The 72089-nt window shown below is 30.4% G+C and overlaps 1 protein-coding gene and 1 pseudogene across 1 annotated transcript; one reads left to right on the forward strand and one right to left on the reverse strand.

The window, feature by feature from the left end:
* Positions 1–37731: 37731 nt before the first annotated feature.
* On the reverse strand, positions 37732–52773 carry LOC149511587 (UPF0481 protein At3g47200-like; annotated as a pseudogene).
* An 11447-nt stretch (positions 52774–64220) lies between these two features.
* On the forward strand, positions 64221–66030 carry LOC111276365 (putative UPF0481 protein At3g02645). The gene has a single exon (XM_022862106.2). It carries the CDS (start codon positions 64315–64317, stop codon positions 66013–66015), a length of 1701 nt encoding a protein of 566 aa, XP_022717841.2. The 5' UTR covers positions 64221–64314; the 3' UTR covers positions 66016–66030.
* Positions 66031–72089: the final 6059 nt, after the last annotated feature.

Consider the following 72089-nt stretch of genomic DNA (forward strand, 5'->3'; position numbering starts at 1 on the left):
ATTGAATCCCCGACTAAGGAGGAATTGGGATTGATCAGGAACTCCTGATCAACCCCTATAAAAGGCACCTCCTGGAACAGATGAAGAGGACATAGAAAACAGTGAGCAAAGCTACTGATTTGAGAGAATAGGAGGCGTATAGGAAGCTAAGAAAAGTTTAGGAGTGTTCTGGAAGCTAGCAGAAATTTTTTAGAATTTTTGGTGATTTTTTTTCTGGGAATTTTTGGAAAATTCCAGATTCCGGTTGCATTTTCCGATGAAGTTTAAATTTTTCGGTGAAAATTTCGGTCAACCTTGAAGTTTCCGGCGACCAACCCAGTTTCCGACGAAGAATCCCAGAAACCGGTGATCTTCCGACCAACTTCCGGCAAAATTTCTAGATTCCGACGACTTTTTTCAGAATCCGACGAAAATTCCACTGGTGTTCTTCAGTTTTTAGAGAGAAGGGAGAGGAAAAAGGAAGAAGAGAGAGAGAGGAGAAGGGTTCTGTCGAAAAATAGAGGGAAGTGCCTTTTATACCCGCTTAAAACGACGTCGTTTTGGCCTTAAGTAACCCAGAGGATTTGCGCGTTTTGCCGAGATCCGACCCGACCCGAGCGTCGACCCGCTTTCTGACCCGCGCGTGTCTGCCCCCCCTTCGAGTCGAGCCGAGCCGAGCTTCCAAGCCGCCCCCCTCGAGTCGTTTCTCTTCCTTGAGCCGAGCCGATAACTGAGCCGCTCCAAGTTTTTTTTTTTTGAATTTTTATATTTATTTTTTTTATTAGATTAGATTTATTTAATATTTTTTATCTTTATCTTATTTTTATTTTTGTTTTACTTTTCTTTACCTTTTATTTTTTTTTATTATTTTATTTTTTTTAAATAAAAATAAATTTAAAAAAAAAAAGATTTGTGAGGAAAAGTTGAAAGTATCAATTTTCCTTAGAAATCAAAGTTTAAAAAAAAAAGGATTTGTGAGGAAAAGTTGAAAGTATCAATTTCCCTTAAAAATCAAAATTTTCAAAAAATATTTTTAGGGAAAAGTTGAAAGTATCAATTTTCCTTAAAAGAAAAATAAATTTCCAAAAAATATTTTTGGGGAAAAGTTGAAAGTATCAATTTTTCTTAAAAATAAATTTTCAAAAAAAAAGATTTTTGAGGAAAAGTTGAAAGTATCAATTTTCCTTAAAAATAAATTTCAAAAAAATAATTTTTGGGGAAAAGTTGAAAGTATCAATTTTCCCTACACAAGAACAATCATCCTTTCCTTCCTTCCTTTCTATTTTGATTTTGATTTTGATTTTTCCTTAATTAATCCGACGACGGAGCCTCTGCAAGTGAAACAGTAGTTTTTCTTGCATACTCTTGAGGTGAGGGAATTTTCTCAATTTTCTGCTAAAAGTATTAGAGTCAATTGAGAATAATTTTCAATAATTAATTACTTGGTAAAATTTTAAGGCTTATTAGATAACATAAAATTATGCTGGTACCAACTTTTGATGGGCGTTGTGAGGGTGCTATAACCTTCCTCACACGTAACCGAACTCTCGAACCCTATTTTGGTTAGCACACCCGAACCTATTCTTTTAGGGACCCTTAAGCTTAGGTGTTCCCTGAAAGGACAGATTCTTTAGGTGGCCAATCGCAGCTAGATAAAAAAGATTGGTGGGGACTCTTTAAAAGTCAATGTCTAGAAATAGATCTCCGGATCTAGACGTTATGACAGCTTGGCGACTCCACTGGGGACTTTGAGAGTCAGGCCAACAAATAATTTGTGTTATCCAAAAGCCAAATGAAATTGAACCTTGTTGTACATATGTGTTATTAGTCATTCATGTTTATTTACTTTGTTAATTATGTCATTCATGTGCATGTGCATAACATGAGCTCTATACCCGAGCTCCATCCCTCTATGAGGGAGTAAAGTACCTATTGCTTTCGTGAGGTCTAATGCCTCCGCAGTGGCTAGCGAAATACTCCCACTCAAATTGAACCTTTTTCGCTTGTAGCCTATAATGGGTGAGGATTAGGGTGCCTTACTAGTCTGTGATGGACAAGGATGTAAGGAACAATTTGAGGACCTTTAGACTTTGACCCTTAAGACCACATATAGTGAACCTTAAGAGTGCCTAACCCATAGATAGAGCCATCACTCTTCCCTGATAGAATTAACCAAAAGCATAGGATTCATCCCTTCTACTTTGTGTGATATGTAAAATTACTTAGTTATTTGTTCTTTTTCTGGGTATACTAACCTTTTTCTTATTTCTTTTGCATTGGTTCATACGCATATCATAAAGTTGCATAAAGAACATTTGCTTGAAAAACGATCTTCAACAAATTTTTTTTCATAGACACCAATGAACGCCTAGTTTGTTCTTCATCAGTATTAGCACCCTGTGGGACACCCTGTGGGACACCCAATGAAGTAAGGGCCCAGTCAGAAAAGACTCAACTGAAGATGGGAGATTGCTTGCCAATTGGGTATGAGTCTACTCTGTCTCAAGAAACATCTATCCTCCTAAAACAAAACAATTTAAAAGATTTGATGGATATCTGGAAGAAGATGAGTCCGTCAAAACAAGAGCAGTTTTGTCAGAAACATGGGCATATAGCACACCTTCTAGCAGTGGCTGTTGATGATCAACTAATTAGAGCTGCAACATAATTCTGGGATCCTGCATACAGGTGTTTCATCTTTAACGAAGCTGATATGACTCTCACCATAGAAGAATATTCGATCTTATTGGGTTTGCATCTAAAGACTCCTGACAAGATATATGTCAAAAAACATAAGTCAAGATTTCGTAAAAGTCTGGCTCAACTCATGGGGATAGACAAGGAAGTTGTGGATTCTCATACAAAGAAAAAACAGGAATAGGTTTGCCTACCTTGAAAGTTCTTTCATGAGTTTCTGATGCAACATGCCAATGAAGAACGGGGGTTAGACATATTTACCTTGGCTATATACGGATTGGTGATCTTCCCAAAAGTTTTGGGACATATTGAGATAGCGATGGTTGATTTCTTTGAAAGTGTGATCAATGGCTGTAATCCTTCAACGGTAATATTAGCAGAGACTATCAGATCTTTAAGTTATTATCGTCGGAATGGAGGGCGCTTCATAAGATGCATACAGCTATTGTACGTGTGGATGAAAAGCCATTTTGAACAAGGAAATGGTGCTTTCTCGAAGATTTATATCCGTAATCGCTTTTCGATCAAAGAGTTCTGTGAAAGTGGGTGGTCAAAGCAAAAGTCTAAACAAGAATGGATAACTTTCTTACAAAAGTTAGAAGGTGCCAGGGTAAGATGGTTAGTCCCATGGATGAATCGAGAGCCTATGTTATACCAATGTGGAGATAGTACAATGGTTTCACTTCTGGGTTTATGGGGAGTGACGAATTATGCACCGCTCCTAGTGAGGAGACAATTGGGAGGAGAATAGTTTTATTCTTATGACTTATGGGCTTCATCAGTTAGATTTCTCTTACAGTGAGCCTAAAGCATTTCAGAGGATGAATGGGATGATCAAAGCATGGAAAAATCCCCAAAGAGTGAATCCTGAACCATTCACTAAAAAAGTCACTCCAGGTTACTTGGTTTGGAGAACAAAGAGAAGACAAGAAATGGTATTCACTTATGAAGTCTCTCAACCACCGACAGAAGAAAAGCTTGAAGAGATACCATTAGAGTTAGAGCTGGCAACAAAAGAATTTGAGTTTGAAAAGATTAAGTTAAAGAAAGAGATTCAAGAACTTTAAGAAAAAAAAGCCTAGTGGAAAGGTAGAGCCGAAAATTATGAAGTTAAAGTTCACAAGACTGCTAGAGAACGTGATACAGCTACTGAAGATCTAGCAAAGTTACACCAGGAGCATAAGAGGCTATGTGTGAGAGAAAGAGCCAAAGAGATAACCATTGCCGAGCTGACCGAGAAAAATACAAGATTGAAACAAGAGTATGCCGAGTTGGAAGAAGAAAGTACTGAAGCACAGGCAGAGATTAACATGCTAAACAGTTATTTGAGCGGGCTAAGTCAAAGGTTGGAAGAACAAGGAGACCACATCGCTGCATTGGTTAGAGAACATAGAGAATTATCATACCAAGTTTGGTGTGGTAAAAGAGAGAACCTAAGAAGGCAGAAATACATTGAGCACTTAACAAGCCAAATTCATAAAGGGGTATGTAAGGCAAGAGAGATGGTGGAAGAGGCAGAGGCATTAAGACAAGTGGTGGCCCCAGTAGGAGAACATGGACAGTGTCTCTTGAACTTCATAGAAGAAGCCAAGGCCCAGTATGAACAGATCAAACAATTTTATGGCTATAATGCTAGGATGATAAACTCAACGTAGATCAAAGTTTTTTGGAATAAATGAATTTTTTAGTTGAATACCGTTTTAAGGCAAATGTTCTTTGCATACATGCATTTTTCATTAATTGCATTCTCATTCATTACACTTAACAAAATAACCATGTGATGATCATGTAAATTTACTAATTCTAAGATATGGTACTCAAGGTTCTAGGATAGCTCCATCTAGCGAAAACCCTACTCATCCATACAACACAAGATTTAGAGCAAGGCAAATGGAGGAAGAAAGTTCTCATAGATTTGAAAAACTAGAAAAAGTACAAGAAAAGATTGAAAGTGAGCTGAGCAAGATTTTGGAGGCTCTTAATAACATGAATAAAGAAAAAGAAGTTGAAGGAAGTACAAGCCAGCAAATTCCCCCATTACAAGAAATAGCTGACCCCCTATACCCTCCAGGTTTTGGCCCACCTCAAGCTCAGTCTGCTTAAGAGGTCCCACCACAACACTTCGCATATCCAACATATCCTGGAATGCTATCAGCTTTCAACCCAGGGCAGTATAATAGCTATATAAATCCTATCTTCACTGAAAAGATAGCAGAACCAATTCCTGATCTAGATGATTTAAAAGAAAAAGAAAAGGAAAAGATGAGGGTGGAAGCTGAAGATAGTTCCAAGATTAGCATGCTAGAGCAAAGGCTAAGGGTTGTGGAAGGATTTAGCTTCTATGGGTCAGTTGATGCTGCTGCGCTCTGCCTAGTTCCTGATGTGGTTATCCCCCATAAGTTCAAGGTACCAAATTTTGAAAAATATAATGGTACAAAGTGCCTCAAAACCCACATCACCATGTATTGCAAGAAGATGGCAGCTCATGCACAGGATGAGAAACTCTTGATGCATGTTTTCCAAGACAGTCTTACTGGCTCTGCGGCCAGATGGTATGTTCAGCTGGACAGGACTCGCATTCGCTCTTGACTTTATCAACCAATATCGACATATCATCGATTTGGCTCCCGATCGTTTATCTTTGTAGAACCTGGAGAAAAAGGCAAATGAGTCTTTTAAAGAGTATGCCCAGAGGTGGAGGGATGTTGCTTCTCAGGTACAACCTCCTCTGACCGAAAAAGAAACTATAGTGCTATTTGTTAGCACTTTAAAACCTTCATATTATGAAAAAATGATAGGGAATGCAACAAAAAATTTTACCGATATGGTAATCTCGGGAGAAATCATTGAGAGTGCCATCAAGAATAGTAAGCTAGAGGGAAATGAAACATCTAGCAAAAGAATCCCGAAGAAAAAAGAGACTGATGCTCAGGCTGTGAGCTTTGATAGACAGCAAGTTAGAGGTTATTCACCCTATCACCCACCAGAATATCTGTCATATCACCCTGCTATAAATAATACTTCCTTTCACCCATATCAACCATTTACACGACCACCATACCCCCAAACATATCAAACCTCTAATAGACCCATGTACAGTTCTAACATTCAACCTAACCCAAGACCTCAAAATCGCCCAACTAACCCTATTGGTGGCTCGCGGGAGCAACGAACCACTCGTGAGAAGCCTGTTTTTGACCCTATTCCAATGACCTATACGAAATTGTATAAGGAGCTCTACAATAATCATTTGATTGCTCCAAGTAAATTAGAACCCCTTAAGCCACCTTACCCCAAGTGGTATGATCCCACCGCCCACTGTGACTACCATTATGGAATTACCGGTCACTCTACCGAAAATTGCACTACCCTGAAATACAAAGTGCAACGGTTGATCAAGGATGGGATGATTTGCTTTGACACTGGAGGGATGACTGCACCAAATGTTAGTGGCAATCTTTTGCCAAATCATAATGTGAATACTATAGGTGAAGAATGGAAGCGCCATGTGAAGAAGAAAGTGGTAGATATTAAGACACCTCTCGATCAATTGTTTGATGTCTTACGAAAAGCAGACATGATACAACTGGTAAGTCCACACAGTTATCATGGAGCATATATAGCTGGTACTAGTTATAAGTATCATAGTGGGGTAAGAGGCCACTCCATTGAGACCTGTAAGCAGTTTCACCGAGAGGTGCAAAAACTCCTGAATTCACATCAGATGGAGGTCTATGAAAAAAAAAAAAGGCTTGAAGAATGCTAAGGTGTACATGACTGATAGGCCTGAAAAGCTGTTTCCCAAACCAGTGACAATTCGGTGTGGAAACAAACCAAAATCAGTCATAGACAAGCTCTTCCCTAGGCTGATAACTTTTAAAGTCCCGACTCCTTTTCCATACAAAGATGATAAAACTGTGCCCTGGAGATATGAATGTGACACTATAGTGCAGGGGCAAAAAGAAGAGGTCTCCAAAATCGATGCTTTCAATATTACTGGTGTAGGAGGCATTACTCGAAGTGGGAGATGTTACACGTCAAAAATGCTAGAGAAGGCTAGAAGGGAGAAGGCTAAAGAAAAAGAAAGATGGAATAATCCAGAGATAGAGCCTAAAGAAGATCAACCAAAGCCAGTATCAGAAAGAGAGGTTTGTGAATTCCTGAAGCTGGTAAAATATAGCGAATATTCAGTTGTGGAACAGTTGAATAAAATGCCAGCTCGAATCTCATTGTTATCACTGTTGCTGAACTCAGAGCCACACCGAAATGCCTTGCTGAAAGTGTTGAATCAGGCATACGTGGCACATAACGTGTCTGTCGAATGTGTGAATCACCTGGCTGGAAACTTAGTCATGCCAAATCACATTTCATTCAGTGATGATGAGATTTCTTTAGAGGGAAAGAGAAATGCCAAGGCTCTGTATATCATAGTCAAGTGCAAGAGCCATATCATAGCTAAAGTCTTTATCGATAATGGTTTTGCCATCAATGTCATGCCTATGTCAACTTTGGCAAGGCTACCCATCGATTATTCTCATATGCAGGATAGTCAAATGATTGTGAGAGCCTTTGACGGGACCAGAAAAGAAGTCCTGGGAGATATCAAGATGCCCTTACAAATTGGGCCATGCACCTTCAATGTAAAATTTCAAGTGATGGATATTTCTCCGTCCTATAGCTGTTTATTAGAAAGACCATGGATTCATATGGCAGGAGCTGTGCCCTCTACTTTACATCAAAAGATCAAGTTCAATGTAGAAGGTCAATTGGTAGTAGTAGTTAGAGAGGAAGACATGCTGGTGACTCAACCATTGAACACTCCACATGTAGAGGCTGCTGAAGAAGCATTGGAATGCTCCTATCGGTCTTTTGAATTGGTCAATACTGTAGGTGAAGGATTTCAAAGTCAGCCTTTTTCAAAGATAGTGGTGAGCCAAATCATCAACAAAGACTGGTATCCAGGACTTGGGCTAGGCAAAAATTTACAAAGAATTAAAGAACCTCCGACAATAACGGACAATAACGACAGGGTGGGCCTAGGCTATGAGATGGCAGAGTGGGAAGTCAAAAGGAGGCCATCAAGAAAGACACCAAGACTAATGTTTATCCCACATTTATATAAAACTTTCAGACCTAGAGGATTCATGAACCCAGATGCAAGGAAAAGTGTGGAAGATGATTTTACCCAGTTAACCATTAATGCTGTTGAAGATGAAGTGAGGGTTAATCAAGAGGAGTGGGTTCGCCTTTGTCCACTAGATTATGAGCTGAACAATTGGAGTGCCATCAAAATGCCTTTGACTTTTGGTTTTGACACAATGTAATTGTAACATCTCAATAGCTTTTGCCCAAGGCTATGGGGTGATCTTTTTTGTTTGGGCCATTCATCATTTATTATTTTTAATAAAAAATAAAAAGGATGCATTTTCATTCATTTCTTCTTATGCCTTCATTATTTCCATCTTTCCAAGCACATCTTGCCAACATATCCCATTTTATTCAATTTCAGGTCTTTAAATGAATATGGAGATAATCATGATAACAATCAAGAGGTTAGCTTTGAGAATTCGATTAATACTGATGAACCTGACAATAAAGAGAATTCTAAAGAATATGCTATGCCTCCGGACCTAATGAGGATGATTGAGCAAGAAAACAAGCCAATTGAGCCTCATCAAGAGGTAGTGGACTTAGTGAATCTGGGAGATGAAGAAAACAAGAAAGAGGTTAGAATAGGTACTTCACTTTCGTCAGGAGATAAGCAACGATTGGCAGACCTACTTCAAAAATTTATAGATATATTCGCTTGGTCTTATCAGGATATGCCAGGGTTGAGCACAGAGATAGTGGAACACAAATTGCCCTTAAAGCCAGAATGTAAGCCAGTTCAGTAGAAACTGAGACGGATGAAGCTCGAAATGCTACTAAAGATTAAAGAAGAGGTGAAGAAACAATTTGATGCAGGTTTTCTACAAGTGGCTAAGTACCCAGAATGGGTAGCCAATATAGTCCCAGTTCCTAAAAAAGATGGAAAAGTATGAATGTGTGTGGACTATCGGGACTTGAATAAGGCTAGCCCAAATGATAACTTTTCTTTGCCTCATATTGACACACTAGTAGATAACACGACTAAGCATTCGATTTTTTCCTTTATGGATGGTTTTTCAGGATATAATCATATAAAGATGGCTACAGATGATATGGAAAAGACTACTTTTGTGACCACGTGGGGAACCTTCTGTTACAAAGTCATGCCTTTTGGGTTAAAAAATGTTGGGGCAACCTATCAAAGAGCCATGGCAACACTCTTTCATGACATGATGCACAAAGAGATTGAAGTGTATGTAGATGATATGATTGTAAAGTTTTGTGGGGATGAAGATCATGTCACCAGCCTCAGAAAGTTATTTGAGAGGTTGAGAAAATTTCAGCTAAAATTAAACCCAGCCAAGTGCACCTTTGGGGTAAAGTCAGGAAAGTTGCTAGGCTTCGTAGTCAGTGAAAGAGGAATTGAAGTCGATCCTGATAAGATACGGGCCATCCAAAATTTGTCACCTTCTAGCATACCAAAAGAAGTTTAAGGTTTTCTGGGGAGATTAAACTACATTTTTCGGTTCATCTCTCAGCTTACCTACAAATGTGATCCCATCTTTAAGCTTCTCCATAAAGATAATCCTGGGAAATGGAATAAAGAATGTCAAGAGGCATTTGATAAAATTAAGCAATATTTATCGAACCCTCCAGTATTAGTGTCACTTGTTCTAAGAAAACCTTTAATTTTGTACCTAACTGTATGTGAAAATTTGATGGGATGTGTGCTGGGGTAGCAAAATGAGGCTAGTCGAAAGCAGAGAGCTATTTACTATCTGAGTAAAAAGTTCACGGAGTATGAATCCAAGTATTCTTCATTGGAGAAAATGTGTTGTGCATTAGCATGGACCGCCAAAAGACTCAGATAGTACAGGCTCTACCATACTACGTGGCTCATAACGAAACTGGATCCCATTAAGTATATCTTCGAGAAGCCTTCTTTGTCTGAGAGAATCGCTAGATGGCAAGTAATGCTCTCGGAATACGATATCATATACGTGAGCCAAAAAGCAATAAAAGGGGGCGCTATAACAAAATTTCTTGCAGATCGTGCTACTGAAAAGTATGAGCCAATGAAGCTAGAATTCCCTGATGAAGACTTAATGACTATTTCTCAACTGAAGGAAGGGGAGCATAAATGTTGGAGAATGTACTTTGATGGAGTTGCTAATGCCTTGAGGCATGGAATTGGGGCAATTTTGATTTCTCCAGAAGAACAATACTACCCTGTAACGGCGAGGTTAAATTTTAATTGCACAAATAACATCGCTGAGTATGAGGCATGTGTCATAGGTCTACAAGCTGCTATGGATAGAGGAGTGAAAGTGCTAAAAGTGTTCGGAGACTCAGCTCTAGTCATATATCAATTAAAAGGAAAATGGGAGATGAGAGATTCAAAACTCGTTCCATATCATAAGTACATTCTAGAGCTAACAAAACAATTTGAAGATGTCCAGTTCGATCACTTACCTCGGGAAGAGAATGTGATTGCTGATGCATTGGCTACTCTGGCTGCAATGATTCGAATTAATGATAATGCCGACATTCAGCCTATCAAGTTAGATGTTAAAGATATACCAGCGTATTGTTCTAATGTAGAGGGGGAAGAAGATGGAAAACCCTGGTATTATAACATCTTACAGTATGTCAAGGATCAACAGTATCTAGTTCAAGCAACAGAAAATGATAAAAGGGTCATCCGAAGATTGGCTATGAGCTTTTTCCTGGATGGGGATATCCTTTACAAAAGAAGTAAGGATCAAGTACTATTGAGGTGCGTAAATGAGACTGAAATGAAGAAAATCATTAAAGAGGTGCATGATGGAATATGTAGGGCACATACTAGTAGACATATGATGGCAAGGCAGATCATGAGGGCAGGATATTACTGGTTGATGATGGAGAATGATTGCATTGATTATGCTCGTAAATGTCATAAATGCCAGATATATACTGATAGGATTCGTGCTCCGCCATCTGCTTTACATGTTATGGCACCGCCATGGCCATTTTCAATGTAGGGCATGGATGTCATTGGTCCAATCAGCCCAAAGGCTTCTAACAGGCACAAATTCATTTTTATGATGATAGATTACTTCACAAAATGGGTAGAAGCAGCTTCATATGCAAATGTGACACACTCCGTGGTTTACAAGTTCATAAAAAAAGAGATCATCTGTAGATATGGACTTTCAGAGAGAATCATTTCAGACAATGCCAAGAATTTAAATAGCAAGATGATGCAAGAAATATGTGCTCAATATAAGATCAAGCATCATAACTCGGCACCATACCATCCGAAAATGAATGGGACAGTTGAGGCAACTAATAAGAACATAAAGAGGATTTTAGAAAAAATGACCTAGACTTACAAATATTGGCATGAGAAGTTGCCATTCGCATTACATGCATATCGAACGTCAGTTCGCACCTCTACTGGGGCAACCCCATTTTTTTTTGTTTATGGGATGGAAGCTGTACTACCAGTGAAAGTAAAGATCCCCTATTTGAGAGTCTTAAAAGAAGTTGAGTTAGAAGAAGCTGAATGGATTCGAGAACGTTATGAGCAGTTAAATTTCATAAAAAAAAAAAAAGAGATTGACTGCACTGTGCCATGGTCAGCTATACCAAAGAAGAATGATGAGGGCTCATATAAGAAGACTCGACCTCGTTGCTTTCGAGAAGGAGAGTTGGTTTTGAAAAGAATTCTCCCAATCCAGCACGATAGCAGAGGAAAATGGACTCCGAATTGGGTAGGGCCGTATGTGGTGAAACGGGCCTTTTCGGGTGGAGCGTTGATACTGACTGAGATGGATGGAAATGATTTACCCCATCCTATAAATTCTGATGCTGTGAAGAAATACTATGCTTGAAAAAAAATGAAAAAATGAAAAAAATAGAAAAAATAGAAAAAAAAAATAGAAAAAATGAAAAAGGAAAAAGTGAAAAAGGAGGACTCAAGGCGAAAACCCCAAAAGGGCGGTTTGAGTCATAAGGGGTTTGTCTAAGTTGAAAACCTGAAAAGGCGGCTTAGATAAGGAGAATACAGCATCGAATTTAAAAGTTCGCTGATATGGAGGCTAGCAAATTCGGAAGAGTTCCAAGTTGTTAAATACATCAGAGGGTTGGATTTTCAGAAAAGACTTTGAGAGGTGTTATCATGATTATCTGATTGATCATTTTAGGCTTTGTCCCCATACCTATCATTGTAGTTCTTTCTTGGCCAAAGTTTGCCAACATTTTGCTAATAAAAAAAACATTTTATCTCATTCTTTGTGCCTTTTTTCGATGCTTGTTTCCTAACCATTCATATTCCTTTCTTCTTAGCAACTCACCATGAGAGAAATATGCAAATACATTCTTACTTTTTGAGTTTGAAATAATGATTGATGAATGAATAACAACATAAAAAGATCTTTACATTACATTGAATAAGTCAAAAGTGAAAAAGACAGAATCGAGATGTTCAGCTCCTGATTAGGACATTGAATCTGGGAAGAGATTTTTTTAGTGGAAGAGACAATTGAGAGCTACACTGGTTCAATCTTAGAAGAACAGTGTAATTGGATCTCTAAAGAATAGAAGGGCTTGATGCCTAAGGAAAAAGCTTAAGAAACTTGAGTACCATACATTGAACAGGAATTAATTGACCAACATTTGCATAGCATGCATTGAAATTCATATGCATTTGCATAGCATACACTGCTTTCAGGAAAGTATAGTGTATAAATTCAAGAAGCAGGGGTGTTCCAACATCCCACATGAAGAAGACAAATATGAAGATATTTTGCAAGTTTGAGAAGAAACTTGTCAAGTAAGTTCCTAATCCTTGAAATATGATGTCTTTTGGTATCATGGTTGATTTATAAGACCTTTGGGCATAATCCCCTGAAATTCCTTCAAACACAACTTTCAAACTCCTTTGGACATGATTGTCAAAGAGCAATTTACTTTTCCAAAGTCATGGTGCCTCTGTTTAGAGGAGCAATTTACTTTCCCAAAGTCGTGGTGCCTTTGTTTAGAGGAGCAATTTACTTTCCAAAAGTCGTGGTGCCTTTGTTTAGAGGAGCAATTTAATTTTTCAAAGTCGTGGTGCATCTGTTTAGAGGAGCAATTTATTTTTCAAAGTTGTGGTGCCTCTGTTTAGAGGAGCAATTTACTTTTCAAAGTCGTAGAGCCTCCGTTTAGAGGAGCTTTGGTAAAAAAAAAAAAACAAAAAATCAAAAAAACAAAAAAACAAAAAAAATACAAAAAAAAATACAAAAAACAAAAAATGACAATGTTGAGTTGAGTCTGGATTGGGTGTCTACGTCTTTGCATAATTTCTGTTTCACAGAAAATGTGCAAAGAGGGGCAGCTGTAGACACCCAATTGGGTCCAGGCCCAAATCAATTGGGCCTGGCCCAAATGGGTAAGGCCCAATTGAATTTTTTATCCTGTATTTTTTTTTCTTTTTTCTTTTATATATATGTATTTATTTATTTTTATTTAGAATAGATTTATATGTATATAGTTATATATTTATTATTATTATATTATTATTTATTTATTTATTTTTTTGTAATATATTTTTGGGTTTATCTTCTTTTATTTTTTAAATTATCTGTCAATTTTATCTGATTTTTTCCCGATTATCAGATATTATTTTCTTATTTTTTTTATACTATAATATCTCTTGATTTATCTTTTCTAATTATCTAGTATTTTTTTTTTATTTTGATTTTTATTTTGGAGGGCTAAGATTAAAAGTTGAAGAATCCCACTGTGGAGGGGAATTCAATCAGAAGAGTCCAATTGGATTCAAAGATTGAATCCCCGTCCAAGGAGGAATTGGGATTGATCAGAAACTCCTGATCAACCCCTATAAAAGGCACCTCCTGGAACAGATGAAGAGGGCAGAGAAAACATCGAGCAAAGCTACTGAATTTGAGAGAAAAGAGGTGTATAGAAGAGTTTTCGAAGGCTAAAGAAGGTTGAGAAGTGTTAGGATAGCTGTAGGGATCGAAAATAATTTTTTAGAAATTTTTGGCGAAAAATTTTTCTGGAAATTTTTGGGAAATTTCTAGATTCCGGTGAATTTTCCGACGAGGGTTGAATTTTTCGACCAAAATTTTGGCAAATTTTGAAGTTTCCGGCGAGCTGCTCAGTTTTCGACGAGGATCCAGAAACCGACCAACTTTCCGGCGAAAAACCCAGATTCTAGCGAAAATTTCTAGAATCCGATGAATCTTCAACCGGAGTTCTTTGATCTTTTAGAGAGAAGGGAGAGAAAGGAAAAGAAGAGAGAGAGGGACGAGAAGGTTTCTGTCGAAAAACAGAGGGAAGTGCCTTTTATACCCTCTCAAAACGACGTCGTTTTGGCTTTAAGTTAATCAGAGGATCCGCGCGTTTTGTCGAAACTCGACCCCACTCGAGCATCGACCCGCTTCCTGACCCGCGCGTGCCAGCCCCCTTCGGAGCCGAGCTGAGCCGAGCCGAACCAAGCTGCCAAGCCGCTCCCCCCGAGCCGTTTCCCTACCTTGAGCCGAGCCGAGCCGATAGCCGAGCCGTTCCAGGTTTTTTTTTTTTTAAATTTATTTATTTATTAGATTAGGTTTATTTAATATTCTTTTTATCTTTATTTTATTTTTTATTTTTATTTATTTTTATTATTATTCTATTTTCTTTAAATAAAAATAAAAAATTCCAAAAAAAATATTTTTAGGAAAAAGTTGAAAGTATCAATTTTCCTTAAAAATAAATTTCAAAAAGAGTTTTTGAGGAAAAGTTGAAAGTATCAATTTCCCTTAAAAATCAAAATTTTCAAAAAATATTTTTAGGGAAAAGTTGAAAGCATCAATTTTCCTTAAAAGAAAAATAAATTTCCAAAGAATAATTTTGGGGAAAAGTTGAAAGTATCAATTTCCTTAAAAGTAAATTTTCAAAAAAAAGGATTTTTGAGGAAAAGTTGAAAGTATCAATTTTCCTTAAAAATAAATTTCAAAAAATATTTTTAGGAAAAAGTTGAAAGTATCAATTTTCCTTAAAAGTAAATTTCCAAAAAAATATTTTTGGAAAAAAGTTGAAAGTATCAATTTTCCCTACACAAGAACAATCATCCTCTCCTTCCTTTCTATTTTGATTTTGATTTTGATTTTTCTTTAATTAATCCGACGACAGAGCCTCTGCAAGTGAAACAGTAGTTTTTCTTGCATACTCTTGAGGTGAGGAAATTTTCTCAATTTTTTGCTAAAAGTATTAGAGTCAATTGAGAAAATTTTCCAATAATTAATTACTTGGTAAAATTTTAAGGCTTTTGGATAACACAAATTTAAGCTGGTACCATCTTTTGATAGGCGTTGTGAGGGTGTTATAACCTTTCTCACACGTAACCGAACTCCCGAACCCTGTTCTGGTTAGCAGACCTGAACCTATTCTTTTAAGGACTCTTAAACTTAGGTGTTCCTTGAAAGGACAGATTCTTTAGGTGACCAATCACACTTAGATAAAAAAGATTGGTGGCGACTCTCTTAAGTTAATGACTAGCGATAGATCCCCGGATCTAGACGTTATGACATAAAACATACAAATTTGATATTCTTTTTCAAGCTAACATTGACTATAAATTTATTTAGGTCAAAGGTCTTTATTCATATCAAGGATGATGTGTACAATCCTTATTTTATTATCCAATTAATACTTGATGAGATGTCTTGACTCGTGGATTAAGTTGGTACCAAAAAATAAACCAAAGCCTATTAAAACAAAAGCCAACAACTCTGCAAATAATAAAAAATTTCATATAATAAAAATTTAATTACTGAAAATAAATATTCAAAAATTTAATTAATTAAAATAAATTGACAAAAACTTAAATAATTATTTTTTTCAAAAGTTTTTTCTTTTTTTTGTTCTTTTATCTGAAAAAACAAATAAAGAAATAAGGTTGGCTTTAGCCACGGTTGTCAATCATCATGCTTATCACTTGTCCCTTTGGGACCTGTAATTTTGGAAAAACACCAATTTTGAGTAACAAGCACGACATGAATGCCTCTAAAAAAATGGTTTACGTATTCTCCAACTACTCACTCTTTTTGGGTTTTGACATGGAATATATGTTTAAGATTCTTTGGGCAACATTTTTAAGACATTAGTCATGATTTCAACTTAGTAGTAAGGGATTTGTGAATTTCGCTGGGCATTTTTTTTGTCAGTTCAAGTAAATTAATTTACATCAAAATTAATATATTTATGAAAAATTATTTTTTTCATAATTTCTCAACTTTTAGATACATTCAAGCACAAAATTTTGAATTTTTTTAATGGTTATAATTTTGGATAAAGCTAAATGACTTATTAATTCTGCAAAAAAAAAAAAAAAAAAACCATTTTGAAACCTAGCAGATTATATTTAGAGTTCATGATATTGCAAGCAATGTTATTGTGTATGTAGACCTATTATTTGGTTTTCGAATAATTTTGACTCATTTGGCATTTCTTTATAATTATTTTCATGAGACGAATGTTTCCACTTCGCTGCGAGAAACAGAAGTTTTGCATTTATTTGATTTTAAAAAGTTATATCAATAACATGTAATATATGAATAAAATATAAATAAGTACAATATAAAAATATATAACTAACAAAATATATGCATGTATAATTAATCAGAAATGTAATATAATTATAATAATTATATCAAAATATATAGATATTAACACATAAGTATTCTTTTTCAAGCTAACATTGACTAAGATTGGTGGCGACTTCCTTAAGTTAATGACTAGCGATATATCTCCAGATCTAGACGTTATGACATAAAACATACAAATTTCATATTCTTTTTCAAGCTAACATTGACTATAAATTTATTTAGGTCAAAGGTCTTTATTCATATCAAGGATGATGTGTACAATCCTTATTTTATTATCCAATTAATACTTGATGAGATGTCTTGACTCGTGGATTAAGTTGGTACCAAAAAAATAAACCAAAGCCTATTAAAACAAAAGCCAACAACTTTGCATATCTTTTTTTAAGGAACAACTTTGTAATTCCGTAGAACATCAACAGCCAAAACGGGGGAAGTTTCCTCACTATATTAAATAATGTATTTTAAGATATTAAAACATAAATTCTATCAACTTTCCTCTTATTTCTTCTCTCCCATATCTCCTCATTTCAATTTTTAAGAAGCAAAGTTTTTTCCTTTTTTAAAGTTTAATCTTCTTTATACATGAACTTTGTCAACAATATCTGCTTCGTCCCATGACCATCTATATCTTGGTAGAAGTATTATCAGAAATTAACGACAGGAAATCTCCCAATCTATGGATCAAGTCCAAGAAAACTCCAAATTTATGAATTGAATTCAGAGAAAATTCTTGATCCATGGATTGAATCCAAAAAATCTTGACTCATGATTCAATCTTGATCTCAAATTAAGGATCGGTCTTGATCTCGATCCTTAACAAAGTTTAACAATCATTTTCAATCTTGATTTGATCCAAATCCAGTGATCATTCACAATCCCAATCCAAATTTAATGATCATTCTTGATCTTGATCGAAGGATACATTTTTTTGTTAATTTAATACTTAAAAAAATAAAATTATTAGTTTAGTACTCAAATTTTTATTCTATCATCCACTTTGATACTTTAAACTAATGCTATTAATCAACTTACTAATGTGGCATATTCATCTAATAAAATATTAATACGTATTAAAAAGTCCCATCAATGCCACGACATCAAATGCCATGTCAAAGTTAGAGGAAAATTTTAAAAAAATTTAAAAAATATTTTAGAAAAACTAAAATATTTTAAAAAATTATAATTAAATATATGAAATAATTTTAGAAATTATCAAAATGAAAACAATTATGAAAACATAAAATTTTCAAAAACTCTAAAATTTTAATAAAAATCCAAAAAATAAAAAATTCAAAATATTGAAAATTTTAATCAAAATAAAAAATTCTTCAAATTTAAAAAAATTCAGAAAAACTTAAAAATTGAAAATAAAAAAAAACTCAAATTTTTTGAAAATTAAAAATTATTTTTTAAAAAAATTCTGAAATTTTTAAAAAAGAAATTCTTAAAATTTTTAAAAAATTAGAAAAAATTGCAAAAATCTGGAATATTCTAAAAATATAAAAATTCTAAAAAAAAAAATTTTTTTTAAAATCTAAAAAAATTTTAAAAAATGTTCAAAATTTATAAAATATTTAAAATATTAAAATATTAAGATTCAAAAAAGTGAAAATTTTTCATAGTTTGTAATAAGTTTTTTGCAATTTTTTTTTAAATTTTTAGATTTTCAAAAATTTTTAGATTTTTTTAATATTGCAACTTTTTTAAGTTTTGTTATTTGTTTAATTTTAAGAAAATTTTATTTTTATTAAAATTTTATTTTTGAAAACTTTTTAGAAGTTTCTTAGATTTCTATAAAAATTTTGGGATTTGTAAAAAAATTTGAAGTTCTCATAAAATTTCTAAACATTTCAGCTTTTTTAATTTGTTAATATATTTTAGAATTTTAAAAAATTTAAAAATCTTTTGAATTTTTTAAAAATTTCTTTTAATGTTGATGTAACAAATAATGATATGGTGATGACAAAATGTTTTGACATATGTTCATATTTTGTTGGATATTCATACTATATTAATAAATTAACTAATGATGTTAGCATCCGGTATCAAAATGGATGATAAAATTAAAATTGGAGTGCCAAACTAAAAATTTTATTTTTTTAAATATAAAACTAACAAAAATATATAATATAAGGTTCACTTATATATTTAACACTGCAACATACAATATATATTATTATAATTCCTGTTTGTACCAGAATGACCTTATTGGACACCAGATTTAAAGATTACAAGCATGCAGTCCTTGGAATCGTCGAGACAACCCTATTTCCGTCATAATTAATTAACTTTTATTTTTTTCAAAAAAAAAGTCAAATTGATCTTCATTTTATAAAATATTATATGAAACTACAATTGTAAATTAAGAAATTTGAAACTCATAATTTGCAAATATTATTTTAATATTTTTAATTTTATTAAAAATAATAATCAAAATTAAGTTAATTTGATAAAAAAAAAAGTCAATTAATTTTAGGAGGAAAGGAATATACTATAGTCAAGTCAAGATTAACGACGGCTACTTCTTTCATTATGGCAAAAGGGCAAAAGAAATTTTGACATAAAAATTTAATAATTATTTAAAATTTTAATACTTTATTATAATTAATCAAATCTTAAATTTTTAAATATTTATTTTCATCAAATTAAAATGTTATATATTTATTTTCACTCAATTAAGTCATCGGTTGAACTGAAACAATTAATCATTTTTTTAGTAAGAATTTAATTGATGAAAATAAATATTTAAATATTTAATTGATTGTAAAAAAAACAAATATTTGAATGATTATTAAATTTTAGTTCAAAAGTTTTTTCTTTTACCCTTTTGCTTTTTATTATTCACATTTTTATTTATGTATGTATTAATTTGTTTAATTATAAAGTCTATTTGAGCTTTAAAATATTTTTTTAACAACCTGGCAAATTTTATGATAATCAATAAAAGTAAAGTACAGGTAGACATGCATGCATATAGTATAATACTATTATTATATGATTAACTTTTCTGAGACATAATTTTTTGATGGAATATTTAATTTTTAATTATAATAATTAGAATTTAATATATTACAATTTTAAATATTAAAAAATAATTTAATGGGATATAATTTACTGCCCATCACTATTCTTCTATTATCTTGTTTTTTGCACTATAAAAAATTGTAATTTTAATGGCACTTTTTTATGTTTTTTTGAGATTAGAGGAACTGTTGAAGCTTTGCTATTTTAATCAGTAATTTCTGATCAAAATTTTTAGGATCATGAATTAATCACTCATCTTAACTAAATTCATACTTGAGAAATATTTTTTCAAAAGAAACATCAAAAGCAAAAAAATCCTCAAAAGAATAATTTACGTAGAGTCAACTTGAATAATGTAAAAGTTAAATAAACTATATGATAAAGGAATAGAAGATTTTTTCTACTATTAGAAAAGAGAAAAGTCTTACATTAAATTAAAATTTTTAAATAAAATTTGTGAAGTTTTTTTTATTTAGAATTATAAAAAATAAAAATTACAAATCAAAAGATTTTATTATAAATATAACGTATGTAAAATTTTAAAAAAATTAATATATTTTAATATATTTTTAAATATACAGTTTTAATGAAAATTTTGATGGAATTTTAATAGTTAAATGAGTATGAGCCAAATTTTAATTAAAATAGTATTTTTAATAATTATTTTATGTATTTTTATATTTTTTTATTAAACTTTATTAATTTATAAATTGAATTTTTTATTAAAATTTTTGCCAAAATTTTTTAATAAAAAACATTACTAATTTTATTTTAAAAAACTCATCTAAATTTTGTCTTTACAAAAATTAAAAAATCAAAAAGTTAAGTCAAATTTGAAACAAAAAGTATCTATAATGTCCTAACATCGAAAGGCAAATAGGATGAAGCTTCCCTCCAAATATTAAAAAGACTTTCACCGTCGTTCGCTTACTCGTACCGTACCGCATACTCTCTTCCTTTGCATATATATTTGCTGTAGAAGGACCGAAGGAGAATTGCCCTATCCCACAAATTAAAAGAGCAGATCCACCTGCACTACTTCCTCACAAATTTAAAGGGAAGAACTTAACTCATCCTGTAAGTATGCATCATCTTTTGTCAACAGTAGCTTGTTATTCCCCTTGACTCCGACGTGCCTCCACCAAAATATGCGGCGAGAATCTCTAAACCAAGTTCTGGTCCCGGAAAAATCTCTCCGAGCTGTCCAAGCTGAGGGTCCTGTCCCGTCCCTTCGAGATGTCCAAGCCAAGCTCCGGTCAAAATCCCTCCGAGCTTGTTAAAGAGGTCCAGGAAAAATCCATCCGAGTTTTCCAAGCTGAGGTCCAGCCAAATTCCATCCGAGCTATCAAAGAGTTCCAGGAAAAATCCATCCCAGTTGTCAAAGAGGTCCAGTCAAATTCCATCCGAGCTGTCAAAGAGGTCCAGGAAATATCCATCCGAGCTTTCAAAGAGGTCCGGGAAAAATTTCGAGCTCTCATCCGTCCGAGCTCCAGATAAGGTCCAAAAATCCATCCGAGCTCCAGCTAAGGTCCAACAATCCATCACTAGCAGTGATGCCGAGCGATCTAACCAAGCTCCAAATTTATCAATCTCATTTCAGTCATCTGATCAATTTCCGAGTTCTCAATTAACATACCCTTCATTTAATCAAGTTTCATATTCTCAACTCCCATATCCTCAATCCAAATCCGATCGTCTGATCAAGTTACATGTACCCAATCTAATCAATTTTCATCTTCTCAATTTGCTTACTGGCCGTCTAATACGCCCGGACAGTCCCAAAACCGAACTGTGGTCCAGTCAATATCCACAACTCCAGCTATGATCCAGTCAATATCCACCACTAAAAGCAAAAACCTACAATCTAATTCATCATTATCATTCCGGAAATCCACCACCCCAGTTATGGTCCAAGCAATAGCTAAAACCCCAGCTATGGTTCGGTCAATATCCACCAGTGGGAGAAAAACTCTACGATCTAATTCATGATTCTCATTCCGGAAGTCCACCACCCCAGCTATGATACAAGCAATGTCTAAAACACCAACTATGGTCCAGTCGATATCCACCACCCCGATTATGGTCCAGTCAAGATCCATCACCCCACTTGAGGTCCAACCAACATCCACCACCCAAGCCAAGGTCCAACCAAGCCATCACTAGAAGTAAAACGCTGCGATCTAAGCAAGTTCCACATTCATCATTCTCATTCCGACCATCTGATTAATTTCCAAACTCTCAGTCAGCATACCGGCCATCTAATCAAGTTTCATATACTCAGCCCGGATCCAGCCATCTGATAGTGTTCCATATTCTAAATTTAATTGATTATCTGATCATTTAATCAATTTCCATATTCTTAATACGAGGAGATATGCTCAACACCGCCATATATTTCTATCCTCAATACTAGTGTTTCCTTAAAACCAGCCGCATTTAAACAACCATAATCATGTTTCTTATCGGGTATTCTAGCCAAAACATACATATTGTAAGGAAAAATGATCGATATCTTCATGGTAACATGGTGTAGCTCCATATCTAACACGGAATTATATTTTAGATTCATTGTCGTTTATTATTGTTATTCATATTACAATTGTTCTTACATGTGGACCGCAAGAGAGATTTATTATATATTTATTAAAACAAATGTTTATTATTGCGTTTGCAGCCTTCAAAACTAATATCTTCTACAAATATCATCATATATATTTTGGATTTTTATTGAAAGTAAGTGGGAGCTAATTATCACTCAATCTATGATATACTCATCGTTAGCAATGAGTCCATCACTTTATTTTTTTTAAAAAATATTTATTAAAAAATAATACCAAATTAAATAATTTACAATAACGATAGAAATAACAAAAATGATTATTGAGTCTTTTATTTTAATATATAGGATAAGATGATTATTGTAAAGGATTGAGTTTTTTTTTAAGTAAGCTTTAAAGGCTAATAATCAACACCTTTAAGGAAGCTCATTTAAAAATATAGCAAAAGATAATATAAAATAGACAAATTCATATTCTTTTTTCTTTTTTACCTAAAAAGGACAATAAATTTATTTAGGTGAAAGGTGTTTATATCCATATATCAAAGATGATTTGTAATATCATAATTTTTCTATCCAATTAATACTTGATGAGATGTCACGACTCATGAAGTCTAATCAAAGTTAAGAAAACCGGATTCGGTCAATTTTTTTTTTTTTTTAAGAAAATAGAAGTTGTGTTTGTAATTTTTTACATATAATCAAGGAATTAGGTCAATTTTGTACAACCAAATTAATAAACCAAAGCCTATTAAAACAAAAGCCAACAGCTATGAGTTTCTTAGAACATCAACATGTAAAAAGAGGGAAGTTTTTGTCCAAATATTAAATGAATTTTAAGATATTAAAACAAAAAAAAGAGACCTCTTATTTATTTATTTATTTTTGGGTAGGAAAAAATTTGAAGGTAGATAGGATTTTCAATATTTCAGATTAAGATAAAATATGTTATATTTGATAATGTAAGACATATGACTGCAGGTCATGCATTCGAGATAACTTTAATAAACGATCACCTACAAAAACTCGAATCTAAAACCTTTATATCGAAAAAAAAATTTTAACTAATTGAGCTAACCACATATTGGTAAAAAGATATCTTATTTCTTCTCTCCCTTGTCTCCCACTCATTTCAATTTTCAAGAAGCAAAGATTTTTTTTTTGTTAATCTTCTCTATACATCAATTTTATCAATAGCATCAGTTTCCTCTGAAAAAAAAGAAAAACAAATCACGAACTCGATCCAAATCACGATTTTAAACTAAAGATGAAAGTAAAAAAAATTTCATGATCTCGATCTAAACATGAAAATCAAAGAGGGTCCGAATTCGTAGATAAAATCCAAAGAAAACCAATTACCGATATAAAACATACAAATTTCATATTCTTTTCCAAGCTGACATTGACTATAAATTTATTTAGGTCAAAGGTCTTTATTCATATCAAGGATGATGTGTACAATCCTTATTTTATTATCCAATTAATACTTGATGAGATATCTTGACTCGTGAATTAAGTTGGTACCAAAAACGTAAACCAAAGCCTATTAAAACAAAAGCCAACAACTTTGCATATTTGTTTTTAAGGAACAACTTTGTAATTCCGTAGAACATCAATAGCCAAAACGGGGGAAGTTTCCTCAATATATTAAATAATGTATTTTAAGATATTAAAACATAAATTCTATCAACTTTCCTCTTATTTCTTCTCTCCCATATCTCCTCATTTCAATTTTTAAGAAGCAAAGTTTTTTTTTTTTCTTTTTTAAGGTTTAATCTTCTTTATACATGAACTTTGTCAACAACATCTGCTTCGTCCCATGACCATCTATATCTTGGTAGAAGTATTATCAGAAATTAACGACAGGAAATCTCCCAATCTATGGATCGAGTCCAAAAAAACTCCAAATTTATTAATTGAATTCAGGGAAAACTCTTGATCCATGGATTGAATCCAAAAAATCTTGACTCATGATTCAATCTTGATCTCAAATTAAGGATCGATCTTGATCTCGATCCCTAACAAAGTTTAACAATCATTTTCAATCTTGATTTGATCCAAATCCAATGATCATTCACAATCTCGATCCAAATTTAATGACCATTCCTGATCTTGATCAAAGGATACAATTTTTTGTTAATTTAATACTTTAAAAACTAAAATTATTAGTTTAGTACTCAAATTTTTATTCTATCATCCACTTTGATACTTTAAAGGAATGTTATTAATCAACTTACTAATGTGGCATATTCATCTAATAAAATATTAATACGTATTAAAAGGTCCGATCAATGCCACGACAGCAAATGCCATGTCAACGTTAGAAGACAATTTCAAAAAAATTAAAAAAAAATTAGAAAAACTAAAATATTTTAAAAAATTATAATTAAAAATATGAAATAATTTTAGAAATTATCAAAATGACAACAATTATGAAAACTTAAAATTTTCAAAAACTCTAAAATTTTAATAAAAATCCAAAAAATCAAAAAATAAAAATATTGAAAATTTTAATCAAAATAAAAAATTCTTCAAATTTAAAAAAATTCAAAAAAACTTAAAACTTGAAAATAAAAAAAAAAAAACTCAAATTTTTTGAAAATTAAAAATTATTTTTTTAAAAAAATTCTGAAATTTTTAAAAAGAAATTCTTAAATTTAAAAAAAAATTAGAACAAATTTAAAAAATCTGGAGTATTCTAAAAATATAAAAAGTCTAAAAAAAATAAAAATTTTTTAAAAAATCTTCAAAATTTATAAAATATTTAAAATATCAAAATATTAAGATTGAAAAAAGTGAAAATTTTTCATAATTTGTAATAAGTTTTTTGCAATTTTTTTAAAATTTTTAGATTTTCAAAAATTTTTAGATTTTTTTAATATTTTAAACTTTTTTAAGTTTTGTTGTTTGTTTAATTTTAAGAAAATTTTATTTTTAAAAACTTTTTAGAAGTTTTTTAGTTTTCTATAAAAATTGAGATTTTTTAAAAAAATTGAAGTTCTCATAAAATTTCTAAACATTTCAGCTTTTTTAATTTTTTTAATTTGTTAATATATTTTATAATTTTAAAAAATTTAGAAATCTTTTGAATTTTTAAAAAATTTTTTTTAATGTTGACGTAACAAATAATGATATGGTGTTGACAAAATGTTTTGACATATGTTCATATTTTGTTGGATATTCATACTATATTAATAAATTAACTAATGATGTTAGCATCCGGTATCAAAATGGATGATAAAATTAAAATTGGAGTGCCAAACTAAAAATTTTATTTTTTTAAATATAAAACTAACAAAAATATATAATATAAGGTTCACTTATATATTTAACACTGCAACATACAATATATATTCTTATATAAATAATAATCTATATTGTACCCATTCATTGTAAATACTATTTCCGTCATAATTAATTAACTTTTATTTTTTTCAAATAAAAAGCCAATTTGATCTTCATTTTATAAAATATTATATGAAACTACAATTGTAAATTAAGAAATTTGAAACTCATAATTTGCAAATATTATTTTAATATTTTTAATTTTATTAAAAATAATAATCAAAATTAAGAAATTTGATAAAAAAAAAAAGTCAATTAATTTTAGGAGGAAAGGAATATACTATAGTCAAGTCAAGATTAACGACGGCTACTTCTTTCATTATGGCAAAAGGGTAAAAGAAATTTTGACATAAAAATTTAATAATTATTTAAAATTTTAATACTTTATTATAATTAATCAAATCTTAAATTTTTAAATATTTATTTCCATCAAATTAAAATGTTATATATTTATTTTCACTCAATTAAGTCATCGGTTGAACTGAAACAATTAATCATTTTTTTAGTAAGAATTTAATTGATGAAAATAAATATTTAAATATTTAATTGATTGTAAAAAAAACAAATATTTGAATGATTATTAAATTTTAGTTCAAAAGTTTTTTCTTTTACCCTTTTGCTTTTTATTATTCACATTTTTATTTATGTATGTATTAATTTGTTTAATTATAAAGTCTATTTGAGCTTTAAAATATTTTTTTAACAACCTGGCAAATTTTATGATAATCAATAAAAGTAAAGTACAGGTAGACATGCATGCATATAGTATAATACTATTATTATATGATTAACTTTTCTGAGACATAATTTTTTGATGGAATATTTAATTTTTAATTATAATAATTAGAATTTAATATATTACAATTTTAAATATTAAAAAATAATTTAATGGGATATAATTTACTGCCCATCACTATTCTTCTATTATCTTGTTTTTTGCACTATAAAAAATTGTAATTTTAATGGCACTTTTTTATGTTTTTTTGAGATTAGAGGAACTGTTGAAGCTTTGCTATTTTAATCAGTAATTTCTGATCAAAATTTTTAGGATCATGAATTAATCACTCATCTTAACTAAATTCATACTTGAGAAATATTTTTTCAAAAGAAACATCAAAAGCAAAAAAATCCTCAAAAGAATAATTTACGTAGAGTCAACTTGAATAATGTAAAAGTTAAATAAACTATATGATAAAGGAATAGAAGATTTTTTCTACTATTAGAAAAGAGAAAAGTCTTACATTAAATTAAAATTTTTAAATAAAATTTGTGAAGTTTTTTTTATTTAGAATTATAAAAAATAAAAATTACAAATCAAAAGATTTTATTATAAATATAACGTATGTAAAATTTTAAAAAAATTAATATATTTTAATATATTTTTAAATATACAGTTTTAATGAAAATTTTGATGGAATTTTAATAGTTAAATGAGTATGAGCCAAATTTTAATTAAAATAGTATTTTTAATAATTATTTTATGTATTTTTATATTTTTTTATTAAACTTTATTAATTTATAAATTGAATTTTTTATTAAAATTTTTGCCAAAATTTTTTAATAAAAAACATTACTAATTTTATTTTAAAAAACTCATCTAAATTTTGTCTTTACAAAAATTAAAAAATCAAAAAGTTAAGTCAAATTTGAAACAAAAAGTATCTATAATGTCCTAACATCGAAAGGCAAATAGGATGAAGCTTCCCTCCAAATATTAAAAAGACTTTCACCGTCGTTCGCTTACTCGTACCGTACCGCATACTCTCTTCCTTTGCATATATATTTGCTGTAGAAGGACCGAAGGAGAATTGCCCTATCCCACAAATTAAAAGAGCAGATCCACCTGCACTACTTCCTCACAAATTTAAAGGGAAGAACTTAACTCATCCTGTAAGTATGCATCATCTTTTGTCAACAGTAGCTTGTTATTCCCCTTGACTCCGACGTGCCTCCACCAAAATATGCGGCGAGAATCTCTAAACCAAGTTCTGGTCCCGGAAAAATCTCTCCGAGCTGTCCAAGCTGAGGGTCCTGTCCCGTCCCTTCGAGATGTCCAAGCCAAGCTCCGGTCAAAATCCCTCCGAGCTTGTTAAAGAGGTCCAGGAAAAATCCATCCGAGTTTTCCAAGCTGAGGTCCAGCCAAATTCCATCCGAGCTATCAAAGAGTTCCAGGAAAAATCCATCCCAGTTGTCAAAGAGGTCCAGTCAAATTCCATCCGAGCTGTCAAAGAGGTCCAGGAAATATCCATCCGAGCTTTCAAAGAGGTCCGGGAAAAATTCCGAGCTCTCATCCGTCCGAGCTCCAGATAAGGTCCAACAATCCATCACTAGCAGTGATGCCGAGCGATCTAACCAAGCTCCAAATTTATCAATCTCATTTCAGTCATCTGATCAATTTCCGAGTTCTCAATTAACATACCCTTCATTTAATCAAGTTTCATATTCCTAACTCCCATATCCTCAATCCAAATCCGATCGTCCGATCAAGTTACATGTACCCAATCTAATCAATTTTCATCTTCTCAATTTGCTTACTGGCCGTCTAATACACCGGAACAATCCCAAAACCAAACTGTGGTCCAGTCAATATCCACAACTCCAGCTATGATCCAGTCAATATCCACCACTAAAAGCAAAAACCTACAATCTAATTCATCATTATCATTCCGGAAATCCACCACCCCAGTTATGGTCCAAGCAATAGCTAAAACCCCAGCTATGGTTCGGTCAATATCCACCAGTGGGAGAAAAACTCTACGATCTAATTCATGATTCTCATTCCGGAAGTCCACCACCCCAGCTATGATACAAGCAATGTCCAAAACACCAACTATGGTCCAGTCGATATCCACCACCCCGATTATGGTCCAGTCAAGATCCATCACCCCACTTGAGGTCCAACCAACATCCACCACCCAAGCCAAGGTCCAACCAAGCCATCACTAGAAGTAAAACGCTGCGATCTAAGCAAGTTCCACATTCATCATTCTCATTCCGACCATCTGATTAATTTCCAAACTCTCAGTCAGCATACCGGCCATCTAATCAAGTTTCATATACTCAGCCCGGATCCAGCCATCTGATAGTGTTCCATATTCTAAATTTAATTGATTATCTGATCATTTAATCAATTTCCATATTCTTAATACGAGGAGATATGCTCAACACCGCCATATATTTCTATCCTCAATACTAGTGTTTCCTTAAAACCAGCCGCATTTAAACAACCATAATCATGTTTCTTATCGGGTATTCTAGCCAAAACATACATATTGTAAGGAAAAATGATCGATATCTTCATGGTAACATGGTGTAGCTCCATATCTAACACGGAATTATATTTTAGATTCATTGTCGTTTATTATTGTTATTCATATTACAATTGTTCTTACATGTGGACCGCAAGAGAGATTTATTATATATTTATTAAAACAAATGTTTATTATTGCGTTTGCAGCCTTCAAAACTAATATCTTCTACAAATATCATCATATATATTTTGGATTTTTATTGAAAGTAAGTGGGAGCTAATTATCACTCAATCTATGATATACTCATCGTTAGCAATGAGTCCATCACTTTATTTTTTTTAAAAAATATTTATTAAAAAATAATACCAAATTAAATAATTTACAATAACGATAGAAATAACAAAAATGATTATTGAGTCTTTTATTTTAATATATAGGATAAGATGATTATTGTAAAGGATTGAGTTTTTTTTTAAGTAAGCTTTAAAGGCTAATAATCAACACCTTTAAGGAAGCTCATTTAAAAATATAGCAAAAGATAATATAAAATAGACAAATTCATATTCTTTTTTCTTTTTTACCTAAAAAGGACAATAAATTTATTTAGGTGAAAGGTGTTTATATCCATATATCAAAGATGATTTGTAATATCATAATTTTTCTATCCAATTAATACTTGATGAGATGTCACGACTCATGAAGTCTAATCAAAGTTAAGAAAACCGGATTCGGTCAATTTTTTTTTTTTTTTTTAAGAAAATAGAAGTTGTGTTTGTAATTTTTTACATATAATCAAGGAATTAGGTCAATTTAGTACACCCAAATTAAGTATTAGGTCAATTTTGTACAACCAAATTAATAAACCAAAGCCTATTAAAACAAAAGCCAACAGCTATGAGTTTCTTAGAACATCAACATGTAAAAAGAGGGAAGTTTTTGTCCAAATATTAAATGAATTTTAAGATATTAAAACAAAAAAAAGAGACCTCTTATTTATTTATTTATTTTTGGGTAGGAAAAAATTTGAAGGTAGATAGGATTTTCAATATTTCAGATTAAGATAAAATATGTTATATTTGATAATGTAAGACATATGACTGCAGGTCATGCATTCGAGATAACTTTAATAAACGATCACCTACAAAAACTCGAATCTAAAACCTTTATATCGAAAAAAAAATTTTAACTAATTGAGCTAACCACATATTGGTAAAAAGATATCTTATTTCTTCTCTCCCTTGTCTCCCACTCATTTCAATTTTCAAGAAGCAAAGATTTTTTTTTTGTTAATCTTCTCTATACATCAATTTTATCAATAGCATCAGTTTCCTCTGAAAAAAAAGAAAAACAAATCACGAACTCGATCCAAATCACGATTTTAAACTAAAGATGAAAGTAAAAAAAATTTCATGATCTCGATCTAAACATGAAAATCAAAGAGGGTCCGAATTCGTAGATAAAATCCAAAGAAAACCAATTACCGATATAAAACATACAAATTTCATATTCTTTTCCAAGCTGACATTGACTATAAATTTATTTAGGTCAAAGGTCTTTATTCATATCAAGGATGATGTGTACAATCCTTATTTTATTATCCAATTAATACTTGATGAGATATCTTGACTCGTGAATTAAGTTGGTACCAAAAACGTAAACCAAAGCCTATTAAAACAAAAGCCAACAACTTTGCATATTTGTTTTTAAGGAACAACTTTGTAATTCCGTAGAACATCAATAGCCAAAACGGGGGAAGTTTCCTCAATATATTAAATAATGTATTTTAAGATATTAAAACATAAATTCTATCAACTTTCCTCTTATTTCTTCTCTCCCATATCTCCTCATTTCAATTTTTAAGAAGCAAAGTTTTTTTTTTTTCTTTTTTAAGGTTTAATCTTCTTTATACATGAACTTTGTCAACAACATCTGCTTCGTCCCATGACCATCTATATCTTGGTAGAAGTATTATCAGAAATTAACGACAGGAAATCTCCCAATCTATGGATCGAGTCCAAAAAAACTCCAAATTTATTAATTGAATTCAGGGAAAACTCTTGATCCATGGATTGAATCCAAAAAATCTTGACTCATGATTCAATCTTGATCTCAAATTAAGGATCGATCTTGATCTCGATCCTTAACAAAGTTTAACAATCATTTTCAATCTTGATTTGATCCAAATCCAATGATCATTCACAATCGCGATCCAAATTTAATGACCATTCCTGATCTTGATCAAAGGATACAATTTTTTGTTAATTTAATACTTTAAAAACTAAAATTATTAGTTTAGTACTCAAATTTTTATTCTATCATCCACTTTGATACTTTAAAGGAATGTTATTAATCAACTTACTAATGTGGCATATTCATCTAATAAAATATTAATACGTATTAAAAGGTCCGATCAATGCCACGACAGCAAATGCCATGTCAACGTTAGAAGACAATTTCAAAAAAATTAAAAAAAAATTAGAAAAACTAAAATATTTTAAAAAATTATAATTAAAAATATGAAATAATTTTAGAAATTATCAAAATGACAACAATTATGAAAACTTAAAATTTTCAAAAACTCTAAAATTTTAATAAAAATCCAAAAAATCAAAAAATAAAAATATTGAAAATTTTAATCAAAATAAAAAATTCTTCAAATTTAAAAAAATTCAAAAAAACTTAAAACTTGAAAATAAAAAAAAAAACTCAAATTTTTTGAAAATTAAAAATTATTTTTTAAAAAAAATTCTGAAATTTTTAAAAAGAAATTCTTAAATTTAAAAAAAAATTAGAACAAATTTAAAAAATCTGGAGTATTCTAAAAATATAAAAAGTCTAAAAAAAATAAAATTTTTTTAAAAAATCTTCAAAATTTATAAAATATTTAAAATATCAAAATATTAAGATTGAAAAAAGTGAAAATTTTTCATAATTTGTAATAAGTTTTTTGCAATTTTTTTAAAATTTTTAGATTTTCAAAAATTTTTAGATTTTTTTAATATTTTAAACTTTTTTAAGTTTTGTTGTTTGTTTAATTTTAAGAAAATTTTATTTTTAAAAACTTTTTAGAAGTTTTTTAGTTTTCTATAAAAATTGAGATTTTTAAAAAAATTTGAAGTTCTCATAAAATTTCTAAACATTTCAGCTTTTTTATTTTTTTTAATTTGTTAATATATTTTAGAATTTTAAAAAATTTAGAAATCTTTTGAATTTAAAAAATTTTTTTTTTAATGTTGACGTAACAAATAATGATATGGTGCTGACAAAATGTTTTGACATATGTTCATATTTTGTTGGATATTCATACTATATTAATAAATTAACTAATGATGTTAGCATCCGGTATCAAAATGGATGATAAAATTAAAATTGGAGTGCCAAACTAAAAATTTTATTTTTTTAAATATAAAACTAACAAAAATATATAATATAAGGTTCACTTATATATATTTAACACTGCAACATACAATATATATTCTTATATAAATAATAATCTATATTGTACCCATTCATTGTAAATACTATTTCCGTCATAATTAATTACCTTTTATTTTTTTCAAATAAAAAGTCAATTTGATCTTCATTTTATAAAATATTATATGAAACTACAATTGTAAATTAAGAAATTTGAAACTCATAATTTGCAAATATTATTTTAATATTTTTAATTTTATTAAAAATAATAATCAAAATTAGGAAATTTGATAAAAAAAAAAGTCAATTAATTTTAGGAGGAAAGGAATATACTATAGTCAAGTAAAGATTAACGACGGCTACTTCTTTCATTATGGCAAAAGGGTAAAAGAAATTTTGACATAAAAATTTAACAATTATTTAAAATTTTAATACTTTATTATAATTAATCAAATCTTAAATTTTTAAATATTTATTTTCATCGAATTAAAATGTTATATATTTATTTTCACTCAATTAAGTCATCGGTTGAACTGAAACAATTAATCATTTTTTTAGTAAGAATTTAATTGATGAAAATAAATATTTAAATATTTAATTGATTGTAAAAAAAAACAAATATTTGAATGATTATTAAATTTTAGTTCAAAAGTTTTTTTTTAACCCTTTTGCTTTTTATTATTCACATTTTTATTTATGTATGTATTAATTTGTTTAATTATAAAGTCTATTTGAGCTTTAAAATATTTTTTTAACAACCTGGCAAATTTTATGATAATCAATAAAAGTAAAGTACAGGTAGACATGCATGCATATAGTATAATACTATTATTATATGATTAACTTTTCTGAGACATAATTTTTTGATGGAATATTTAATTTTTAATTATAATAATTAGAATTTAATATATTACAATTTTAAATAATAAAAAATAATTTAATGGGATATAATTTTCTGGCCATCACTATTCTTCTATTATCTTGTTTTTTGCACTATAAAAAATTGTAATTTTAATGGCACTTTTTTATGTTTTTTTTAGATTAGAGGAACTGTTGAAGCTTCTCTATTTTAATCAGTAATTTTCTGGACAAAATTTTTAGGATCATGAATTAATTTTCACTCATCTTAACTAAATTCATACTTGAGAAATATTTTCTCAAAAGAAACATCAAAAGCAAAAAAAAATCCTCAAAAGAATAATTTACGTAGAGTCAACTTGAATAATGTAAAAGTGAAATAAAATATATGAAAAAGGAATAGAAGATTCTTCCTACTATTAGAAAAGAGAAAAGTCTTACATTAAATTAAAATTTTTAAATAAAATTGTGAAGTTTTTTTTATTAAGAATAATAAAAATAAAAAATACAAATCAAGAGATTTTATTATAAATATAACGAATGTAAAATTTTTAAAAAATTAATATATTTTAATATATTTTTTAAATATACAGTTTTAATGAAAATTTTGATGGAATTTTAATAGTTAAATGAGTATGAGCCAAATTTTAATTAAAAATAGTATTTTTAATAATTAGTTTATATATTATATATTTTTTTATTAAACTTTATTAATTTATAAATTGAATTTTTTATTAAAATTTTTGCCAAAATTTTTTAATAAAAAACATTACTAATTTTATTTTAAAAAACTCATCTAAATTTTGTCTTTACAAAAACTAAAAAAAAAAAAAGTTAAGTCAAATTTGAAACAAAAAGTGGTATCTGGATGATGTCCTCACATCGAAAGCCAATTAAGGAGAAGCTTCTCTCCAAATATTAAAAATACTGTCACGTCATTTGCTTACTCGATACTCTACCGCATATTAGAACAACTGCTCTCTTCCTTTGCCTATATATTTGCTATAGAAAAACCGTAGGAGAATTGCCCTATCCAACAAATTGAAGAGCAGATCCACCTGCACTACTTCCACACAAATTTAAAGGGAAGAACTTAACTCATCTTCTAAGTATCACCATCTTTTGTCAACATTAGCTTGTTATTCCCCTTTAGTCTGACGTGCATCCACCAAAATATGCAGCGACAATCTCTAAACCAAGTTCAGGTTCAGGCAAAATCCTTCCGATCTGGGCACGCTGAGCTCCAGCCAACATCCCTCTTTGCTAAGCTCGAGGCAAAATCCCTCCAGCCAACATCCATGTTTGCTCAACATGAGGAAAAATCCCTCCAGCCAACATCCATGTTTGCTCAGCTGGAGGCAAAATCCCTCCAGCCAACATCCCTCTTTGCTCAGCTGGAGGCGAAATCCCTCCAGCCAACATCCCTCTTTGCTCAGCTGGAGGCCAAATCCCTCCATAATAAATTTATTTAGGTGAAAGGTGCATATATCCATATATCAAAGATGATTTGTAATATCATAATTTTTCTATCCAATTAATACTTGATGAGATGTCATGACTCATGATGTCTAATAAAAGTTAAGAAAACCGGATCCGGTCATTTTTTTTCTTTTAAGAACATGAAGTTTTGTTTGTAATTTTCTACATATAATCAAGGAATTAGGTCAATTTGGTACACCCAAATTAAGCATTAGGTCAATTTTGTACAACCAAATTAATAAGCCAAAGACTATTGAAACAAAAGCCAACAACTACGAATTTCTTAGAACATCAACATGTAAAGAGAGGGAAGTTTCCGTCCAAATATTAAAGGAATTTTAAGATATTAAAACATAAAAAGAAGACCTCTTATTTCTTCTCTCCCTTATCTCCCCCTCATTTCAATTTTCAAGAAGCAAAGATTTTTTTTTTTGTTTAATCTTCTTTATACATCAATTTTATCAATAGCATCAGCTTCCTCTCCAAAAAAAAAAAAAAACAATCACGAACTCAATCCAAATCATGATTTCAATCTAAAGATGAAAGTAAAAAAATTTCACGATCTCAATCTAAAAATGAAAATCAAAGAAGGTCTGAATTCATAGATAAAATCCAAAAAAAGTCCAGATTTAGAGATAAAATCCAAAGAATATCCCGATCTAGAAATCAAATCCAAAAAAATTCATCATCTCCATCTATGGATGGAATGGAAAATATGTCCCGATCCAGAGATCAAATCCAAAAATTAAAATCATCATCTTGATCCAAAGATTGAATAAAAAAAAAATTCGATCCAATAGTTAAAAGAAAAAGAAAAATTTCAATTCAAAGATCGAATCTAACAAAAATCCTGATCCAAACATCGAACGCAACAAAAATCCAAATTCAAACATTGAATCCAGCAAAAATCCACTACAAGAAATTTCATCTTTAGCAATAAAATTTTTAGTGCAATTTGTATAAATGTTACGAACAAGATAATAAATTGTGTTATATTGTAATAGTGTAATACAAGTTACATTTTGCAGCAAAAATATGTACAAATTGTTAATACTTTTTACAACACTATTATTTGCAGCAATTTGTACAATATTTTTGTAACATAAAAGTCTTACGTTGCAATAGGTATTCTAAACTATTTTTTTGCAATAAAAATGTTTATATAAATTAATGTAAATATATATATATATATTTGTAACATGACAATTTGCAACACCTTGTAACATTACATAAAATTTTTATTGTTAATTATCAAATTTCTTTTAGAATCCCAACCAAGCATCAAATCCAGGCAAAATCCCAATCCAAGATCAAATCCAAGAAACATTCCCAAAACCCAACCTTCGAAACAACCATCACCTCAATATCCTCAAATCTTTAACCGGATCATTTGATCATGAATTTAAATTATAATTGCAATCATGTTTTTGTTACGTTGCTTTTATCTCCAGCCATTAAATGAATCATTTGGATATAAGTTTAAATTGAGATTACAATCGCATTTTTTATTACATCATATTTATGATTACTTAATAGATAAAAAATAAAATAAAGATTCTTGTGCCCATTGTGATTGTGATTTCTTTTTTTTTTTTTTTTTTGCACAATTCACTACAAAATAAAATAAATAATAATTATAATCATGAAAACTCTTATTATATAATATTTAAAATAATTTAGGACATTTTAATTCTTTCATTTATATGATAAAATAAATTATTAACGTTTTTTAAAGTATAGCTCTATAGTGAATACCCATATTTAATAGTTGTTCAATAATGTCCATGAATATTATGAGCGTTATTACTAGAATTATATAAGATTGACAAAATAGTATCATATATTTGAAATTAAGCTTTCTTTTTCTTTTTTAAGTATATGATATTAAAATAAAAAATTAATTTAACTAGGAAAATAATGGATAAAATTTTAATATACTTTAATTCAAAAATTAATTCAATATAGTTAGCAACAAAAAATTAATCAAGCACAGAAAAAATACAATTAATAATAAAATTAATAATAACACAACTTTAATCATTTAAAATTAAATTTTTTGAGAAATTACAATCATAATCAAATATTATATTCATATAATCAACTGAATAATCAACTATTATATCATAATCAAGTTACAATCAATAAATAATTAACTTATAAACTAGAATATAATTAGACATTAAAATTCACACACGATTAAACTTGGACTTAGGAACTTATGATCCTAAAGTCTTCTTCTTACCACTAAATCAAGATCTCATTAACAAAATTAATTATTTTTAGATTTTACATATCTATAAAACTTTTTATTCATGAAAAGATATTTTATTTATAGTATTTATAAATTGTAATTTTGAATATTTTGTACTACGATTTTTAGTTATAATTATAAAATCAATGGTAATAAAATTTATCTACTATATAGTAAACAATTTTAATTTTATAGAATGGTTTTCATATTATAACTTTCCAAGTTGATTCAGCAACATTTATTCATCATATTTTGAATTTAGTCATATTAAATTTGTCATGTTATATATTAAAAAATTAAAAATTAATTTCAATAATTAAAACTATATATTTATATTTATTATCACTTCTAATATTGAACATCCAATAAAATTTACCAATCTTATAATCAAAATTTTAAAAAATAAAAACCGTGAAATGGATACCAAATAAAAGGGCCAAGAGCTTGTGAGATGTTATTTTGTTATGGATACAACATTGAAATGCTGTATCCAGTTATTGACCGGTTCCCATATTGTTCGCTGTGCAACACTCCAGGGCAGAGTCCTCGTCGTCTCAGATTAGCACTTTTGCTGGAAACAACTGAACGTATTGCTCCAAATCCAATCAACAATTCTACTTGCTGCAACGAATTAAATCCTGCCTATCCCCCTGCGGCCTGCATCAGTTATCACTTTGACAACAACAATGGCTTCCTCTCCATGTACTATGCATTTTCCAAAGGCACTGACCCTCAAAAAATATTTTAATTTCCCAAATGCATCCAATGGCCGACCTCAAGTCCGAACTGCATCCAATGGCCCAGCTCAGTTCCAAAAGTAAAAGGCTATTTGATAAATCGCCGATAGGATGTTGTACAAACTACGCAGACTTATGCAAGATATACCTTGTTAGAAACTGGAAAGATGCGCATAGAATGATATCAATTAAGTAAACTGAAAATTGTAGACTCATAAAGAAGATCTGATAAAATGAAGCAGAGAAAATCGAGTTCAAATTGAAATTGCAAAAGCTATTTGATATAAAATGGGTACTAATGAAGCAGAGAAAATCGAGCTCAAATTCAAATGTTCAAAAGCTATTTGACATATACGGGTACTCGATGCATATGAAAAAACTAGAATTTGCAATGATCATTTGATACATTTTGCAGCTAAGGGGAAATGACTGAACATATGGTTCGTATCAGAGTAAGCACAAGGAGAATAACTGCAGCAATTGTAGCAACACCTTTCCATAGGGTCGAGAAATACCGGAGCTTAAGGATTGCAAACCAACTATGTTGGCGAATAGCATTATATGCATTGAGCTTCCTAAAAAGACCAGAGTAATGGTTCTTCTCCACTTTAATATGTCTGCAAAGTTCATTGAACAAGCTTACTACTGCATTATGGCTGCCAAGCTGATTAATAATAATTATTCTTCGAACAAGTAAATCGATATCTTCAACAGATTTGATGAGATATTCCATTAGAAAGATGTAGTCACAAATGTACGTGTCATGTGGATAGTACCATTGCTTCCAAGCCATTATGTTTCGGTAAAACGATTCTGTCAATTCGTCCATTCTCAAGGGGGGATCTCTTAATTCTCCATTGTTTCCATTAAATTCTATCTCAAGCAAGCATCTGGTTGAGCTCACTTTAAATTTCACGCCGCTTCACGCAGCAGAACCGCACCGTATATAAATTCACCCTGCACCTTTCCCTCCTCTAAGCTTTCTTCTGGGTCATTTTCTCTCGGCTTTGGGGAAGACAGTTGCAATCCGGACCTTATCAGCTCCATCAAATGCTTTACCTTTGTTTGGATCCATTTGTAACAAAGGGATTCTTCAACGTTGCTGCGACGTGTCTGAAATGAGTGTGGTAGCTGAAATGTTCTTACCAAATCTGTGAAATGTTTTGCACCTTCAAGCTTGGATCTATACTCGCCATGGAGACTGTTTGGTGACAGTATATCTTCGATGGATACATTTTGATTGTAACAAAAGTTGAAGAACTGACATGTAAGGTGAAGAAAAGAAGGGAAGTTTGGATTACCAGGAAAGGCAAGGTCATATACTTGGCTGAGAACAAAGAAGGGAAATTGATTTTCGAGTAAGATCAAGTCTCTTTGAATATTATGTATCAACCCTGGTTTAGAAAATATAACATCATCTCTGGATTCCTTCTAATATTCTTTCCAGAAGAGTTCAATGAAGGTGGCATCCATTAAAATCATCCCTATCAACGACAAGTAATTGCAAATACCCCACCCCAGTCTCTGTATTGTTACATCTGACACCAAAGGACAATGGTGGTAGTGAATCGCAGCATAGGAACCCTGGATCTTTTCTTGAGAGTCCCTGATCAATCTCAGAAAATCGTTCAAGTTAGCCCTCTTCTCGGCTCGTTTCAGAAATGAGTATAGGAAACTCTGTTTACACAATTCCAAGCTCTCCAAAAATGGCTCATGAAGGCAAAGATGACCAACAACGACTAATTGAGGGCTGTAGGCTGCTTCATTCACTCTACGGAGTTTGAGGGGAACAGAAAGGATTAAATAATCAGGTTTCTCGCTGGTCTCTTAATTCTTATATAAATTTAACACATATTGAAAATCGTCTGCCAAAGTGTTAATTAGATCTTCTGAGAAATTATTATTTTCTACTATTTCCGCTCCTTGGATTGTTGCTAGATTGTCCATCGATCATCAGATTGTTTTCCGTCCTTCAACCTCCTCAGGATGAACATGAACTTTAGCATTAAAAAGAGAAAAACATAATCCCATTATTTTGTTTTCACTAGAAATTAATGTCTCGTGTTCAACAACCTTCTCTACATGAATTTTCACAAATCACAAATGTCGTAACGTCTAGATCCGGGGATCTATCGCTAGACATTGACTTTTAGGAGTCGCCACCAATCTTTTTTTGTCTAGGTGCGATTGGCCACCTAAGAAATCTGTCCTTTCAGGGAACACCTAAAATTAAGGGTCCCTAAAAGAATAGGTTCAGGTCTGCTAACCAGAATAGAGTTCGGGAGTTCGGTTACGTGTAAGGAAGGTTATAGCACCCTCAAAACGCCCATCAAAAGATGGTACCAGCTTAAATTTGTGTTATCCAAAAGCCTTAAAATTTTACCAAGTAATTAATTATTGAAAATTATTCTCAATTGACTCTAATACTTTTAGCAGAAAATTGAGAAAATTCCCTCACCTCAGGAGTATGCAAGAAAAACTACTGTTTCACTTGCAGAGGCTCCGTCGTCGAATTAGTTAAAGAAAAATCAAAATAAAAAATCAAAATAGAAAGGAATGAAAGAATGATTTTTTTTTTTGTAGGGAAAATTGATACTTTCAACTTTTCCCCACAAACATTTTTTTTTAAAATTTATTTTAAGGAAAATTGATACTTTCAACTTTTCCCCAAAAACTTTTTTTTTTTAAATTTATTTTTTTAAGGAAAATTGATACTTTCAACTTTTCCTCAAAAACCATTTTTTTTTAAATTTATTTATTTATTTATTTTTAAGGAAAATTGATACTTTCAACTTTTCCCTAAAAATATTTTTTTTTGGAAATTTTGATTTTTATTTAAAGAAAATAGAATAATAAAATAAAAAAAATGAAAGTGAAAATAAATAAAAATAAAAAAACAAAATAAAAATAAAAATAAAATAAAGATAAAAAGAATATTAAATAAACCTAATCTAATAAATAAATAAAATAAAAAACAAATAAACAAATAAATGAAAAAGAAAAAACCTGGAGCGGCTCGGATCGAGGCTCGGCTCGGCTCGGCTTGGAGGAAGGGCAGCACGCGCGGGTCAGGAAAGCTGGTCAACGCTCGGGTCGGGTCGGGTTCGGTAAAACACGTGGATCCTCTGGTTACTTAAGGCCAAAACGACGTCGTTTTGGGAGGGTATAAAAGGCAATCCCCTTCGTTTTTCGACAGAATGCTCCTCCCCTCTCTCTCTCTTCTTCCCTTTTCCTCTCCCTTCTCTCTAAAAGCTGAAGAACACCGGTGTCGGATTCTGGAAAATATCGTCGGAATCTGAAAATTTCACCGGAAGTTGGCCGGAATATCACCGGTTTCTGGGATTCTTCGTCGGAAACTGGGCAGGTCGCCGGAAACTTCAATGTTCGCCGGAATTGTTGCCGGAAAATTCAAATTTCGTCCGAATTTTCGCCGGAATCTGGAAATTTCTCAGAAATTTCCAGAAAAATTTTTCGCCAAAAATTTCTAAAAATTTTTTCTCACTCCCAAAACGCTCATAAACTTTTTCTAGCTTCCTATACGCCTCCTTTTCTCTCAAATCAGTAGCTTTGCTTACTGTTTTCTCCCCTCAGCATCTGTTCCAGGAGGTGCCTTTTATAGGGGTTGATCAGGAGTTCCTGATCAATCTCAATTCCTCCTTGGACGGGAATTCAATCTTTGAATCCAATTGGACTCTTCTGATTGAGTTCCCTTCCACAGTGGGATTCTTCATCTTTTAATCCCAGCCATCCAAAATTAAAATCAAAATAAAAAAAATACTAGATAATTAGAAAAGATAAATCAAAAGATATTATAGTATAAAAAAATTAAAAAATAATATCTGAAAATCGGGAAAAAAATCAGAACAGATAATTAAAAAAAATAATAACAAATAAAATAAGATAAACCCAAAAATATATTACAAAACAAAAACAAAAAATAATAATAATAATAATAATAATATAATAATAATAAATATATAACTATATACATATAAATCTAATCTAATAATAAAAAAAATAAATATATATATTAATACATAATAATAATAAATAATAAAATACATAAAATACAAAAGAAACAGAAAAAAAAATACAGGATAAAAATTGAATTGGGTCTTACCCATTTGGGCCAGGCCCAATTGATCTGGGCCCGGACCCAATTGGGTGTCTACAGCTGCCCCTCTTTGCACATTTTCTGTGAAACAGAAATTGCGCAAAGACGTAGACACCCAATCAAGACTCAACTCAACGTTGTCACTTTTTGTTTTTTTGTTTTTTATTTTTTTGACCAAAGCTCCTCTAAACAGAGGCTCAACGACTTTGAAAAATAAATTGCTCCTCTAAACAGAGGCACCACGACTTTGGAAAGTAAATTGCTCCTCTAAACAGAGGCACCACGACTTTTGAAAAGTAAATTGCTCCTCTAAACAGAGGCAACGAAACTTTGAAAGTAAATTGCTCCTCTAAACAGAGGCACCACTACTTTGGAAAAGTAAATTGCTCCTCTAAACAGAGGCATCACGACTTAGAAAAGTAAATTGCTCCTCTAAACAGAGGCAACGGAACTTTGAAAGTAAATTGTTCCTCTAAACAGAGGCACCACGACTTTGGAAAGGTAAATTGCTCCTCTAAACAGAGGCAACGGAACTTTGAAAGTAAATTGCTCCTCTAAACAGAGGCACCACGACTTTGGAAAGTAAATTGCTCCTCTAAACAGAGGCAACGAACTTGGAAAGTAAATACTCCTAGACAATCATGTCCGAAGGAGTTGAAAGTTGTGTTTGAGGGAATTTCAGGAGATCATGCCCAAAGGTCTTATAAATCAACCCTGATACCAAAAGACATCCTATTTCAAGGATTAGGAACTTACCTGACAAGTTTCTTCTCCATCTTGCAAAATATCTTCATATTTGTCTTCTCCATATGGGATGTTGGAACACCCCTGCTTCTTGAATTTATACACTATACTTTCCTGAAAGTAGTGTATGCTATGCAATGTGCATGATTTTCAATGCATGCTATGCAAATGTTGGCCAATTAATTCCTGTTCAATGTATGGTACTCAAGTTTCTCAAGCTCTTTTTTTCTTTCTTGGGTGTCAAGCCCTTTGATTCCTCAAGGATCCAATTGCACTGCTCTTCTAAGATCGAACCAGTATAGCTCTCAATTGTCCTTTCCACTCACATTCTTTCCTTGTTCAGTTTCTCAATACTTTGGAATAAGCTTCATCAATCGATCATCCCTTGACCATCATTCAATGAATTTCTCAGCACTAGCAAATTTTAAAACAAATTTCATCCACCATCACTGGGTCCTTGTCTCAGCATCAATCATTTCAAAACAAACTCTGTCCACTGATTGTTCCCACCATTCGACCAATTCATCCTTGTACTCATCACTTGGTTGTATCGCTTTTCAAGATTTGCCCCATCATATTCTCTATTTGGTCACATCATACATCCTTCTAAATCATCTCTTTTAGGTTTCTACCATTTCTTCATCATCTTAGATTTCTTTTCAAATGAATGTAAAATTCTTTTAAACACATATTCATTCATTCATTATCATTTCAATTCTTGACAAATATAATGCAATCGAGCATTTTCTCAATTCATTCTAGGGGTGAAACAATAAGAGAACAGAAGGTGAATTATGGTAAAGATAATCAATGGAGATCTATTTTGGTAGAAAATAAATGGGAAAGGAAATAAATTGGATGTCATTGAGGTGAATGATATGTCCAAATGATGAATATTCAGACCATTTTCAACATTAATCTAGGATTCTTTTTCAAAAACTCATTCCATTTACTGTTGAAGTCATCTTGAGCTTGGCGAACTCTGCCCCAGTCTTTGAGGGATCTTCAGATATCTTTGATCTTTCATTCATGTGAGCCATTTGACCTGGATCTTTTTTTTTTGGTACCAAAATCACCCTTTAAGGTTTTCAATTTGAATCTCTTTTTTTATTTTTTCATTTCCTCATTTTTTCCCCTTTTTTTTTCTTTTCTCATTTTTCATCCATTGTTGATATCTTTCGTGTAGCATGATTCCATTGCTTCATCATGAGCATGTCTTTGCTCAACCTATGATCATTCAAGTTGAGTATTCACATTTGATCCAAATGGACTTTTCAAGGTTGTAATGTAGGCCAAGGTGAAGGGTCATGAAAAAAAGATATAATAGGCTCAAAACATGTATTAAAAAGGTTCAAAACCAAAGGATCATTTGATACAACTTGGCATTTTGCCCCCACATCGTTTCACTACTTTTTCTTTCCTCACACAAAAGATTCTCATTACTTTGCCCCAAGTCATGTGTGGCTTTTATTTTTCTTTTGCTTTTCTTTCTCTTTCCATTTTTGAGACCTTTTGTGGTGTTTTTTTTTTTTTTTCAAAATTTACCCTCTAGTGTAGAGGGTGATCCTTGGTTGGGATTTTTCAAAAAAAAAATGATAAGCTCAAAGGGGTAACAATAAATGGTTTTTCAAATGGTAAAAGAAAGATAGCCATTTTTCATCTCAATTGTGAATACCTTTCTTGAACATCATCTATTGAACAAAGCTCATGAACTTGTATAAAAGATTGCACACCTTCAAGACATATCTATTTCACCTTCAGTAACAGCTTACTTTTTGCTCAAATCATCTCCTCACATTGACGTGGATGAGTTCTCAAAATTAAATCCCAGAATTATTGTTATCATTGTCTAAATATTCATCATCTGAAATCTAAGAAAGGGAGTATAAAGTTATGAAAGGTAACAAAGCATGGAGTAATGGTCAAGTGAAAGAGAAAAATGTAATGAAATGCATTGACTTGCCTTTATTAAAATGATAACAAGTGAAGTCATATTACAAAAAAAAAATCTAACATTGTTTGAAAAGAAATCCTAAAATGACAGAAGAAACCTTCAACCAGCCTTATCTCCATTTTTAAAATTGTCCCCCTATGCGATCAAGTGAAGAATCTCTATTGACATCTTGCCCCTCAATTCATTGTGAATCTCCGGATCCTTTCTGTTCTTAACTTTCGCTCAGTACACTAACATTAGGTGCTGTTGCTTTTCCTTGATCAAAACTTACCATTCCATCATTGATCAACCGTTGCACCTTATACTTTAAAGCAGTACAATTTTCAGTAGAATGGCCAGTAATTCCATAATGGTAGTCACAATGGGCTGTAGGATCATACCACTTTGGATAGGGTGGTTTAAGTGGTTCCACATGGCTGGGGGCAATCAAGTGACTATTATAGAGTTCTCGATATAACTTTGTATAAGTCATAGGGATTTGATCAAATACAGGTTTTTCTCGAGTAGTCCGTTGTTCTCGTGAGCCACTTGCTGGGTTAGTAGGACGAATTTGGGTTTTTACAGGAGCTTGAATGTTAAGGCGGTAAGTGGATGAATAAGATGGTTGTGGGGTTAGCTGGTATGGGTAGGATGAGGCATTATTCACAGCAGGATAGTATGGAGAGTAACCTTGGGATGGATAGGGTTGATAACCCCCGAATTGTTGTCTATCAAAGCTCACAGCTTGAGCTTCAGTTTCTTTCTTTTATGATGCCTTCTTGGTTTCTCCTTCTTTCAACTTGCCATTTTTTATGGCACTTTCAATAATTTCTCCAGAGATCATCATGTCGACAAAATTCTTAGTTGCATTTCCTATCATCTTTTCATAATAGGGAGGCTTCAAAGTACTGACAAATAACACTGTAGTTTCTTTCTCAGTCAAAGGAGGTTGTACTTGAGAAGCAATATTCCTCCACCTCTGGGCATACTCTTTAAAAGACTCATTTGACTTTTTCTCTAGATTTTGTAAAGATAAACGATCAGGGGCCAAATCGATGATGTGTCGATATTGACTGATGAAGTCATGAGCCATATCGCTCCAGGAGCGAATGTGGGTTCTATCCAACTGAACATACCACCTGGCAGCAGAACCAGTAAGACTATCCTAGAAGACATGCATCAAGAGTTTTTCATCATGTGCATGAGCTGCCATCTTTCTGCAATACATGGTGATGTGGGTTTTGGGGCACTTTGTACCGTCATATTTTTCAAATTTTGGTACTTTAAACTTATAGGGGATAACCACATCAGGAACTAGGCAGAGCCCAGTAGCATCAACTGACCCATAAAAGCTAAATCCTTCCACAGCCCGTAGCCTCTGCTCTAGCATGCTAATTTTGGAGCTTTCCTCAGCTTCCACCCTTATCTTTTCCTTCTCCTTCTCTTTTACATCATCTAGATCAGGAATTGGTTCTGCTGCCTTTTCAGTGAAGACAAGATTTATATAGCTATTATACTGCCCTGGGTTGAAAGTTGATGGCATTCCAGGATAGACGAAATGTTGTGGCAGGACCTCTTAGGCAGACTGGGCTTGAGGTGGGCCAAAACCTAGAGGGTACAAAGGGTCAGCCACTTCTTGCTGGCTTGTACTTCCTTCAACTCCTTTTCCTTTATTCATGTTATTAAGGGCCTCCAGAATCTTGCTTAGTTCACTTTCAATCTTCTCCTGAGCTTTTTCTAGCTTTTCAAATTTATGAGAACTTTCTTCCTCTATTTGCCTTGCTCTAGATCTTGTGTTGTATGGATAAACAGGGTTTTCGCTAGATGGAGCTATCTTGGGACCTTGAGTACCATACTTATGATTAGAAATGTTATGCTGTGCCTTATGTATGATGCTTTGATACACAAATGAAATGTACATTTTTCTGAATGAAATCTAGTATGAAATGAATGCAAATGATTGTGTTGAAACATGATCATGAAAAGAATATAGATGCATACAATCAGACAAACAACATAGTTAGTTCCGTGGATGAAACGAAAGTGATGCTGATGCATAATGTTACATATGATAAAAATAACACACAAAGTTAAACAATCAAAATGATTAGACAAACACCCTTTTTGTGTCCTAATTTCAGGGTATATTGGGTAGAAAGGGCTCTATCTTAGTGTAGGCACTCTTAAGGTTCACTACATGCGGTTTTAAGGTTAAAGTCTAAAGGTTCTCAAATTGCTCCTTACATCCCTGTCCATCACAGACTAGTAAGGCACCCTAATCCTCACCCATTACAGGCTACAAGCGAAAAATGTTTAATTTGAGTGGGAGTATTTCGCTAGCCACTACGGAGGCATTAGACCTCATGAAAGCAATAGGTACTTTACTCCCTCCTAGAGGGACGGAGCTCGGGTGTAAAGCTCATGTTATGCACATGCACATGAATGACATAATTAACAAAGTAAATAAAACATGAATGAATAACAACACATATATACAACAAGGTTCAATTTCATTTGGCTTTTGGATAACACAAATTATTTGCTGGCCTGACTCTCAACGTCCCCAGTGGAGTCGCCAAGCTGTCGTAACGTCTAGATCCGGGGATCTATCGCTAGACATTGACTTTTAGGAGTCGCCACCAATCTTTTTTTGTCTAGGTGCGATTGGCCACCTAAGGAATCTGTCCTTTTAGGGAACACCTAAAATTAAGGGTCCGTAAAAGAATAGGTTCAGGTCTGCTAACCAGAACAGAGTTCGGGAGTTCAGTTATGTGTGAGGAAGGTTATAGCACCCTCACAACGCCTATCAAAAGATGGTACCAGCTTAAATTTATGTTATCCAAAAGCCTTAAAATTTTACCAAGTAATTAATTATTGAAAATTATTCTCAATTGACTCTAATACTTTTAGCAGAAAATTGAAAAAATTCCCTCACCTCAGGAGTATGCAAGAAAAACTACCGTTTCACTTGCAGAGGCTCCGTCGTCGGATTAGTTAAAGAAAAATCAAAATAAAAAATCAAAATAGAAAGGAATGAAAGAATGATTTTTTTTTTTTGTGTAGGGAAAATTGATACTTTCAACTTTTCCCCACAAACATTTTTTTTTAAAATTTATTTTAAGGAAAATTGATACTTTCAACTTTTCCTCAAAAATATTTTTTTTTTGAAACTTTGATTTCCAAAGAAAATTGATACTTTCAACTTTTCCTCAAAAACCTTTTTTTTTTAAATTTATTTTTTTAAGGAAAATTGATACTTTCAACTTTTTCCTAAAAATATTTTTCGGAAATTTTGATTTTCAAGGAAAATTGATACTTTCAACTTTTCCTCAAAAACCATTTTTTTTGAAATTTATTTATTTTTTTTAAGGAAAATTGATACTTTCAACTTTTTCCTAAAAATTTTTTTTTTTGGAAATTTTGATTTTTATTTAAAGAAAATAGAATAATAAAATAAAAAAAATGAAAGTGAAAATAAATAAAAATAAAAAAACAAAATAAAAATAAAAATAAAATAAAGATAAAAAGAATATTAAATAAACCTAATCTAATAAATAAATAAAATAAAAAACAAATAAACAAATAAACAAATAAATGAAAAAAAAAAAACCTGGAGCAGCTCGGATCGAGGCTCGGCTCGGCTCGGCTCAAGGAAAAGAAAACGGCTCGGGGGAATGGCTTGGAAGCTCGACTCGGCTTGGAGGAGGGGCAGCACGCGCTGGTCAAGAAAGCGGGTCGACGCTCGGGTCGGGTCGGGTTCGGCAAAACACGCAGATCCTCTGGTTACTTAAGGCCAAAACGACGTCGTTTTGGGAGGGTATAAAAGGCAATCCCCTTCATTTTTCGGCAGAACGCTCCTCCTCTCTCTCTCTCTTTTTCCCTTTTCCTCTCCCTTCTCTCTAAAAGCTGAAGAACACCGGTGCCAGATTCTAGAAAATATCGTCGAAATCTGGAAATTTCACCGGAAGTTGGCCGGAATATCACTGGTTTCTGGGATTCTTCGTCGGAAACTGGGCAGGTCGCTGAAAACTTCAATGTTTGCCGGAATTGTTGTCGGAAAATTCAAATTTCGCCTGAATTTTCGCCGAAATCTGGAAATTTCTCAGAAATTTCCAGAAAAATTTTTCGCCAAAAATTTCTAAAAATTTTTTCTCACTCCCAGAACGCTCATAAACTTTTCCTAGCTTCCTATACGCCTCTTTTTCTCTCAAATCAGTAGCTTTGCTTACTGTTTTCTCCCCTCAGCATCTATTCCAGGAGGTGCCTTTTATAGGGGTTGATCGGAGTTCCTGATCAATCTCAATTCCTCATTGGACGGGGATTCAATCTTTGAATCCAATTGGACTCTTCTGATTGAGTTCCCCTCCACAGTGGGATTCTTCATCTTTTAATCCCAGCCATCCAAAATTAAAATCAAAATAAAAAAAATACTAGATAATTAGAAAAGATAAATCAAAAGATATTATAGTATAAAAAAATTAAAAAATAATATCTGAAAATCGAAAAAAAAATCAGAACAGATAATTAAAAAAAATAATAACAAATAAAATAAGATAAACCCAAAAATATATTACAAAACAAAAACAAAAAATAATAATAATAATAATAATAATATAATAATAATAAATATATAACTATATACATATAAATCTAATCTAATAATAAAAAAAATAAATATATATTAATACATAATAATAATAATAAATAATAAAATACATAAAATACAAAAGAAACAGAAAAAAAAATACAGGATAAAAATTGAATTGGGTCTTACCCATTTGGGCCAGGCCCAATTGATCTGAGCCCGGACCCAATTGGGTGTCTACAACAAACATTGGAAATGTTATGTGGGGAAAGCTATAGCTAATTTTCTTGAGCGAAGAAGTTGAATAACAATGTCCAATGAAGGGAAATAATGATAGAGGAAAATACTAAGAAGCAATAAATAAATTGGAGCCAGCGGTAAATGGTAGTTGAAGTACTGAAACCTTTAGGCTGTAGCTGTCTGCCTCTGGCAATGCTTATATATGAACCACAACAGTTGATTCCTGGAGAGTAGCTCTTCTTTGAAAACGAGAGGAAGCCAATGAAAATAGAAAAAATATCAGCTTATATTTTCTCTTCTTGAATTAGTTTTCACTGCCGTTCACCTAGCAACCTAGCCAAGCGTGAGTGTCACGGACCTAAAGAAGAGTCCTGAATCCCACACCGAACATAATAGGAAGGTCACTGGGGTATATAAGAGTTCACACCACCTCTGCCTTGTAAGGCGCCTTTTGTAGGATAAAACCGTGAGGTCAGGGGGGCCAGAGCGGACAATACCTCACAAGGGTGTGAACCGAGATAGATAGGCTGATCTAGGACACCAGAAGGGTGAATGCCCGGAGCCGCACGAGTTCAAAGCTTAAGTCTCGACCCGTGACAAGTGGTATCAGAGCTAGCCCTAAACCGTTCGATCCACGTCGAGCACCTTGAGGGAGATAGGTAGGGTAACCAGCCTCCATGACGAAGGCGTCACGAGGTTGTGTGCGAAAGAATGTCACGGACCTAAAGAGGAGTCCTGAATCTCACATTGAACATAATAAGAAGGTCACTGGGATATATAAGAGTTCACACCACCTCTGCGCATGACATGAGGGCTCTGATAGCAATGAAATGCATGTGGTATTTAGCTATTTTTTAATCAGCCACTTATCAAATTTGCCTTTTCCTAGAGAATCATTTTAATTTATTTAGTATAGTCCAATATGTAATAGGATAATATTGCCAAGTTCACAACAAATTAATTGCTCCAATTTGCTAGCTAGTCAATGGTCTTACTATTTTCAAACTGTCATCAACTCACAATTGAACTTTGGTTTGAGAGTCCAATATTTATTTAAATACAATTAGATGAGTCCCCACACATTAAAGTGGGTTAAAAAATTTTTTATTTTGTCATTCATATTTATTATTATTTTTTAAAATTATTTAATTTTAAAAAATAAAAAAATGATAAAAGGTGAAAAAACCAAATGAGGATAATACGTGAATATTTAAATTGGTCTCTTATCTCAAATGGATTTGATACCAATTTTTTACAAAGGTGCCTATATTCAATCAAAATGGATAGAAACCTATATGATACGATTGTTTTATTATTCCCATAAATTGACTTATTTTATTATAAAATCTATCTAATTAAATAAATAAGCAAATGGGAGTCTTACGCAACACCTAATTAACATTTTTTTCTTACAAAATTTAGATAAAGTTAAATATATACAAAACATATAGCATGGAGTGACTTGAGGCAGAACATCCTAATTTTTTTTTATTCATTCCTATCTTTTTTATAAGAAACAAATATGATTTGATTTGATATTGATTTTTACAAAAACACCAATATTGAATCGATATGGATCAAAACATTTTGGATATTAATCTTTTTATCAAACAAAAAATGCAAGGGGTTAACATCTTTTTGTTTTATCATCTCTGTTCACTTTTTTAAAAATTTATCTCATTAAAAAAATGAAAAAAAATTCAAATAAGGGTGATAGGTGAATACCAAAATTGACATCCTATTATCATAAAATATATCAAATTAAAAAATAAAAATCTAAAACAAAAAAATTATAAAAAGAAAAAAATTTTATATCATGAATTTTTAAAAAGATTAAAAAGAAAATTTTAAATAATCATATTAAATGATCCCATATTAAAACAAATTTTAAATATATTTTTTAAAATATTAAATGTTTTTTTAAAAAAAGTAAATAACAAAAAAAAAGGTAAAGCAAAAAAGAAGTCAAATAACTTAACATATGGCATATTGACATATTCTTAATATCAAGTGAGGCTTAAAAAATATAAAAATTTATTTGTTAAAAAATATATTTAAAAAAAAAGAAAAACAAAACAAACACATGACATATCATTTATATCAATTAGGTAGAACAAAAAAATAAAATTTAAAAAACTATATTAAATTTTTTTAAAATTTAAAAAAGAAAAAAGTTAAAAAAAGTAAAAAAAAAAAAAAGTTCGCTATGAACGGATACCAAAAAAAAAACAAAAAAACCTTTTAAAATAATATCTTTATAATTTTAAAAAATATTTATTAAATAATTTAAAAGAAAAAGTTTTAAAACAAAAAAAAAAAAAACGAAAAAAGAAACCTTGAAAATGATGCGCATTAGCCCAAGGAACGAACCGTACATTTCTTAAGTGTGTCCTATAAAAAAATTTCCAAAAAATCTTTATTAAATATTTAAAAAAAAGTTAAAAGTGGTAAAAAAAAAAGTAAAAGAATAAAATTTTGTATAAGTGAATTCCACGCATAAGAATACTATTTTTTAAAAATATATATTTAAAATTTTAAAAATATTAAAAAAGGAAAAAAAAGCATGTGTCAACATACAATTGATATCAAATAGATTCTAAAAAATAAAAATTTTAATAATATTTTTTAATTAAAAAATAAAAAATGTAAAAAAAAAAGAAAAGTAAAAATTTTTTTGATATAAATGGATACCAAATATAAAAAATAAAATCTTCAAAAATATATTATTATAATTAAAAAAATACTTATTACATAATTTAAAAGAAAAAGTTAAAAAATAAAAAAAGCCAAAGAGGGGCATAAAAAAAAAAAAGAAACCTGAAAATGACAGGCGATAGTTTAAGAAAATGGTACTGTTGATTGTATGCCACTAGAGTAGGTCTTAAAAAATATATAAAAAGAGTTTTATTAAATATTTATTTAGTTTAAAAATTAAACAAGAAAAAAAAATGAAAAAAATTGACATAAGTGAATCTCACATATAAAATTACAATTTTTATAAATTTTATATTTTTTATAATTAAAAAATATTTATTAAATTAAAAAAAAGCTAAAAATAAACATACTAAAATTTAAGTTATGGATATGGATGTATATTCGAATTAGAAATTGGTATTGTTGCTAATTTTCTAATTAGTGTTTTTAGTTTGCGCAAATTTTTATTTTATTTTGTTTTTCAATTTATAAATGGCTCCTTTGCTAGAATCAAGACAGGAAGTTAATCCTCAGACAAACTTCTCGCTTTGGGGACGGGATAGGAGTAAACATAAAAGTTAAATACAACAAAAAAACATTTTTAACAAAAAAAAAAAACTAGTATAACAAAAAGTATGCTAATTAAATTCAAATAAGTTGGCAATATGATAGAATAAAAATATAAAATGAATAAATTTCTAAAGAAAATAAAACACCTGTTAGCTATCAACGCAAACACGTTCCAGTGGATCTGTCTATGGTTTTGAGTGTTTGAGCTAAAACAATTGATTTCGATCTAACAACACAAAAGCATGCACTTCAAAGCAAAATGAGTGTACAAATCGTTTGTATCAGAGTAAGCACAAGAAGGGTAAGTGCAGCTACTGTGGTAAGTGATGGTAACACCTCTCCATAGAGTTGAGAAATAGTGGTGTTTCAAGGTTGTTATCCAATTATGATGGCAAACTGCAGTGTATGCATTGAGCATCTTGAACAGACCAGAGTAATGGCTTTTCTCCACTTTAATAAGTTTGCAGAGTTGGTTGAACAGAGTTACTACTGCTTCATGGCTGCCAAGTTGGTCGAAGATAATTCTTCTTCGAACAAGTACATCCACATCTTCAATAGATTTGATTAGATATTCCATTAGAAAGATATAGTCGCAAATGTAAGCCTCATGTGAATAGTGGCATTTCCCAGGCGATGACGTTTTGGTAAAATGATTTAGTCAAATCATCCACTTTCAAGGAGACTATTTTCAGCTCTCCAGTGTTTCCATTAAATTCTATGTCAAGTAAGAATCTGCTTGACCTTACTTCAAATTTCACACCCACTTCACGCAACATAACTACTGCACTGCATAAACATTCCCCTTGTTGATTGCCTTCCTCCAAGCTGCTTTCTTCAGGTTCATTTTCTCCAGATTTTGGGGATGATGGTGTCAATATTGAAGACGTTATCCGACCCGCCCTGAAATGTTTTACTTTTATTTGGATCCGTTCATTAATAGTCGCAATACATCTGAGGTGATGAGTGTGGAATATTATGTGGTAGGTGAAATGTTTTGCTCCAGCTCTAATTTTTATCTATATTCCCTATAGCAACTTTTTTATGATAGTACATCTTGAATGGCTATGCTTTGATTGTAATAATCACCGAAGAAATGACAGGTAAGATCAAGAAAGGAAGGGAAATTGGGATCTTCAGCAAATGCAAGGAAGTTGATTTTCATGTAAGAGCAAGTCACGTTGGATATTATGTAGCACACCTGCTCTAGCAAGGAAAACATTGTCTTTGCATTCCTTTAAATATGCTCTTAAAAACAGTTCAATGATGATGCATGTATCCACTAAAATTGAAACCAATGAATTCCACCTACAACTCTTCTGTATCTTCTCCTGTGTTTCATCAGATAAAATGTGGCAAGAACGGAGAGCAATTACCTCGTAACAAGCCTTGATCTTTGGTAGCAAGTCGTCGATCAATCTGAGGAAAATTTTAAGGTTAGCGCCTGTATTGGTTTCAGCTGCCCTTTTCAGAAATGCGTAAAGATGGTTCCATTTACAACGTTCCAAGTTCAGTAATTAAATCTGGTTGACTATAGCAAAGAAGACCAATAATGAATAATTGTGGGTTGTAGGCTGCTGCGTTTACTTCACGAATTTTTTGGGGGACATGATAGCAACAGCGATCAGGTCAAGAGAGGCACAAAATTCTCATAGCTATGTCCTGCATGATCCTGAAAACATACAAGTTCATACAATCCAAAAATATCCCTTTAAATCCTCTCAATCTCCTAATCCTGTTTTCCTAATCAGATTTCTAAGAAAAACTTTAGATTATAATAGATCTAAAGGCAAAGCTTCTTCTGCCACCATCCAAAAATTATCACAAGACACCACGCAAACAACGTCAAGCCACCAAAAACATCCCTTCTTTTTTCACAAAGACAAAAACCCATAAAAGCAACCTCATAGCAAACTAAACTCGAAACCCTTAGGAATACAAACTCTCTGCTAAATAGAAAAATGAATGCTCATTGCATTTTTCTTTTGATTGTTATTATTTCTCTATTGTGGATTGTCTGTGCTCTCTCTCTGTATATTTTTTGGTTGCCGTCGATGATCCTATTATAGTGAAATTTTTGCTAAAAATTCTAGGATTTCATTAAAGATGAATCGTCTACTATTTTGATTTTGAATTTTATGATAATGTTTTCCTGCATTTTTCTGATTTTGTCTTTATTTTGATTCTCCATATTTCTTTAAGAATTTCTTTTGCAAAACTTTCGATTCATTAATTCTGATTTCAATTAAGAAGATTTGAACAGATTTGATTGCTTTACTCCTTCCCTTAATTCTCATAGATTCAAAGATGATTTTCCAAGGAACTGAGACCGAGTTTGTAAACTTTCCCCTTTTAATTTTTTATTTTATCTCTTTTTTTTGTTTTTCTATTTTTATCAAAATTAAAACAAAATCAAGAATGAAAATGAAAATGAAAATAAAAATAAAAATAAAACAAAAATAAAAACTTAGGCTATTCTTATTTGGGTTTAAGACACCCAATCATGATTTTGGGCTCAAAGATCAATCATGAATAAACAATAAAGCCCAATTAACAAATAAAAACATCCAAAAAATCAATCTCTAAATCAATGCCTAATTTGGGTTAAAATCGAAGCCGATCAAAAGATTAAGCCATAAAATTTCAAGAACGAATCAAGTAATGAAATTCGCATTTTTAAACTTTAAACAAATTAGAGCTTTATTGAGTCCAATTAATAATTCTAAATGACAAATACTTGAATAAAATTAAATGTCTATAATAATACAAATTTGCAATTGTTGAGTACGAATCATTCATTTTAAAGTTAAGTATGAGATCCAATTTAGGATGTACGTGGTTTCTTAATTTCCAAGATGCATGATATCTTCCATCCAAATTTAATTTTTTGGCACCAAAATATTTAGAAAGATCATTTTTGGACGAAAATTTTGCTACCCTTTTGGGAAAATCAATCCAATTTTTTTCTTCTTTTTACTCTATGGATGTGTACACCTATAGATAGATGTCAATTTCACTTACACAATAAAAAATTCGATTTTTTATCCAAATAAAAATATAGAAAAGTATTATATTGCAAAGATGCGAATTGAAGATGAGTATGATTTTAAATTTTTTATCAAATATGAAGATGGGTATGAATAATATAACATCCATCGTGTACTTATACTTATACCCATACCCTACACATATATTTAATAAATAAATTTTTAATTAAATAATATAAATTATTATTTTAAATTAATTAAAATTAATATATTTTTATTTAAAATATATATTAATATATATTTATAAAAAATTTTACATAAATATGCAAGATAAAAATATAAAAACTAAAAATATAAATTTTATTTTTATTTTTATTTTTTAAAAAAAACTATAGGTATAAGAATTATTTATACTCATAAATATTCACGAAAATGAAAATAGAGATAGATTTAAAATATCCATTGACTCTAAATACAGAGATTAATATAATATAAAAATCTGAAAATAAGAAGAAAAATACTTTATTCGCCTCACATCTTGCCTGTTTAATTTCATACATGCATGCTTTAATTATAAACCTTACAGCCTATATCATTAATGGAAACGTCAGCTATACATTTGTCATCTACCATTGCTCAAATATTTTGCGTAGAGGACTCTTCTCTAGAGCGACCAAATGGTGTTCATGGGTTGATCAGTCTAGTCTAATTGGGAAAATATAAGACTAAGTTCAGACTTCAGACCCCACTCGATCCTCAAATTTTTAATAATGTTTAATTACCGTTGTTCTACCTTGCTTGGGCTACCTTAAAGCTTCCGGTTCATACCAGATTTGGAGCTACAAACTTGTTGCCAATTTTGAAGTGATTTTGTTTGGAACCATAGTAGGATTTGTAGGAACTTATTCAACCACATCAGAATTACTTTTGAGGGCTTTTTAAATGCTAGGATTGTGCTATTATAAACCAAATGAAAACGACATTTTCAGTTTGATAAATTAAACAAAATTGATTTGTTTTATTTAATGTGTATTTATAATCATAATGGTTCAACCGTAAATAAAATTGAACATTTTATTTATGATAATTGTAGCGTAGATCACAGCTAATTAATGGATTGGACATCCAGTTTGTAATTCCCTAATACATAGTAATCGTGGCATCGAATGAATCAAATAAGATTTAATTTAAATGATTGTTTTAATTAAATCTTATAATTAGAACAAATATATCTTCTTCTTTTTTTTTTGTAGTTGAGTTTATCAAAATTTGAACCCTAATTATTTAAATTAAAAAATATTCAATATTTTACCCAATTGTTAACAAATATACTCATATTCTTAGTCTTGAGTTTAACGAAGGAGGTGGACTTTAACCAAGCCAGCCCTTCTTATGAAGTGGCTATGGAGATTTCCAAAGGAAAAGAAAAAGCCATGGTGCTGCTAAGTACCTCTCCAATGGAAAAAATGGATTAACCAACCCTCCTAAAAAATATCACTACAAAAAAAAAATGGACATTTAGTATCGATCAAAGTCTTTGCTATATATCAATTTATTTAAGTGTTTTAAAATGATTTTTGTAATTATGGGATCATTGCTAATAACCTCGTTGTTTTAGAGTTGTTGCAATAACAAATAATATCGTTGGTAAAAATAGATTTTGTAACAACTTTTGGTTGTTGCCATATAAATCATTTATTTGTAACGATAAAAGCCATTGTTTAAAATCTTTTATTAGCAATAGTATTTTTTGGTTAAAAAAAAGTTAATGCAACAATATTATTCTGGCTACAAAAAATTTATCGTAACAATATTTTATTTGTTGTCAAATTTTTTACACAACAAAAAAACATAATTGTTAAAAACTGTTTTTGTAATGACAAATAGCATTGTATAATCTTCATTTTAGCAATCATATAAGTTGGTTGCAATAAATGTTACGTCATAATATTATTTTAATTACATAAAAGATTTTGTAACGATTACATGTTATTGTTTAAACTTTTTCTAGCAACCATAAAATATTGGTCGTAAAAACTCTTATATAACCATATTCATGTGGTTATATAACATATTTCGTTACTGTTAAATGTCATTTGTTAAATTATTTTCAACAACCATTAAATATTGGTTGCAAAAACTTTTAAGTAACCATATTATTATGGTTACATAACATATTTCATTATGATTAAATATTGGTTGTTAAACTATTTTCAGTGATCATTAAATATTGGTTGCAAAATCTCTTAAGTAATCATATTATTGTGGTTATATAACATATTTCGTTACAATTAAATGTCATTTATTAAACTATTTTCAACAAACATATAAATTGGTTACAAAACTTTTAAGTAACAATATTGTTTTCATTACATAACATATGTAGTAACAATTAAATATCATTGTTATAAAAATTTTGTCATAACAATAATATTTTCATTGCCTTATAATATTTTGCAACGTATATTTTTTTTATATATAATTGCTAATTATGTTAAGCATCATGATTTTTTGTTGTTACAAACAATAATTTTAACAAGAACTATAATCGTTTTAAAATCTTTTACATAACTATTAATTGTCATTGGAAAGATATTTTTCACAATGATTTATATAATTTTAACAGTAAATTTTATCATTGCGATTATTTTGACACAACCAAGTCAAATAATTGTAGCAATGACTATTTTTTTTACATAAAAATTTTTAAAATAAATTTATTGTTGCCAATTGTCAAATAATCAAATTTATTATTTTATTTGCAAATATAATAAAAAATAAATTTAAGATTGTGTTATCAAACATTTACAATGAATCATGTCATTCAAAAATTAATAAAACAATATTATTCTATGCTATGATTTTTATTTTTCAATCATATACGTTGAATCATTTGCCCACCCACATGCTCTCAAACATTTACCCACCTTCATACCAATCATACCCCAATATTTTTTGGTTTGAAGAACAAACTATGCTATAACTTGCAAGTAGATTTGATGATGACATGATCCTTGATACAGCCATTTGTCCTTAAAGTGAGATGAAGTCATTTCCACTAACCTGGAGATATATCCTGCATCTAGAAATGTATTATTTGGTTTAAAGAAACTTTCAGGCAGAACTTGGGTTAGACTTTGATTGGGCAATGGTAAGCCGATTCGCTTCTGGGATTATGTTTGGCCAAATATAAATGGATGTAGTGGGTCAGAGCTCGTTTGTTTATCTCTTAGATTAATAATAAGATATTTAAATAAAATAGAAATGGCAGCTTTTTCTCATTCTACTCGAATTTAGCGGACCTTTGGCTTACCATGCTCCAGAGTATACTTTTTAAGCTCCTTTATATTATGTTTATTTCTGAACAAACCAGTCATTGGTTGTTGTATGTTTAGTTGACTTTTTGTATATGGTTGGTTATGCTTAATTCTGATATAAAAGCTAGGAAATTTTATTACGTTTAATTCCATTCTTGTATCTTACGTTTAATTCCATTCTCAAATAACAACTAGGAAATTTTATAAAAGATTAATTTAATTTTTTATAAATGAAATTAGGAAATTTATTTATTATATTTTGATATATTTTTATTTATCTTAAAAACAAATATTTTCACACATAATAATTTCTTTGACTATAGGTAAAAGGGATTAATCCTTTACTAGGGGATCGACCCATTTAAATTTATTTTTTAAAATAATTTAGACGGACTTGAATCATACTATCTACAAATATGGTAAGGCATATCAAAATTTGAGACACGAATTATTAAATTAGATTGGATTTTAGTAAATATGTATGGTGTTGATATCATATTTAAGTTTGGCATTAAATATAATCTAGGCCAATAAACACTTATAAATACAACAAAACCCTAAGTAGAATAGAGAAAATGATTCTATAGTTTTTTTTGGCCACAATATAAAAAAAAAACTTTATATAATGGATGAAAATGCTTTTTTTTCTTTCGTAAAACAACTCTTGATTAAAAAATGTAATATTTCATCAATGATGAAACATAATTATTCTTACTACACAAATACAATTTTTATTGAATCAACAAACATTACTTTTAATAATCTATGTTTTAATTTATGAAAGCTAACTAAACAGTTTGTCACTAATATTAAATATTGGGTTCACCTAAATTATTTCAAAAAACTTTATTTTCTAATATGGAATAACAAGATCACCAATATTCTAAACTGGCAACATATATCATATGATATACTTCTATCGTAATTGACAAAAAAGGTTAGTAATGTTCATATTGTCGTTCAAATAACAGCTCACTAAAAAGGCACCAAAATTATATTTGAGATAATTCAAGGGCTTTCTAACCTAATCAATCTATTACATAAATTTCATCAAAGATCGGCTAGGTGAAGCTTCGTAAATTTTGTACTTACTATAATTTTTTTATTTCTGCTAAAAATATCAACGAAAATCACGTGCATGATAATGACAATTCTCCAACCCTTTTGAAACCGGAAACCAAATATTGTTAAAAAAAAAAAAAAGGTAAAAATCAACCGACACTAATATAAAATTAAAAAATTTTATATTTTTAATCATTAATTTTAATAAAAATAAAAACACTGTTAAATTATTTTTTCTTTTTAATTTGTCTCTTTTATCTTATTTATTAAAATCAATAATTAAAAAAATAAAATTTTTAATTTTATATTAATACAAATTGATCCTTTTTAATGATAAAGTATGTTTTATATAAAAAAAATTAAAATATAATATTAATGGGCTTTTCAAAATTAAATATCAAGATTACTACATCTATATATATAATTTTATTATAATTTTTTTTTCTTTGATTAATCGGTGTTTCTTTAATTAAAAAAATTACTTTCCAATCATATCATAATTAGTCCATAATATAAATATAAGTTGTCAGGATTCCATTCATTTAGATTAGACGAGAGACTTGACTTCTACCTACCATCGTTTTAGAAGTCCTTCCCCACCTAAGAGACTTTACTTCTACCATGTTATCTTATCCATTACCAAGGAGGCCAACAGTATATCTTATTACTAAAGGTCCGTTTGGATGCAATCGGCAATTGGATTCCTAGTGAGGGATCGATTGCCGTTCAAATCTGTACCAACCGGCCAGTGGAAATCCAAACGGGTTTTCGGCACCATGAAATATGTGGCAATTGGCCAACAGATTTAAATGGGTACAATTGCCAACTGCATTTGAGCTTTTATTTTTGTTTTTACTTCTAAAATTGTAATGTTGATCTAAAAATGTTCTCATCTCCATTTTTTCTTTTTTTTTTTTCTTTTTATTATTATATAATAAATTAATAAATAATATTATTATATGATAAATAAATTTTATTTTGTTTTAATTTTTTATTATTACTTTTTAATTATTATTAATAAAACTACTATTTAAAATAATTTTTTAATTATTTATTAATTTTATAAAATTAAATTATTTAAAATTTTTATTAAATACAATTGTTATTTTAATATTTTTAATAATAATTTTTTATTCTCATTTCAATCAATCTCATCGTCACCATTATTTTTATATCTAAATATATATTTTATCATTAATTTTAATTTTACTATTAAAATAACTAATATTACATTTACCATTATTTTTAATTTCATTGTCCATCTAAATTGGTCTAAAACTCCATTTAAATTCCATCGAACCCGTAGTTTGGTGAGATGAGGGCCAATGTTTGGCCTCAATTATTTCGGTCACCGGTTTGAATCACCTCCAGTGTGGCATTATACCAGCCTTTGGCTTCAGTGGTCAACTGGAGGGGAAACCCTCTAATGGCAGACTGGGGTGTTTTTCAGAGGAAAGCAAAAGCTAGAGCCCAGAGAAACCGGCTCTGTGGACTACAAATAGATGGTCTTCAGTTTCTTTGGTGGCTAAGAAGCTTGAAAGAGGATATGAAAGTTTGGTTTTGAACCGATTTATTAATGGATTTTTGTTACATACAACTATTAATGTAATATTTTTATAATAATTATTTCTTTTTTTACTATAATTTATCCTATCATCATTATTACGTTTGAATTTATATTTTCATAATTAATTTTAATCTCATTATAAAAATTCATTTTATCTTTATAATTATTTTTAACCTCATCAGAATCAATCTCACAATCTATTTAAATGGATATTAATTACAACTTTATATATTTCATTCCATGATATTGTACAAGAACAACATTTTCTATTAAATTTTTTTTTTAATTTTGTTCTTTATGTGGTACAAAAATCCATCGGATTAGTTAAAAATTAGCTACTGAAAGTTTTAAATACTTAATATTTATGCTTTGAAAATTATTTCACACGCCACTAAAAATCAATTAGTTTTGAATACATGGACTTTTATTTTTAATTATATTTTTTAAAAATCTCACATACAATTTTTACATATATTAATGTATAATGTAACAATATGAAAATGACATTGTAGGAAATTTTAATTATAATACAAGGGAAATAATGTACTCAAATGTTAAATGTTATTTAATTAAAATTGACTGAAAGCAAAACAAATTGACTGAAAGCAAAATAAATTGACCTGTCTGTTGGTCAAGTGGCTTGTAGGAAATTTTAATTATAATACAAGGGTAATAATGTACTCAAATGTTAAATGCTATTTAATTAAAATTGACTGAAAGCAAAATAAATTGACCTGTCTATTGGTCAAGTGGCTCGTTATTCAAAGTTGGTTGTTGAGTCTATGTCGGACACGATAACGATTAGAATTTAAGATTTTAATTTAAAATTTTTTAATTTGAATCTTAAGATAAATATAAAAGTTTTGACTTACGGAAGAAAATTACCCTCCACTGTATAATTAAGACCGAATGAACTTTGAATTTAAAGAACAACTCACTTCGATAATTCGATTTTATATTGGCCAATTGCCACAGTTTTCATCGTAATCTTATAAAATCTTTTGTACACAAAATCGTATTATGATCTTATATACCAAATACATAACATAATATATTATTTATGCATCACATAATCCGGAGATTAAAGGATGTTTAGGTCTTGGGTACTGTTTTTAGCTATGGGGTATTTTTATTGGCCAAAGCTATGGGGGTTCAGCGATCTTCTATTTGGTTATTGTAAATTTCATGTTACTTTCTCTGTATATTTTTCTTTTTTTTTTATAATGTAAATTATTTCCATTTCCCTTTGCGTTTTGTTTTCCATTTTTAAAAGTAATTATATGGATAATTTTCCTCTTTTCTTGTCATTAATGTCCAAAATTTTTTATTGGTACATATTAAAGTTCTTTGGGTCTTTTTTTTTTTTTAAATACATAACTTGATGATAGAAAAAGAAATTATAAATATTAAAATTTGAATATCATTAATGTTGGATGTTAATGCCAAGATAGGATGATGGATAAATAGAATAATAATGATCTTATTTTATATTTAATTTGTATAAAAAATATGATTATAAGGATAATTAATCATTTTTGTAGTATAAGAAGATTTAATTCTTTCAAAGTAAAAAGAATATTTTTAATTTATATGATTAAATTTATACGTTCTATTATATCTTTAGAAATTATATCAATGATTTAAATTGTATAAATTTTAATAAAAGATAATTTTGACCAATAAATAAATTATTATATCTTAATCTTTACACACATTAAATACGAGATAATGTAATATTATTTAATCTAATCTTATTCAAAATATTATCTTATCCTATACTATTACAATCTTAAATATGTGATATATGATTTATATTTTCTAATATATTATGTTAATTTAATAATAAAAAAATAAGTTTATTTGTGTGAGCTAACCCACCCACCTTGGATTCGCCCATAAATGATACAAGCCTAGTAGCGGATCTTACTGCTTGATTTTGAGGGGCCAATTAAAATTTTAAAATTATATATATATATTTCATTTGAGTTATACTACTATAAATTTTATTAACATAAATCACATATGTAATACTATATTAAAAAAATATCAAACTTATAAAATCTTAAATTATTTTAATTCAAAATAAAAATATTAAAAAATATAGCAAATAAATAATTTTATTTAAAATTGTGAGCAATTTTCTTTTAAAGAAAAAATCTTCAACAATTGAATATGAATTAAATAGTTCTTTATATGTTGACAACTAAATTATTCATAAAAAACTCATATTCCATCTTATTTCATAGTTCTATTTTGATGATTTTTATAGCTAAAATGTTTGCTCAATTGACTAATTATTTAGATATCAAAAAGAATTAAACTAAATTTGATCAATATGTTAATGAGAAAAATAGTTTTTACTTTTTAATTTCTACCAAAATAAGGCATAATTATAATAAAAAGACAAATTTTGATGTTTCACAATATTTTGTATGTCACACTCATAATATTTCAATTAAAATTTCAAATTTAATTTATCTTACTCAGTATAAGCTAGAATTTAAAAGATAAAATTGAATTTTTTTAAAATTCAAATAAATTATGACTTAATATTTGTAATGAACCAATCGATTTTAAGTGCTTGTCAATTATAATTAGTAATTAAAATAAATAGATAGATATTAATATAATTTTATCTTTTTAATTTTAAAAATCTAAATTAAAAAAAATTCCAATTTAAATTTATTTAATAAAAATATACATATCTATATATGAATAAAAGAAAATTTTTCAAAAATCTTGAGGGGATGAAGGCCCCATGGCCATGCTCACTATCCGCCCATGTAAAAGCCTCTAACAAACATGTACGTTTTTTCTTTTATATATATATATATATATATATATATATATATATAGATATGAACACAACTCTTTAAATAAACAAATATACATACATCTATCATGAAACTACATATACGAATATAGTTTTTCAATATTTTAAGTACTCGTTATCTTGTCAAATATTGACATATGTTGACATGGTGGACATGGTCACCATTAATGCTGACTACTATGTTAAACATAAAAATATTCTTAATTCCATTTAAAAATTGCAAAAATATTCTTAAAATTTAGAAAAAAAGCACTCAACAACTGACCCTAAAAATCAGTAATGTTCACTTTGTGCAAAAAAAGTCCTCCAATCATTCCTCTATAAAGGGAAGGGGTGAGGCCATCGGAACGCATCCATGATTAAGCACAACACTCAAAACGTATATCTTTATAGCATGGCCTCTACAGATTCAATAATCAAAATTCCGTCTATCAGAAAAGGGTCATCCGATCCGGATATGTCAAACAAAATCCTCCAAGAAACTGATAAAGATAAAGAATGGATCGTTGAGATTCGTGATTTCCTCATGCTTGACCTTGAGAAAGGCTACGACATGCCGCTTTGCATCTTTCAGGTGCCCAAGCCTCTTGTTGATGTCAAGCCAGAAGCCTACACGCCCCAGCTGATAGCATTGGGACCTTATCACCATTTCCACCCCGAGCTCTATGAGATGGAACATTACAAGCTTGCTGCTGTAAAGAGGGCAATTAAGCCAAAATTCCAGCTCTCCGAAGTTGAAAAACTCATTGCAGAGATCGTTAAGCAAGTACCTTCTATCCGCAATTGTTATCATGATTTGACAGCTCATAATCATGACATCATAGCTTGGATAATGGCCATTGACGGCCTCTTCTTGCTTGAATTGCTTACTACTTTTGCCAACAAAGAAGGAGAAATTTCTCGTAATCAGTCTAATGGGAAAAATCAGCCCGAGGCTTACGCCATACTCAGAGATGTAATGAAGCTTGAAAACCAGATCCCAATGATTGTGTTAAAAGAGATCCTGGAAAAAAACTGCTACTATGCTACTTCATTCTCCAAGGAAATCGTATATGAGATGTTGATGAAATTTTGTGACGAGGTCTCTCCAATCAAATTGGAGTGGAGTACTACTCCACCTTCAGACAAAGTCTTAAAGCACCGACACTTGTTGGATCTTCTGTACCATTCTGTCACGTTTAAAAGGAATAATGGAGATAATGGAGATCCACACCCCGGTTGTTTAACCAAAGATCCCACCTTCAACCAATCCAAGGATTCCAATCCCAACAGTGAACCAATTCATTTTACGGCCATCTCGGTCCTATTGAAGAAGTTATCGAGTATGCCAGCCATGAAAAAGGTGTCTGAGTTCCTTACAGCCATCCTCGGGTCCCTTTTCACGCTATCCATGACATATTTTAATGAGAAGAAAGTTCTGATTCCTTCAGCATCGGAACTCTGCCGTGCTGGTTTGAAGTTCTGCCCCACCGATGGTGGCACTGCCAATGTAAGATTCGAAAGCAACACCAAGACATTTTACCTTCCTGTTATCACTATGAAGCGTACCTCAGAAGTGGTAATGAGAAACTTGGTGGCATACGAAACTATGGCCCGGTCGAAGACAAAGTCATTGAATTTCAAACGATACACTGAACTGATGAGCGCGATTGTCGATACAATCGAAGATGTTCAGTTGCTTAAGAATGCCCAAGTCCTTATTGTCGAAAAAAGGAATGCTACCAAAGTCCCTAATGGCCAAAAAGAGGAAGCCAAAGGCCTTGACGGCGATGTTCTAAGTGATGCTGAGATCGTAGAAATCTTTAACGAAATGACAAAGACAATGGAGTCAAAAGATTGGGTCGTCGACGAAGCCATTAGAAATGCTAACAAATGTTACAATAACACAGAGAAGGTGAAGGCATATAGGCTGATGAAGAAGCATATTTACTCTTCCTGGAAGATTCTTACGCTTTTAGCTTCTCTGCTGTTCTTGTTGTTGACGTTCTTGCAAACATTTTGCGATATCTACAGCTGTCCCATTGCATTCCACACGATCAAAAAAACAGGAAATTAGGCTTGATTTTTATTAGGTGTCTTCTTTTTCTTCTTCTTTACTTTACACCACCACACAATTCGAGGTACATTGGCCGGCGTAGGCTAGACCGTTTACATTTCAAAAACTTTGCTATCTACCCATTAAAGTCCATTTAAGTTTAATTAACTTATATTTTACTAAAATATTGAAAAATTATAGTAATATTATAATATTTTAATTAAATAAAATTTAGAATTTAAAACTAAATAAAAATATTTAACACCAAATATTATCATAATCAAGCTCAAGCCCAAATTTGAAAATTCTTGCAAAAAATTCGTACACGTGGGTTATTCGGCACGCAGATAGCTATGAGCATATAATTTTATTGCTACAGTTTTATAAAGATAAAGAAATTCTCAGGTGCATTTTGTTCTTGAGAGTTGTGTTCTATTTATAGACAACATAGAGTAAAAAAATATAAATTATAATTTACAAATAGAGATAAAACTAGAAAAAAAAAATGATAAAAAAATGATAAAACTAGAAAGATAAAGATAAGAGAATGGGAAATCTATTAGAGCTTTTGATATTATAAATATTAGTTTTGTAAATTGATTTTATCTTCAAAATTGGATCAATATCCTTATCACTTCCCTCAAGCGAATGGGTGATGTAGACACCATACCCATGAGCTTGTGTCTAAGAGTAGCAAATCTATGAGAAGATAAAAACTTCATCAAAATGTTAGCTAATTGATTGACAAAGGATATAAATTGGACATCAAGAGATTTGTTGACAATTTTTTTCCATAACAAAGTGATAATCAATTTCAATGGTTTGGTTCTTGTATGAAAAATAGGGTTTGCTATAAGATAGATTGCACTTAGATTATCACACCTCAAAATAAAAGGATTAGGTAGAAATAGATGAAGTGCTTTGAGAAAACTTTGAAGCCAAACTAAATATGCAGTGGCATGTGCAATTCCTCTATATTCAATCTTTGTAATTGATATAGCTATTGTGTTTTTTGTCTTGGAGTTTTGAAAGACTAAGTTCTTCCCCAAATAAACACAACATTTAGTTGTCGAATGTTTGTCATCATGGTGGCTTGCCCAATCAACATCAAAGTAGGCATGTAAATTTAGAGATTTAGATAGTTGCATGTGAAGACCATCACAAATAATGTGTTTAAGGTAGTGTAAAATACATATGATTGCGGCCCAAAGTACTTGAGTAGAATGATGCATGAATTGACATACATTTTTAACAAATAGGTATTTTTTAGCCTTGCGATAATAGTTTATTGAAGAGCTTCAACTCTACTTCTATATAGTTGAATGTTAAGGAAATGGTCACCAACATATTTAGACAATGGAATATCAGTGGCAGCTAGAATGGTACAGGGCTTGGCTTCTTCCATTTTTGTTTTAAAAAGCAGATCTTGTATATAGTTTTGTTGTGACATGACAAGACTAGAGGAAGTGTGTTGAACTTCAATGCCAAGGAAGTAATGTAATCTGCCAAGATCCTTCAATTTAAAAGAAGCATTAAGATCATGAATCAAATAATCATTTGCAAAATCATTGTTGCCAGTTATTATGATATTATCAACATAAATAAGTAAGATGAGTATAATGGTTCTGGTATGCTGAATAAATAATGAGGAATCATATTTGTAATTAACAAAACCAAGTTCAAGTAAATGATTGATTTTCCTCTAAAACCATGCCCTTGGAGCTTGTTTAAAACCATAGATGGCTTTATGGAATTTACAAACAACCTATGGTTGTGTAGGATGAACAAAGCTCAGTGGTTCACTCATGTAAACCTCTTTTTGCAATAAACCATGTATAAATGCATTATTCACGTCTAGTTGGTGCGATGGCCAACATTTTGAAAGAGCATGTGTAATAACAACTCTAATAATGATTAGTTTAATAACCAAACTGAAATTTTCAATAAAATTTACACCTATTTCTTGACTATATCTTTTAGAACAAATCTTTTTTTATATCTTTCAATCGAACCATTGACTATTCTTTTTATTCAATAGACCCATTTACAACTTATAATATTCATGTCTGGAGTAAAGAAAACAAGAGACCAAGTTCCATTCTTAATTAGTGCATTATATTCATTACCATGGCTGGCCTCTAAATAGGATTTTTGTTTGCTTGTGTAAAACAAGTTGGCTCTATTTTCGATAGGGAAAATAAGAAAATAGGATGACAACTCGAAAGATATGTAACATGATTAAGATATACTTTTAATTTTCTAATGTGATCATCAATTCTAGTGACAATAAAAAGCCTTTTAATTGGAGGATTGACTATCAATATATTTTTTCTAGAGTTTAAGGAAGTGTTTGGTATTGAAGAATCTAAAGAAGAGGACTAAGGACATGCAATAATTGTAATAGAAGTGAAAAAAGAGGTGTAGTAAAGGTAAAAGGAATAGATGCACAAAATGAATATTACTACTTAGAGATAGAATTGTAGTGCGTAGAAAAGTCATGACAGATTGATTTTGTTTAATTTTAAAACATGGATAAGTAAGTTCATTGAAGATAACATGACAAGAAACAAAAATATTATATGAGGATAGATGCAAACATATGTACCCTCAATAAAGAAAACTATATCCCAAAAAGACACACTTTAAAGATCTTGGTTACATTTTATTTTATTTGTATGGCCTCGTGTAACAAACAAAAAAAGCACAATAAAAAACATCAAGAAATTTATAATCAATTATTTTATGAAATAACTTTTGATATAAACTTTTATGATGCAATGAACCAAAGGGTAGGCAAATAATAAAAAACACAGTTGTATTGTGAGTATCATCCTAATAAGATAAAGGCTCTGAGGCATTAAATAATAAGGTAAGGCCTGTTTCAACAGTATGTCTATCTTTTCGATCTGCTTTTTCATTTTGTTTAAGAGTTGAAGGATAAGAAACTTTGTGAAGAATGCCATTTGATTGCAAAAATTTTGAAACATTTTGATATTCACCCTAAATTTGTTTGCAAAGCTTTGATTTTTCAAAAAAGAAAGTTTCAACTTGCTATTTAAATCTTTGAAAAATTCAAAAAACTTGAAAATTTTGTGGACGTAACTAGGTATACTTACTAAAATTATCAATAAAACTCACAGAAAAATGATGTTATGTTCATACTTGATAAAGGAAAAGGCAATTTATGTTGTTTTTATCAATAAAACTCACAGAAAAATGATGTTATTTTCATAATTGATAAAGGAAAAGGCAATTTATGTTGTTTTCATAATTGACAAGATGAACAAAAAGATATTGACTTAAAAGTTGATGCCATAAATATGAGCATGTTTTTTCACAATTGAACGCTTGAAAGTGAAATGTGAAGAAGGATTTAGGATTGGAAGTGATGCGATAAAGACCTTAACCAGAAACTCTTTTGAGAAGGCCCTAGCCTAAGGATTGATCCTTAAAAACATGAAAAGAAAGGTGAAATTCAAAGAACATATTATTATGAAAGGGTGAAATTCAAAGAACACATTATTATCAAAAGTGAATTAAGAAACACTAAGAAGATTTTTTAATAGAATGAACATGATGAACAATATTTAAGTAAAGAGGTCAAGAATGAAAAGAAAGTTGGATGAGCCAATGTTTGTAATTTGCAAACTTGTTCCATTTCTTACTTTAACATGGACATGCCTTTAATATTTTGAGTGCACTTATAGATTGCTAAAGTTTTAAGTTAAATGACTGTTTGCACTTGAATTAGGAAACCAATCATCATTATGTGAAATAAAAGATATTAAGGCTAACATAACAGATAAGTTGAAGGCTATAGTTCCTTGAAAACCATGATCAAATTGATGATAACAGCTTATGGTTGCAGGTTTAATTTTATTGCAAACCTAATATTGAGGGTGATTGATCATAGAAACAGAGCTATTTGATTGGTAAAAAATCTAGTATGATAGGTTCTACCTGGCCCTTATCTTTTGCCTCGAAAAGAAATAGAATAAGCTCCAAGTTGCGATCAAAAGATCTTTAAGATCAATTGTTGGAGGAAATGTTTCTTGTAGTAGCATTAGCAGCAAGCTTAATGGTTTTTGACATAATGTGTTGTTCGAGACAATGCTTATAACTCATGAAAAGGCTATGCAGAGCATTAATGGTAATAAGGTCAGGATGTATGGATACTAAGACAACTAAGTGTAGATACCTAATTTGTCTGAAAAAAAATACTCAGTCATTTGTGAAACTCTTAAAATTCAACCCGATTCAAATCCAACATAGTTTTAATTATGACAAGTTTCAAAAATTAAAATGAGACTAATTTGACCAAAATGCCCCAAGGTCAAATCTAGTTAAACTTAGTCAAATTAGTTAAAATTAGTCAAAATAGATGAAACATGGATCAACTCTCAAAATTCACAATCAAATTGAAATCAATATAAATTAAAATTGAAATTTATGATTTTTAAAGTACTAAAAAGTTTGACTGCACTTTGGGAAGGGTACAATTATTAAAATACCCTTAGAGGTATTTCATGATTTGGCTTTTGAAGTCAAATTTTCGTGAAAACTTTCAAATCATAATTGAATTTTTTTTAATGATTTTGATGCATTGAAAACCCAAATCACACCTTATGAGGTGTAAAATTACAAAAATAACTTTTAGGGGTATTTTCATAAAATTGGCTTTCCAAGGTTGGAATTTTGTGAAAAATTTTAGATCATGATATAATATTATTGATAATTTTTGGAATATTAAAAACCTTGATTGTACTTCAGGAAGTGTGAAAACACCAAAATAACTTTTATGGGTATTTTTGTAATTTCACAATCCAAAAGTTGATCTTTCGTGAAACTTTTTAGATTATTTTTTTTAATTATTTGATGATTTTTGGTACACCAAATATCATGGTAGCATCTCGGGAGGTATGAAATTACAAAAATACCTTTCTAAGGTTGGATTTTCATGAAAGTTTTTAGATGTTAATTTGATATTATTTAATGATTTTTGTTGCTTTAAAATTAAAGAAAAATGAATAAGAATGCATTGATTTCCAAGGAAATGGCATAGAAACTAAAAACTTTGTAATTATAGGTAATTTGGTTATTTCATTTATACCCAATAGCTTTAAAAATCTCATCTTTGGTAGTATGTATTTTAGATCATCATATCATCTTGGAAAGGTGAATCCAATAGTGAAAGCTTACTCCTTACAACAAAAAATAAAGGAGGAATATAGACTCTTGGATAAGCTTTTAATCTAAGGGCTATCATTCAACTTTGGGAGACTTTTTTTCATTTTCTTCATGGGGTATTAAAAAAGGGAGAAGACGAGAAGAATAGGGAAAAAATGAGAAGAATAAAGGGAGCTACTAGGAAAAAAGGGCAGAAAAGAAAAAAACAAAGGTGAAAAAAGAAGAAGAGAAAATGTGAAAAAAAAAAGAAATAAAGAAAGTTGAAGGAAGCTTGGAGGAAAGTAGAATCTTTATCATTTTTCTTGCATGGGAAAACTGAAATAGAGATCCTACGATTATAGGATCATTTGTTAGTCAATATTAGCTATAGTTTCCTTTCGTATTTTTCAATTTCCTTATGTCATGGGATTCTATTATTTCATTTCCTTTTTTTTCAAGTTTATTTATTTTGTGAAGGTTTAGTTTTTCAAAGATAAGAGAATTGGTTATTGTAATTTTGCTACAAAAAGTTATTAATTCAATGATTATTATGAAGAGAAAAAATATTGTTTTTTTTTTCTTTAGTTTTACACTATGTTTGGATAAACATTAGTAAAAGAAATGAAAGGAAAGTAAAGTAAAGAAAAGGAAGGTTTTTTAAAGGAAATGAAAGGATATATGTACCTTTTGTTTATATAGCTAAAATTAATAAAGGAAAAGAAAGTAAAGGAATCCTAACAACCATTGTTTGGTTAAATAATGAAAAAGGAAGGAAATGATTTATTATATTATTTTTTTGATTATAAACTTTGATAATCTTTGTTTTTACTATAACATTTATATGTTTATGTTAACATATTCCATGTTTTCAATTTTCCTTTATTTCTCCATAAAAATAATTATCAATGAAATTTATGAAATTCATAAAA

This window comes from Durio zibethinus, chromosome 25 (assembly GCF_047325235.1).
Source record: "Durio zibethinus cultivar Kanyao isolate XHJ-2024 chromosome 25, ASM4732523v1, whole genome shotgun sequence".
Taxonomy (NCBI): Eukaryota; Viridiplantae; Streptophyta; class Magnoliopsida; order Malvales; family Malvaceae; genus Durio; species Durio zibethinus.

Bases quoted from the DNA above. Each gene is read 5' to 3' on its own strand.
- LOC111276365 (XM_022862106.2), top strand. From the start codon at position 64,315: ATGATTAAGCACAACACTCAAAACGTATATCTTTATAGCATGGCCTCT.